Source organism: Notolepis coatsorum (assembly GCF_963971535.1).
Source record: "Notolepis coatsorum genome assembly, chromosome: 1".
Classification (NCBI taxonomy): domain Eukaryota; kingdom Metazoa; phylum Chordata; class Actinopteri; order Aulopiformes; family Paralepididae; genus Notolepis; species Notolepis coatsorum.
This window is the reverse complement of record NC_140165.1, coordinates 160,442,507-160,514,595: the sequence shown is the minus strand read 5'-3', so window position 1 is coordinate 160,514,595 and position 72,089 is coordinate 160,442,507. Positions and strand designations below refer to the sequence as shown.

Sequence of the window (72,089 nt, the reverse complement as noted above, 5' to 3'; positions counted from 1 at the left end):
GACAATAGGTGTGACATACAAATGTAATTCGACACACACTGCCCAGCAAAAACTGTACATTTTTTTTTTGCAGCAAGGAAGAGATTGTTTAATTTGCATGATGAAGAGGTCACAGTTAAGTACCCTTTGACTGACATCAACTCCCACCGTAGAGAGGAATTTTACCTCACACTATTGCAAATAACAGTACTGCTTCTAGTAGGTATATGTGTAGCAAACAGTACAGTTCTGGCATGGCAGCAGTGAGATGGTGTCTTTCAACTAGCAATCTCTGATCTTTTGGGCTTACCGTTGGTTGTGAACACTCTTGCCAGATATAAAGCTGCCCCTTCCAGTGCCACGGACTGTAAACATGAGACGTGGAACGTCCACATTTTCCACCCCCTGATCAGCTCGTACCCTAAAATATACCAACAATTACAACAAAGACCACATTAAGTGTTGGTTTCAACGGCCCCCCACTGCCTCAGGAAATATTTACCTAAGAGGGAAACCAAACTTCTTGACAGATTCTTGGAAGAAGGCCAGATAAATAAATTATATTTTCATCAGTCTACAGCATTGGTATTGTGTAGTGTTTGGTGAATTTATTGTATTATTGTATATATTATATTGTATATAAGCTAGTTGAAAGACACCATCTCACTGCTGCCATGCCAGAACTGTACTGTTTGCTACACATATACCTACTAGAAGCAGTACTGTTATTTGCAATAGTGTGAGGTAAAATTCCTCTCTACGGTGGGAGTTGATGTCAGTCAAAGGGTACTTAACTGTGACCTCTTCATCATGCAAATTAAACAATCTCTTCCTTGCTGCAAAAAAAAAAATGTACAGTTTTTGCTGGGCAGTGTGTGTCGAATTACATTTGTATGTCACACCTATTGTCTTAGTATGTAAATAACACGAGATAATGTTTTAGAAACATGTTACAAAAACATAATCTCTTGTTTTGGACTGACAATAATGACTCATGAAAGGGTAGATAAAGAAATACACACAATGAACATCAGATCATTGGATTGCATTTAAAATAAAATCCATCTGTGCATTTGTTGTTGCTGGAAACCTTTTCTCAACAAAAGAAACTGCTGAGATCTTACATGATCAGTTGTTTATTATACATACATAATAATTCCATGTCAAATCTGCCACAAATGCAAATATTGCCATTCCCTGTCCTTTAACTTTAAAATGTTCTGGTAAACTCGCAATTTTCCAGGATAGAGAGGCTATGGCGAGACATGTGGACAGTCATCTACTATGATGCTCTACACTACCTTGAAGAAGAGGGGTTCCTCAACATTGGCAATGCTACACACCTCTTCTGTTGCCATTATGTGTTCCTGCCACGGCTTCACGATGACCTGGACACATTGCGCAGTGGCTGGGCAAATCATCCTATAAGAACAGAAGGCCATATGACCCTAAATCAGCTGTGGGAGCTGGGACGAATCCATCACCCAATTCCAGTTTCTGATAACATGGAGGTAACTTTGTCCAATTTTTACAACTTCAATGCTTTCAATAGTATTGATCCCTCAGCCACTCAAAAACTGAAACCGCTATCCATGCTCTTGCAAACACCTACCAGACTCCATTGAACTTCCCCTGTATTTTCATCCCAGAGCACCCTTTTAAGAGAGCATACTGTAGGTGGCTATAAAGCCTGTTCCCCACCAGAAAGGGCTATCTGACAGCAAGGTAAATAGGTGAAAATATTTGAACTATAGCATAGTTATACTGTATGGCAAAAGTTGGGATGTGTCAAATGCATAAGAAAGGTTTCCTGATGAGAAAATTTAATTTCTCTTACATGTGGGAACAATTCATATGCTGAGTGAATTACAAAAGTGTAGGTCAGAATAAGAGCCATGAACATTTGCTAAACAACATGGGCAGTGGTTTAGGGCTTATAGTCCTAGAAAATGAGTTACAGTATGTGAAAACAGAAAGATAAATGAGTAGGAGCATACAGATTTCAAAAGCCATAAGTGCCCACCTTACTGCTGCTGTCTATCAAGATAATTAATACCACAAATAAGGCTTTCTATTTCTGTTGTTTTTAGGGTGTGGATATTCCTCAGATTGAGTGGGAGAACAGTGGATTTGCTCCTGATGGCCACTCTAGTGTCATTGTCCCAAACACAGAGAGCCCACTGACTGATGGACTAATGGCTGCTTTAAGAGAAGCTGTTGACCTACGAGCTGCATCCCAGTCTGTGACATCTACATTGCTGCTGTTCAATGTTGTGAGCATGTTCTATCTGATGACTGAGAAAGAGAGGTTAGGTCTTTTTCTGTAACCAAATTTTTTCATTTCAACCTTTATTTAAAATCGTACGCCTCTGAGGTTTCCCTCATTTACAGAAACGACGATTGTACAAAATGTAAACAGTACATAATACAAACTATATTCACAGAAATTTAAACACCAGAGTAAACGTAAAACACGTTTAAAATAAATGTGGCACAATTCACCTTTGTTCCCTTGTTATTTTACAGATGTATTATGTTTTTATGGCAGACAAGTTCTCTGATTGGTTGTTGTCCTTTAGATCTGTAGACCCTCAGTTGTGTATAAACTACAGGTTATGAAGTTATCAGTATTCGCCATGAGCAGCAGGTAGTGATCCGTTATCGGCTGAAAAAACGTCCATACTGTGCATCCCTAATACATATACTGGGCTGTTCAATATACAACAGGCTGGCTGATTCTGAACGGAAGAAAGGAATAACTTGAGTGTTTTTCTGCTGTGAAAATACATAATAAACACTGGAGTCAATGAACACCTCTGCTGGAACGCACCCTTGGAACGCCCCCGAGTCACGTCTTGAAATCAACTTTAGTAATAGCTGGGAGTTACCATGGATAGGAGTCTGAGGCAGGGTGTTGAAAGACGACGATAAACATTTATTAAACATCAACAGTAACAAACAATTTATTAAACAGTAACAAACAATATGGTTGAAAGACAACGATAAACATCAAGGTCAACACTCTTTCCATGTTCCACTCAGGGGATGTTGGGGTGAAGTCATGCCTGCAAAAAGAAAATAAATTGTAAACTGTGATATGAAGAAACAAACAAATAGATTTCTGTCTACTACAAGGTCATTGGATCAAAGAGATGTCTAACTTCTAGAAAAACTTCTATGAAGCACAATCTCAGGAGGCTCATACAGAACCAAGTGTTTCACTGTAATGTACATGTACCTTATGTGACAAATAAAACAAAACCTTAATTCATTATATTGTTTAAAATATATAAATCAGTACTACTGAGTAATAATGCTAATCAGATCATATATATGTACAGAGTTGTAGTATTATTATGTACATTGATGCAGCAGGTATAAAGACACTATGGTAGTCATACTGGCCAGCAGCGTAACTAGTAAGAGTAGGTAAGGGATATGTACAGATATAGATATAGTAGTATCTACAGATATGTAAAAGGTTTATATGCAGTTATATGTACAAACACATGTGGATATATACAGTACATTAAGAATAAATATAATTAGGGTATACACAGCATTATTGTACATGCATGCCATCATACACTTGCCATCCTTCTTATTACTGTGTTGTGTCATCCAAAAATACTTTAATTTAGAGCCAGGTAATTCACACCACGACCATGTTACTATCACAAGATAGCGACTTAACAATAACAACAGGTAATGTTTTGTATTCTGGTTGTCACGAGACCGCCGGCCATCTTCGTATAACAGTTAGGGGACAACAAACGGGGTTCTAGATCAAATGTATGCGTTGAGCTGCGTTTTTATTACATATTACATACATATTCATTTCATAACCTACATAACATACATGTTCATCTCATAACCTTATATAAGACTTTTGATTTGGATTCTTGATTTTCGATTTGGATTCTAGCTAACGTTACCTAACTAGTAGTAGTACCTAATGTTAGCCTAGCCTGAATGAATGATTGAAAACTTTATTTAACAGATTGCAGAATGGGTACAATACAGTACGGCTCAATACACACAATTGTTAAGGGGATGCAGACCAGAGAAAGACTTTCGTCTTGTTTACATCAGGGTCCCCCATTTTCAATTCGTAGTGGTGCCTGCCGTTAGCCTACCTGTTAATTATTGTTTATCATTGAGATCAAACTTACTGTATCAACTTCAGGCTTCAGCCACCTTCTCTTCTCTTTGTCGTCGGGAGGAAAGGCTTCCTGGGTTGTTGTGATCACATGACTGACAAAGCCGTGCAGTGATAGGCCAGAAGTCAGTTCGATCACATCCAGCTCGATTGCTTTATCCTGTCTGGGTAACCCGGATGTTGGGTTTTTTACGTCGAAATCCACACCCCGCAATTTTTTACATCGAATTATATACACCGCAATTATGCATCGAATTTTTTAATGAACACTGCATTTTTACATTGAATTTTATTATGCATTCGAATTTTTTAATGAACACTGCATTTTTACATTGAATTTTATTATGCATTCGACTTTTTTTTATTAACACTGCATTTTTGGTAAACTCTGAGCAAAAAAATTCAGATACATGATTTTCATAGTATTTATTTGCAATGCTATAAATTCGGTGTCTGAAACTATAAATGCGGTGTCTGGAACTATAAATGCGGTGTCTGAAAAAATTCAGATACATGTTTTCAAAGTTATTATACATGTTTTCAAAGTAATTATTTTCAATGCTATAAATGCGGTGTCTGATTAAATTCAAATACTTATGGCACTCATTTGCTTCCATACATGTTGCTCTCCTGTGCCATTATTACGTTACCATTGACTGAAAGAAGGCTCTATGCCTGGTCAATGTAACATAATAAGGAGACGGTAGCCAAAGTAACCAACAAAGAATATTTAATTAATAACTACCATGGTTTGAACAAAAGGGAAATAAACTAATGACAGACAAGAACACATAACTGCACAGACAGGATCAGCACCAGTCAAAGGGGGAGACAGGATACTTATACATGAGGGAATGACGAGACGAGACACACCTGGGTTGATTACAAATGGGTACACCTGGAAGGGAAAACTACAAAGGACTACAAAACCAGGACAGGGAACTACAGCTAGACATAACACATCACACTAGGAACACTTGATCAGGGCACAAACACATAACAGCCATGTTGCTCTCCTGTGCCATGTTGCTCTCCTGTGCCATGTTGCTCTCCTGTACCATGTTGCCCTCCTGTACCATGTTGCTCTCCTGTACCATGTTGCTCTCCTGTGCCATGTTGCTCTCCTGTGCCATGTTGCTTTCCTGTGCCATGTTGCCCTCCTGTGCCATGTTGCTCTCCTGTGCCATGTTGCTTTCCTGTGCCATGTTGCTCTCCTGTGCCATGTTGCTCTCCTGTGCCATGTTGCTCTCCTGTGCCATGTTGCCCTCCTGTGCCATGTTGCTCTCCTGTGCCATGTTGCCCTCCTGTGCCATGTTGCTCTCCTGTGCCATGTTGCCCTCCTGTGCCATGTTGCCCTCCTGTGCCATGTTGCTCTCCTGTGCCATGTTGCCCTCCTGTGCCATGTTGCTCTCCTGTGCCATGTTGCCCTCCTGTGCCATGTTGCCCTCCTGTGCCATGTTGCTCTCCTGTGCCATGTTGCCCTCCTGTGCCATGTTGCTCTCCTGTACCATGTTGCCCTCCTGTGCCATGTTGCTTTCCTGTGCCATGTTGCCCTCCTGTGCCATGTTGCTCTCCTGTGCCATGTTGCTTTCCTGTGCCATGTTGCTCTCCTGTACCATGTTGCTCTCCTGTGCCATGTTGCTCTCCTGTGCCATGTTGCTCTCCTGTGCCATGTTGCCCTCCTGTGCCATGTTGCTCTCCTGTGCCATGTTGCTCTCCTGTGCCATGTTGCTCTCCTGTACCATGTTGCCCTCCTGTACCATGTTGCTCTCCTGTGCCATGTTGCTCTCCTGTGCCATGTTGCTTTCCTGTGCCATGTTGCCCTCCTGTGCCATGTTGCTCTCCTGTGCCATGTTGCTTTCCTGTGCCATGTTGCCCTCCTGTGCCATGTTGCTCTCCTGTGCCATGTTGCCCTCCTGTGCCATGTTGCTCTCCTGTGCCATGTTGCACTCCTGTGCCATGTTGCTCTCCTGTGCCATGTTGCTCTCCTGTGCCATGTTGCTCTCCTGTGCCATGTTGCTCTCCTGTGCCATGTTGCTCTCCTGTGCCATGTTGCTCTCCTGTGCCATGTTGCTCTCCTGTGCCATGTTGCTCTCCTGTGCCATGTTGCTCTCCTGTGCCATGTTGCACTCCTGTGCCATGTTGCACTCCTGTGCTTGCAGCTCTAAACCTTGAGATGCCCTTTACAGTTGAAGTGGATGGCAGTGGAGTTGGTGGAGCTGTCCTGCTGCCAGAAGGGAAGGGGGTATTGAACACAGAAGTGAAGGGCATTGAACACAGAAGTGAAGGGGGCATTGAACACAGAAGTGAAGGGGGTATTGAACACAGAAGTGAAGGGGGTATTGAACACAGAAGGGAAGGGGGTATTGAACACAGAAGTGAAGGGCATTGAACACAGAAGTGAAGGGGGTATTGAACACAGAAGTGAAGGGCATTGAACACAGAAGTGAAGGGGGCATTGAACACAGAAGTGAAGGGGGTATTGAACACAGAAGTGAAGGGGGTATTGAACACAGAAGGGAAGGGGGTATTGAACACAGAAGTGAAGGGGGTATTGAACACAGAAGTGAAGGGCATTGAACACAGAAGTGAAGGGGGCATTGAACACAGAAGTGAAGGGGGTATTGAACACAGAAGTGAAGGGGGTATTGAACACAGAAGGGAAGGGGGTATTGAACACAGAAGTGAAGGGGGTATTGAACACAGAAGTGAAGGGGGTATTGAACACAGAAGTGAAGGGCATTGAACACAGAAGTGAAGGGGGCATTGAACACAGAAGTGAAGGGGGTATTGAACACAGAAGTGAAGGGGGTATTGAACACAGAAGGGAAGGGGGTATTGAACACAGAAGTGAAGGGGGTATTGAACACAGAAGTGAAGGGCATTGAACACAGAAGTGAAGGGGGCATTGAACACAGAAGTGAAGGGGGTATTAAACACAGAAGTGAAGGGGGTATTGAACACAGAAGTGAAGGGGGTATTGAACACAGAAGGGAAGGGGGTATTGAACACAGAAGGGAAGGGGGTATTGAACACAGAAGGGAAGGGGGTATTGAACACAGAAGGGAAGGGGGTATTGAACACAGTTTGCTTCTTTTTGTGAAAGTTCAACCGCCACCAATTTAATTCTTCAGTGATGGAAAAGGAAGCATTGGTGTTGATCTGGTCCTTACAGTTCTTTGAGGTACAGTATGTGGGTTCAGGGTCAATGTCAGTCACAGTCTTCACTGACCATAACCCCTGACTTTCCTGGCCAGCATGCAGAACAGCAACCAACGGCTGTTGTTCCTGCAATTCAAGATTTCAAGAAGTTTATTGTTGTGTCTTTGAGTACTTCCATACATAGAAAAAGCTGAGGAACAGGCAAAAAAGCCCTGCTTGTTACTGTACTTCGTTTACATTTTACATAATTTCGATTAATTAACTACAGAAATAAGTAAAAAAAAATCTTTATTGTGTAAGAATGTTACCTTTCAAAGGAGACCAGACTCATGCATGTGCTATAAGTATAAAGTATAATACATCGCAAATAACTTTTTTTCTTAGTCTGGTTTGTTCATAATTTTTTTTTAAAGGGGAACTATTTTACTATTTCTTTCACTATTTGGGCACTTTTACACAATTCCTGTGAGTCTATGGAACACCTCTGTAATATATATATTTTTTTTATTCATTGTTTTGTATTTCTAATCAAGTCCTCAAAAACAGCATTTTTCTACCTCAAGATTTCGAGCTGTTTTGCAGCCGCAGCTGCAGGTGCCACCTGTGTGGCCTGCGCCGTCTGCTGAACATTAACATGCAGCAGCGACTATGTGACATCACATATAGGCACATTTTCAAACGACTCAGTTCAGTGAGGGTGAATATTGTGAGAGGAGAATTGGAAGAATGCGCCAATATGAGAATTTTGAGACATAGATCATATTAATATAAGTTCACATAGCTAGGAAACAATGCTAAACGCTCAAAAAGGCCATTTATAAGATAGTTCCCCTTTAAATAAGAGAAATTGAGATCAATCAAGAGTTTATTTTTTTCAATGGTCAACTGTTCTGGAATGTACTTGAAAGTACTGCGTTTTACTTTTACCTCAAAAGTGCTTGAATTTACAAAAGGTCCTTTGCGCTATATATATATATATTATTCTTAAAATTGCTGCACTTTGTTAAAAATTGCATTGATCTGTTGGTCTGTGTAGTAGCTAATACAGGATTTTGCTGCTTAAACTTATGTATAATGTATATTCATTGATTCACTCGTATACCAAAATTCATTTGAATTGAAAAATGTTGCTTTTCGCATGAAATATTGATATGCGATTAAAATGTGATTAATTTTGATTAATTAACTATAAAGTCTCGAATTAATTCGATAACAATTTTTTATCGAGTCCCACAACTACAATGTAAATTCTTTCCCAGACAAACTGGTTCTTAGAATAAAGTGGAAGGTGGAGACAATATTTGTAGTTCCTTTATAAGCAGCCTCTCTCGGTTGGTGTTTCAGTAAGTTGTGTAACATTCTGCCCCTCCTACCTGGCCATCTCCTGCTCTCTCTGTCCCTCTTCTCTCTCCTCGTCCCTGTCTGTCTCTCTGTCTCTCTCTCTATCTCTCTATCTATCTATCTATCTATCTATCTATCTATCTATCTATCTATCTATCTATCTATCTATCTATCTATCTATCTATCTATCTATCTATCTATCTATCTATCTATCTATCTATCTATCTATCTATCTATCTATCTATCTATCTATCTATCTATCTATCTATCTATCTATCTATCTATCTATCTATCTATCTATCTATCTATCTATCTATCTATCTATCTATCTATCTATCTATCTATCTATCTATCTATCTATCTATCTATCTGTCTATCTGTCTATCTGTCTGTCTGTCTGTCTGTCTGTCTGTCTGTCTGTCTGTCTGTCTGTCTGTCTGTCTGTCTGTCTGTCTGTCTGTCTGTCTGTCTGTCTGTCTGTCTGTCTGTCTGTCTGTCTGTCTGTCTGTCTGTCTGTCTGTCTGTCTGTCTGTCTGTCTCTCAGTCTCTGGCTCTGCTCTCTCTCTCTCTTGCTGGTCTCTCTCTCATCCTAGTCTATCTATTTAGTCTTGATATTTTCTTGTTGATTAATGTTTAAACACAGTTTCCCTCCCATATGTCTCCATTTGTAATCATCCCAGGTGTTTCTCATGTTCCCAGAGTTTCTCATGTTCCCAGAGTTTCTCGTGTTCCCAGAGTTTCTCATGTTCCCAGAGTTTCTCATGTTCCCAGAGTTTCTCATGTGTATTTGAGTTCCCTCTCCTCTCATGTTTATTGCTTTTCAGTTTGTTCCTCTAGTTCTTATTGTTGGTTAGTCAGCCAGGCTTGTCAAGTTGAAGTTACTGTGGTTTTGTATTCTGTGCCTTATTTTCTTGGGAAGTCTTGGGACCAGCCTTGGGACCAGCCTTACCTCCATTCGTCCTGCATTTGGGTTCTACCTGCACACATCACATCGTAACATGCTGGAGCCGTGCTGAGAGCTTAGACTCTGGGTAGCCTGAGGCTTTACATTTACATTTACATTTAGTCATTTAGCTGACGCTTTTATCCAAAGCGACTTGGATAAACTACTCTGAAGCCATCTTCTTGGCCTACTGTTCAAGCAACATGGTCAATTCTAGGGCCTTTACTATTTATTCTCTATATAAATGACTTTGTCAACTCATCTGAACTTCTGCACAAAGTAATATTCGCTGATGACACTAATTTGTTTCTGTCACATAAAAATCCACTCGAGCTACAAGATCTACTCAACACAGAACTACAAAAAGTGGACACCTGGTTTAAATGCAACAAATTATCACTTAATCTCAGCAAAACAAACTTTATTGTCTTCCACTCAAATTGGATGCGCACACATCACATGTGCATAAAAATAAATGGAAAGGAGCTGTCAAGAGTGGTGTCCACAAAATTCCTGGGGGTCGTCATCGATGAGTCACTCAACTTCAAATGCCACATAAAATATCTACAAACTAAACTGTCCAAATATGTTGGCTTATTCTGCAAAATACGTCATTTTCTTCCCTTGCCTGCCCTTCTCACTTTATACAAAACCTTGTATGAACCCCTCATAAATTACTGTAATGTCATATGGTGCAAGTGTGCAACACATACCCCAGCCATCTCAAGAAACTAGAAAGCTTACAAAAGAGGGTACTACGAGTGCTGTCATGTTCCGGGTATAGAGCGCCCTCAAAGCCTCTGTTCCATCGCTTTGGTCTCCTGAGGCTCGCTGAATTTAACATTCATCAAAACGCATCAATTATGTATCAAGTTGTCAACAACATGAATCACAGACTGTCTGAGCTTGTCCCAGTCTGCCAACCACTGCACATCCACAACACAAGAAATAAGCATCTTATATTTGGCAAGAGGAGAAGGCTCAATTGTGCTAGCCTAAGCATAGCATGCAGGGGTCCACAGATCTGGAACAAGCTTGACGAAAATCTGAAAATGACTAAAACCTTTAAAACATTTAAAAAATCACTGAAAGAGGAACTGCTTAAATCATATCTCTAATTAAAATTATAACTTAGGAATACAATTGTCTGTATTATGTATCTCTGTTATATGTCAGTTAGTAGGTAGGTGTGTAAACCTACCCACGTTGTATTGATTTTGTTTTGTTTTGTTTTTTGTTTATTGTTTTGTTGTTTATATTCTGTTTATATCTGTGTTCAGGCTCCCTCCAAACACTTTAAATAGCTTCTTGGGAGACCTGGCACATGCACACAATTTGCAACATTGTTATATCACATGAGGATACTCACATGTAATGTATCGTGTGTGTGTGTGAATAAATTCATTCATTCATTCATTCATTCATTCATTCATTGGTCTCATCAGAAAGCGTAAATAAAGTAAAAAAAGGTACATAATGTTATTTACTTATTGTATAAGTAATATATTTACATTTCGTATCTGCGATAGTCCAAAACAAACAGCACAACTCAAACCAACAATAATTGTGGTCACAGCCAAGTGTTCTCACCACTAGACTAAAGACCCACCTACAAACACAGCAATACTATGATGATGGTTTGTTTTAACGTGACGGTTATGGTTAAGATAGAAAGTTATGGTTATGGTTATGGTTAAGGTTAGGGTTTGGGTGACTTTGGTAGTCTTGAGGTAAAGGCACTCGCCTTCCATGCAAGTGTTCCCCAGCATTTCTGAAAATGTTAAAAACTAAAATTGGAATATGTAATATATGTACTTATTTGTAAATATATTACTTTGTAATACGTACATATTGTACCTTTTCGTAAATACGTCAATATAGGGAGGTGTAGTCTGACATCCCGTTGGACTGCCCGCGAGGTCCACCCGTTTAGGGATTTATCAGTGGGAAAATGGATTATCGGCTATTGTAACAATTCGGCCTCATGAACATTGGAAAGCTTTCCATTTTTGCACAAAATGAGTTCCCTTCTATCACTAACATTATTGTTTAAGCATTTTTGGTTGAAATTAAATTCGATGTAATTATTTTATGATTAATTGTGAATATTTTCATGTTGAGCTATAGATTGTGGATGAATACGCACAGAAAGGTACACCATGCAAATGTTCATGCTTTATTTGTTTTAAACTAGACGATTTAGAAATGGGCAATGGGGAAATACATTGCAATTTTGCAAGGTGGACCGGCCGGAAACAGCAATGACATAACCACTACACCTCCCTATATTACTTATGGCTATAACATAACATAACATAACATAACATAACATAACATAACATAACATAACATAACATAACATAACATAACAATGAATATGTATCTTTTTCCTGTGGTCAATAAGTACTTTATTTACATATTTTATGCGAGATTGGGCTGGTTAGAGTAGACGACAGAGTACAGCAACTTGCAATGGGCCTGGTCTACAAGATACACTACACCACTAAGATACCCATGTACATGTCGAAATACTTCCCAAAGGTCAGTGAATACCACAACCACAACAACAGAGGGAGTTCCACAAATCATGTCCAACCCAGCTTCGGCTCAAACAAGGGACTAAACACGTTTCGCAATTATGCCACAACAATGTAACGCCCTACCCACAGCCGTAAAGGAATGTGAATCCCTACCCTCCTTCAAAACCACTCTCAAAGAGCACCTACGGGAGGTAAATGTCCAAACCCAACCCCACAACCCACGAACCCCCTCCAATGTACAGTTTCTTCCCCCTCGAATGTATATATTTTCTTTTATGATCTCTGTCTCTTAAACAGTACTGTATTATTTGTATATCTTGTATGTCATAAATGTCTGGATGTAACAGTACTGTATATCTATGTCGTGTATGTCATAAATGTCATGATTAATTGAAAATGGGGGACCCTGATGTAAACAAGACGAAAGTCTTTCTCTGGTCTGCATCCCCTTAACAATTGTGTGTATTGAGCCGTACTGTAATTGTACCCATTCTGCCATCTGTTAATAAAGTTTTCAACCAATCAATCAACCAATCAATCAATCAATCATCAGGCTGCTTAACGAACAATGAACACTACACAACAACAACCATCAAACGCACATAGCACACACATCCACACGCACACACTCACTTTAAACAAACACACTGTAGCACCCACTCCCCACACTTTATAGCACACACTCACTTTAAACAAACACACTGTAGCACCCACTCCCCACACTTTATATTTATTGATGAAGGATTGCACTACAACTCGTACACCTTACTGTAAATTGTACCTAAATTGTACCTCATCCCATTTCTGCATTCTGCTTTGCACTATATAATATTGTACATTAGTACACTGCATAGTATTGTATATTATATGGTAACTCAGTTACGTCTATTCTGCATCGAACATTGTACATATGTCTATACTGAACACTGTGACCTCATTTTCTACTTCTAATTTACATGCTATACTATGTTATTTGATACTATCTTGTCTAGCACAGTCTCTGGAGCGTAACAGTAAGAAGCATTTTGTATGAAAGTATTCTGTACTTCTGTATGACAACTATTAAAGAAACTTGAAACTTGAAACTTGAAATCAATCAATCAATCAATCAATCAATCAATCAATAAATCAATCAATCAAACCATCAACATCAAACCATTCGTTTACCTATGCAACGTTTATCCCAAATCCAACAGGTTTATGCTTTGGCTTCATGCAATGCAGGGATGTAGTTGTACTAAACAAGTGTGCAATTATTATCATTGGAAAGTTAACACTTGCGATATTGCACTTAAGTTCATTAATTGTATGAAGCCGAAACTTGGGCCAGGGAACTATAAACATGTTCCACGGTGCTGCGTTTGTGATATGGACTGCTTGTGAACATTCCATGTCCGTGGTTTTGCTGTGATTGGTTGAAATTAAGGTAAATAAGGTAACAGTGAAAATGATTGGTGCACCCGATGGTGCGACTAGTGCATGTAAAAAAGGCCACTCCTCCCCCTATTGCTCCATGTAGCGCCCTATTAAACAAACCCATGCAGGTGAAGGGAGGAGAGGGAGGTAACCGAGGTCGGGGGTATGAAAAGAGGTATAAAAACAGGCTAAGTCACAAATAGCAGATTGGAAAGCACCGTCTCCAGCCACTACTACAAAGCACCACGCTTCAACCGAGCTGTCATCTGTCTCACCAGAGCAGCAGCCCAGCCGTACCAGCCGGGCCAGGAATTACTACACACACACCTCACCTTCCCAGACAGACTAACCACTGAGGATTCCATGGCTGCCTATCTCCAGCAACTGCCTGTTCTGGGTAACTACTCTAAAATAATGACTTGACTTATCTATAGGCTGAGGTACCTATATTGTTGCAACTAGTCAACATGTGTCATAATTTAGAGTAGACAAAACTACATATTATGCATAATAATAGTAATAATAATAATAAATATTGTGATTTTATAGTATTCCTGTGGATTTTTCATACACAGAATTACTGTAGTAATCCATCACAGTATTTCTGCAATCGAATATTGTACACATTTGTGGTGAATCATAGTATTCCTGTGGTTTTTCCATAGAAATGCTATGTGTTTCTATAGTGATTTACTGTAGTATTTCTATGGTAATTGGTCCCTGTGAAATACCACAGGAATATTATTGTTTTATTAAATGGCTGCACTTATTATCATTCATTTACCTATGGGATTACTTGTTGTGATCGTGAGTACAAAAGAATAAAATATATAGAATAAAATAATACATAATATATAAGCTGTTTATACTCATCCTCTCTTTTGTGTTTCTTTTACTCCTTTCCTAGTATTATACCCGTGGCTCTTGTCGGGGATGGCGCGGTACACTCTGATTCAGAAGGCTCTGTCGTGGGACAAGGCCCGTGGGTTCTGTCAGAAGCATTACGTGGACCTGGCCGTCCTGAGCAGCGAGCTGCAGTACCACCGTTTCTGGCAGGCCACCACGGCGGAGAAAGCCAGCTTTTGGCTCGGCCTGCAGCGCGAAAGAGCCCTCGGGAGCTGGAGGTGGGTGGATGGAGAAGACCTGAGCTATGAAAAGTGGTTGACGAAGAATAATGAAGGCCGCTGTGCAAGTCTGGAGACCGTCTTGAAAAAAGAAGAAAAGCTGCTGGCTCGCTACTGTGAGGAAAGCCATTATTTTATTTGTCAAGGTGAGTACTGATGTACAGATTGATTCCAGTAGTATAATGGCATGGCTCTTTACTTCCCTTCAAATCTTCAAACACACTGTACACCATACTGTTAAAGAAGAAAAAAACAATGCTGATTTATTTTGCACATAATCTTACACACGTCCCAAAAACTAGAGTACACAAGGACCCACAACACAGTGTTGTGTTAATCACAGCTCCATGAAATGATGTAGATGAAACAATTGCAATACATTGTATTATAGGGACTGCTACCTTATCATTTAATTGAGCTGTAACACAGCACATGGATTCAATGTCCCTGATGACATCATTGGTAGTCATATTCAAACTCATTTACTCTCAATAACTGTAACTGTCAAACTAAAGTAATATGTGCAAACATTTTGGATGTGTGTGAAATTATGTGCAAAATATATCAGCATTGTTTTTTGATGAAGTGCCCCTTTAAGAAATGCATGTATACACCTGGGTAGTGAATTAACAAGGGCTTTGGGCAAAAAGGTCCCCCATAGTATATTTCCTTGGTGAATATTGTAGTGTTGTATTGAATGTTTATATGTAGAGCACTGCTGTGTGCAGTCTCTTGTCTACTTCATGTCTTGTATACTGTGCTGAGACATCTTGCTGTCCTTTCTGTATGTTCTGCACACTGTCCTGAGGCACCATGCGTGTCTGTATGTTCTGCACACTGTCCTGAGGCACCATGCGTGTCTGTATGTTCTGCTCACTGTTCTGAGGCACCATGCGTGTCTGTATGTTCTGCACACTGTCCTGAGGCACCATGCATGTCTGTATGTTCTGCTCACTGTCCTGAGGCACCATGCGTGTCTGTATGTTCTGCTCACTGTCCTGAGGCACCATGCGTGTCTGTATGTTCTGCTCACTGTCCTGAGGCACCATGCGTGTCTGTATGTTCTCAAGTCAAGTCAAGTCAAGAGTTTTAATTGTCACGGCATACAGGTATACAATGAAATGCGGGTGGTCTTGCCCGCAACGATGTGCAATACAGTGGTACATATAATAGAATCAAAAGAAGAAAACAACATTGTGCAGTAACAGGTAGCAGGTAACATGGAGTGACATCTCGGTATCTGTACATAGTTATTTACAGAGCATATGGGACATGCTAGTTAGCTTTGGTAGTGCAATACACTGTTCCTGTTATTCTAAATTAAAGTGTCCTTTCCTTTGGCCATAAGTGTGCGTGTGTGCGACATGAGTGTGTGCCCGCTCATGTTAAAGTGTTAAGTGGCTGCTCGTGTGTGAGCGTGCACAGTGTGCGTGTCGTGTGTGTGTTCATGTGTGCTTGTGTGTGGACAGTTCAATGTTCTGAGCACTCAATGTTCATTGTTCATGGCTCTGATGGCCTGGGGGAAGAAGCTGAGCCTAAGCCGCTCTGTCCTAGTAGCTGGGGTTCGCAGGCGTCTGCCTGACCTCAGCAGCTGAAACAGGCTGTTATTGGGGTGGTGAGGGTCTTTCATTATCCTGCAGGCTCTGGATTTGCACCTCTTGTTGTATAGAACCTGCAGGGGGGGTAGTGCAATACCCGTGGTACGCTCGGCTGAGCGCACCACTCTCTGTAGGGCCTTCTTGTCCTGTGCCGTGCTGTTTCCATACCAGGCAGTGATGTTTCCGGTCAAGATGCTCTCTACAGCTCCTGAGTAGAAGGACTGGAGTATCTTTCCCGATACCCTGAACTTCCTTAACTGTCTCAGGTGGTAGAGACGCTGTTTCGCCTTCTTTACTACTGTGTCTATGTGTGTTGACCATGTCAGGTCCTCTGAGATGTGGACCCCCAGGTACTTGAAGCTGCTCACCCTGTCCACGGTAGCCCCGTTAATCATCAGTGGTGTGTGCGTCTCCTGCTGTCCTCTCCTATAATCCACGATCAGCTCCTTGGTTTTACCAATGTTCAGGAGCAGGCTGTTGTCCTGGCACCAGCGTTCCAGTACCTCAACCTCCTCCCGGTAGGCCTTCTCGTCGTTGTCCGAGATCAGCCCCACCACCACCGTGTCATCTGCGAACTTCACTATGGAGTTGGAGCTGAACTTGGCCACACAGTCGTGTGTGTATAGTGAGTACAGCAGGGGGCTCAGAACACAGCCCTGGGGGGACCCGATGCTCAGGGTGATGGTGTTGGAGGTCTGACCCACCACCCTGACCGCCTGGGGTCTTTCACTCAGAAAGTCCAGTACCCAGGCGCTCAGGGCGGAGCTCAGACCTAGCTCGATCAGCTTGTCCACCAGTCTGGTGGGGACTATGGTGTTGAACGCTCACTGCTCACTGTCCTGAGGCACCATGCATGTCTGTATGTTCTGCTCACTGTCCTGAGGCACCATGCGTGTCTGTATGTTCTGCTCACTGTTCTGAGGCACCATGCATGTCTGTATGTTCTGCTCACTGTCCTGAGGCACCATGCGTGTCTGTATGTTCTGCTCACTGTTCTGAGGCACCATGCATGTCTGTATGTTCTGCTCACTGTCCTGAGGCACCATGCGTGTCTGTATGTTCTGCTCACTGTTCTGAGGCACCATGCATGTCTGTATGTTCTGCTCACTGTTCTGAAGCACCATGCGTGTCTGTATGTTCTGCTCACTGTCCTGAGGCACCATGCGTGTCTGTATGTTCTGCTCACTGTTCTGAAGCACCATGCATGTCTGTATGTTCTGCTCACTGTTCTGAGGCACCATGCGTGTCTGTATGTTCTGCTCACTGTTCTGAGGCACCATGCGTGTCTGTATGTTCTGCTCACTGTTCTGAAGCACCATGCGTGTCTGTATGTTCTGCACACTGTCCTGAGGCACCATGCGTGCAAGTTGTGTCTCTGTCTGCTGCAATGTCACCAAGACAAATTCTTGTACATTTGTTGCGTTTGGCGAAGCGTTTTTGATGCTGATCATATTCTCTTCCTAAACAGTGAATTTGCATTCTAGGCTTCATAATTACAGCACATCTGCTATTCCACCTTCCACTTTGCTACAAGTATTGCATTATATTGTATTGAAGTATTGTATGTTATTTTCTTTGTCTCTCACAGCCTGCTCTGTGTCTGGTAGTGAAATGTTTAGTATTCTGCACACAGAAAAGTGTGGCTTTCTGCTTGTGTGACTTTTGGAGTGAGATTTTGTTATTCATAGTATTCTCGTGTCATGCATTCCATACCAACATGGTGCATGCCATCAACACAGCTCGTTGGCCACAGAACAACACCTGTCATTTGATGATGATGATGATGATGATGATGATGATGATGATGATGATGATGTAATAGAATACTATTGAAGCAGTGTTTTTCTAATACCTCAATTGGCCACTGGAGATGTAGAATATTAGCTGCATTGTGTTTCAGAATCCACTTTATTCACCAAATACAATTAATTTGTAATCCATAATCAGTGACAACTGGTGCAGAGACATAAACAACTTGCAAAGTTCCACAGTACAACATACGCGTACAGTAAAATTAGAAGAGGAAGTCTCATACAGTATACATACAAAGACAACACCACAAACAATTGACTGTAGACTATACATATCACTTTTCATACATTTAGCTAGTAGCCTACAATTGACATAAAACACTATGCATGCTGCTTACCTGTGCACTTCAGTGTTAGCAGTGTGCTAGCTTGGATTTCTCTGGATTTCTTAGACAGTACAAAGTTCAAATATATATTCTCTTCTCTTCACTGACTTTTCATTTGATTGACAGGTCCCGTTCCCCCACAGTCGGTGAAGGTGGAGTCATTCAGGGCTGATCATGTGACTCTGAGCTGGAAGGTGTCTGCCTTTATGCAGATGATACCGCATGCTTACAACGTGACGACATGTGCTGCCACCACATGTAACACGCTCCTCTACCCCTACACCAACGGCTCTGCTCGGAACACCGTCACCATCTACAACCTAACTTATGGTGTCAAGTACTTCATCAACGTTGCTGCCTTTGTTGTGCGCCCCAACAGTGACACTAGTGAATATATCACTCTTCAAAGTGATCATACAACTTTATCAATTAAGACAGGTATGTAAGGGCTTCTGTCTTAATTCTAAACGCTGAATTCATAACCTTTATTTTATACTCTGGAATACAATTGAGAGACTAGTGTTAATTTTCAATGCAGCCGAGACAAGTAACAAGTAATAAGACAAGACAAAGTAAACAAATAAATAGAATCCAGCATATAAATATTAATTGTTGATGTCATCAGAGGACAGCGGGTCCTTGTGTACAATCTTCCATAGTGCACCTTTAAGGCTACAAAATATAATTCAGTATTAATTCATAATTCATGTATTATTGGAGCAATGCCCATACATTTAGCCAACACTATAGCACAGTGTACATCACTGTCTCACTTCAATCCTGTATCCTGTATAGTCATCTGACAATCTGTGTGTATGATAGACCTCTCTTCACTTTCCCTATAACAGACCATGGCAAGCTGCAGCAAGTGGCCGACATGATCGATTGATTGATTGAACATTTTATTAACAGATTGCAGAATGGGTACAATACTGTACAGCTCAATACACACAATTGTTAAAGGAAAACTCAATTTTTTTTGGAAATTAGCTTATTTGCCATCTACCCTGGAGTTAGACAAGAAGATGCATACCTTTTTTCTTCTCTGTGCATGCAGTAGGAGTAGGAAGACGTGCACCGTTAGCCTAGCTTAGCGTCAGTCACTGGAAGTAGGTTCCGCCATTAGCCTAGTTCCCAACGTCTTCCTACTCCTACTGCATGCACAGAGAAGAAAAGGGTATGTATCTTCTTGTCTAACTCCAGGGTAGATGGCAAATACCGGTAAGCTAATTTCCCAAAATGTTGGCGTTTTCCTTTAACACATTAACTGCCACGGAGTTTGCCCGTCTCATACCACTCTCTGCCACCACTCTAAGCCTATGGAGATGTTTACCTTCTTTGCAGGGCTATAACTTTTTAAATTGTATTGCTAAATTGACATTACTATGGCCCATTCAACATCGATTATCTATCGTTCAGGATGTAGGAACGTTATACTTTTTCATTCATAGATTCATACGAAAATACCGTCTAGAATATAAATATGTTTTTATCGTTTTCTGCAGTAATTCCTAGAACGTGAGTTATAGGCATAAACGCATATATAGATTATCAACTGGCGTTTGTTGCCGATACACGCTATATTAAACATTTCAACTGTACATGATCCTAAACGTTATGACTGATCATGCGCGGATGAACGGGGGGGGGGGGTCGTTTGTAATTCCGTGATCGTCAGTAAATGCTTTATGTAGTATGGGTGATATATTGATCAGAGCAGTTTGCATTAATAATAATAAACAAACACGCTGAAAGTATCGTTACTGTCCTCTTACTGTTCGCCGATGAGACTGGAGGAAAAAGATCCCACTTATTTGACGGCGATCTACTAGATCCATTTCCGGTTTGTATAATAATAATAAACGCCCAAATCATATCGATTATTGAGTTATGGCAGCGATCAATACACACGGATGTGTGTCTAGAGTCCCGCAACAATATCTGAGTGCCGGACGCATTTTCCAGATGCACGGAGATCACCAGAGATCCATTTCCAGTTGTAACTCGCCGATCATCCACCAGGCGGCAGTATTGAAGCGTTGCAGAGTTGTGCAGGCTCCCACTGTATCAGCCGAGGCTGGGTGAGGGAATTATGAATACCATGGCGAAAAAATGAAATATGATATCAATAACGTTGTACGCCGTGGTTTGGCAGAATTAGCATGACCTTGAAACACGTTGTACGACATTATTGGCGCCAGATGTGTTAAGGGGATGCAGACCAGAGAAAAACTTTCATCTTGTTTACATCAGGGTCCCCCATGATCATGAAGATGGGGCTGCTGTTACTGGTTGCTGTGCTGGGAGTTGTGTATCTCCTCCTAAAGAGAGGTAAGTCCTTCATTCTGTGTGAAAAAGTACACGTTTAAAGCGATGATGTGTAATTGTGGTGCCTGCTGGCTGCAAGCGGTACTGTCTCTGTGTTTTTTTTATATGCAGACTTTCTGCAGAGCTAACTCTTGGTTTTCTGGTGGTCGAAGCGGCTGCATAGTCATTTTCCATTGTTACAGAAAATACCCTGCGTTCTGTTCGTGAAGAAACTTTGTTTGAGGTAGTCTTAGTACATGCATGTATATATGTGTGTGAGTGAATGAGGTAGTCTTAGTGCATGCATGTATATATGTGTGTGAGTGAATGAGGTAGTCTTAGTGCATGCATGTATGTGTGTGTGAGTGAATGAGGTAGTCTTAGTGCATGCATGTATATGTGTGTGAGTGAATGAGGTAGTCTTAGTGCATGCATGTACAGTATGTGTGTGTGTGTGTGTGTGTGTGTGTGTGTGTGTGAGTGAATGAGGTAGTCTTAGTGCATGCATGTATATGTGTGAGTGAATGAGGTAGTCTTAGTGCATGCATGTATATGTGTGTGAGTGAATGAGGTAGTCTTAGTACATGCATGTATATGTGTGAGTGAGTGAATGAGGTAGCCTCAGTGTACAGTATGCATGCTCATCATACTGCAGGTGCGTGGATTTGTGTGAGGATGCAATGCAGCAGCAGAAATGCTTCGACTAAACAGGACAGGCTTCGGCTAGGGATCTATGCCACAACCAGCAAGAGATGGTTAAATTATTAATTTAGTTTCTTCACCTTTCAAAGACTTTCAACTTGTTCCATCTTGTACGAGTCTTATGTTTATGAAATAAACATAACCATCAAGGAAAGAGATCACGTTTCCAGTGTTGATTCTTCTGATTACGGATGTACCAAAGGGGTGGTACAGGGTGTGACAGCCAGTAAGGTAACCATCGACAGATAACAAACACAACGCAGATTTCACGGAAGGCCAGATTGAAGAGTTTATTAGAGGCTGAAGACCACCTAACCTAACACATGGTACACATTTTTTACTTAAATGATACCATGGCATCAAATCATGATACTGATGGTAATGTACTTTTTTGGAAATACTGTTACTTTTTCACAAGGGACATTCTGCTGTTTTGTGTTGTAGATGATGCTGACGTGGTGTATCCTGACCCCTCGCCAGAAGAGCTCTCCACTAAAGAAGAGGCCACCGTTTAGAGCTGAACAGTATCCCAAGCCCTTGTCAGAAGAGCTCTCCACTAAAGAGGACCGTTTAGAGCTGATCCCTGACCTGAGAGGAGGAAGGCCAACCGTATACTGACCTCCTGACCCCTCGCCAGAAGAGCTCTCCACTAAAGAGGAGAAAGGCCAACAGTATCCTGACCTCCTGAGCCCTCATCAGAAGAGCTCTCCACTAAAGAGGAGAAAGGCCAACAGTATCCTGACCTCCTGACCCCTCGTCAGAAGAGCTCTCCACTAAAGAGGAGAAAGGCCAACAGTATCCTGACCTCCTGAGCCCTCGTCAGAAGAGCTCTCCACTAAAGAGGAGAAAGGCCAACAGTATCCTGACCTCCTGACCCCTCGTCAGAAGAGCTCTCCACTAAAGAGGAGAAAGGCCAACAGTATCCTGACCTCCGGAGCCCTCGCCAGAAGAGCTCTCCACTAAAGAGGAGAAAGGTCAACAGCATCCTGACCTCCTGAGCCCTCATCAGAAGAGCTCTCCACTAAAGAGGAGAAAGGTCAACAGTATCCTGACCTCCGGAGCCCTCGTCAGAAGAGCTCTCCACTAAAGAGGAGAAAGGCCAACAGTATCCTGACCTCCGGAGCCCTCGTCAGAAGAGCTCTCCACTAAAGAGGAGGCCACTGAGAGGAGAAAGGCCAACAGTATCCTGAGCCCTCGTCAGAAGAGCTCTCTGATCCCTGACCAGAGAGGAGAAAGGCCAACACAATTTCCAATTGCTCTTCCATAGAAAAGGCGCCCTGGGACTTTGCCTGTTCTAAAAAGAATAAGGTCCCAACAAAAGGACCATAGGATCCTCTAATGTGACTTCGCTGAGTGTGTTTATATGCATATTAATTCATATTTCATACATCATACTTAATCTAAAGATCTGTTAATAAAATGTTCATTCAATCAATCACCGCGCAGATTGATTGATTGAATGACATTTTTATTAACAGATTGCAGAATGGGTACAATACAGTACGGCTCAATACACACAATTGTTAAGGGGATGCAGACCAGAGAAAGACTTTCATTTTGTTTTACGTCAGGGACCCCCATTTTCAATTCATAATGAATTGTAAGTAAGGGTGCAACTTGCACCGTGCAATCCATTCTTTGTGGATCTAGCCCTAGGAGTCCACAAATGCAACAGACTGGAGTGCTCCGCTAGAAAGAGGTCCAGAGAACTTTCTTTCTTTTGATCAAATCAAAATCATCAAATCTAATTTATTTGTAAAGCCCAAAATCACAAGGTAATGTCCCCATGGGCACCACAGGCGACGTGGAGGAGAGAGACCTTAGAAGGGCCGTTCATGGGGGGATCCCCCTACTCGGTGATAATAGTGTTGCTATGGATGATCGATGGGTGGAGAATAAAACAGGCAAATAGTTGGTATGTATGTACATATACGTGTAATAAAATACATGTACATGCAATAGCAACTGGGGTACATAAGAACCTTTTTGAAAGATTTAAATTAGGGCTGGGACTTTACCGCATTCGTTTTGATTAATACATTTTTTGTTTTGGTGTGATGTGTGGGTTGGAGTGTGATTTTAGTGTGAAATTCTCCAGACCTCTCTTGGCAGAGCCTGTATCTGTAATATGTACACATGTTACATTTTAAATACAATATGTAAATATATTACTATGGCTGCCTATAGGCTGGGACTTTATCACATTCATTTTGATTAATTAACTACAGAAAGAATTAAAAGTTAAAAAACATGTATGCATTTAATCGCATGATGCTTTTTCTTTATTGTGTAAGAATTAGTGCTGTCAGGCGATACATTTTTTTAATCTAATTAATTACAGGATTTGTAATTAATTAATCTAATTAATCACATTTTAATTGCATAACCATTTTAGGCCTGATATTCTATATTCTATAATCATATTTCAAATTGCATGTGTCCGGATGGCAGAATTCAGTACTGTATCTACAAAACCTTCTGTTAAATTTTATCACAGTGTTATTCACAGTCACATGTTTTATTGATATTCTCATTTGGTTCATTACAATTTACTCAAGCCTAGTAACAGACACAGTATTTCTGACACTGGGAATACATTTCCTGAGATCCATAGATGTCCCTAGAATACCAAGAACATATAAATGGATCATATTAAAAAAAAAATCTGTAAATGTGTATTCTACGTCCTTACGGAATCAATGAGATTAAAAAATATTTAAATTTCTTTCTTTTTTTTGTATTCATTTTGAGTTAATTTTCATAACGCAATAATTTGCTGTGTAATTAATTAATCTAATTAACGCGATAAACTGACAGCCCTAGTAAGAATGCTACCTTTCAAAGGAGACCAGCAGGAAAGCCATTACTAGAAAGTGGTTAAGAACATAAATTCCGACAGTGGATGATTGGATTGATATTATTTATGATATTTGTAATGCAGAAGGCAGAGATAAATGAAGGAGAAGTCAAGATATTGTTTGTATGGACCATGGAGAAAATCAATAATGTACTTGAAAATACTGGGTTACTTTTACCTCGAAAGTGCTTGAGTTTACAAAAGGTAAATATATATATATATATTATTCCTAAAATTGCTGCACTTTGTTAAAAATTGCATTGATCTGTTGGTCTGTGTAGTAGCTAATACAGGATTTTGCTGCTTAAACGTATGTATAATGTATATTCATTGATTCACTCGTATACCAAAATGTATTTGAATAGAAAAATGTTGCTTTTCGCATCAAATATTAATATGCGATTAAAATGTGATTCATTTCGATTAATTAACTATAAAGTCTTGAATTAATTCGATTAATCAAGTTCCACCACTACAACAACAATAAAATAAAAAGCATAGGGAAACGAGCGCTAGTATGAAAATAGGACAAAGGCTAAATGACAAGGCTCGGAGCTCAAAATATCAGTCATATTCCGATGTGTTGATGGGAACCCGGTGGCAGCAGTTTCATTGGCTCTGAATAAAAATGTTGATGATGCTATTCAGTACATGCTCCCTTGGCGAGGCACATGGGTTTGTTTTCCCGCTCTGTTTCGCACCAATCTGCTTCTGAATGGCTGGATGTATGACGACGCCCCGCTGCCACCAGCCCTCTCTAAACAACCACCTGACAGGAAGTCCTCCACCTCTTGCTCTTGGAGAGAGCGTCTTTGATACCCGCTGCCACCAGCCCTCTCTAAACAACCACCTGACAGGAAGTCCTCCACCTTGAAGACCGCAACGGAACACCATACACCATACACATGGGGACATTAACGTGTGTTGTCGGGCCTTACAAATACATTTTATTTGATTTGATTTAGAACATACGGTTATCTATATAACCATAGTTATATGAGTAATAGCGAGCGCTCTGTGCTCTACTGGAACATATTCCATATCCAGTCTATATACTGAATACATTTCTCCACATGCACCTATACACACCCATCCGTCTGGCCACACCCCCATCCGCTCCTCTACATAAGCAGGGGTGTGGCCATACTAACAGCTCCTTCCCAAGTCTTTCACCACCAAGGCGAAGACCACGGGGTCCTCAATGAGTCCAGCACAGAGCGCTCGCTATTACTTATATAACTATATGGTTATATAGATAACCGTATGTTATATTACGTCATAGCTTACGCTCTGTGATCTACTGGAACACAGGAGCTGAGCAGAGCGGAAGCTCGACAAATGTACCCGCTGAGGCACCCCACAACCATCAGAACCGGGGAGGACCCGAGTCCCCGGACCCCCCTAGTGGAGAACGGGAGGGAATCGGATCCGACTGTGCGAAGAGGGGTCTAGCAACTCAAACGCACAGGGTGAGCAGACCGTGGGACTTACCTTCCCACAGAAGAACCCACGACTACACAAACGCGCAACCCACATGCCACTAGGGAATGAACAGGAAGAAACAAAAACCCCTGTTACAACCCCTAATATCACGGGGTCAAGGGCAAAAACCCAACCCCGTGGCAAGGCCGTAGCAGTGGAGCGCGAAGGAGGACCCAGCCCCAGGAAGGGACTGGACCCCCCGGAAAAGGGGGCCTGTTGAGGCCAACGACGCCGCAGCATCGAGACCCCACCAGGCGGTCACTAGTGACACCACCCCCCACATCGCCAGCGTATTCGGACAGGGCCCATCCAAGAGCAGGCCCTTCCCCCCTACAGCACGCCGCCCTGAAGCACTCAAGAGGCTACACCCACAGTGGGACCAGGCAGCACACCGGGGAGACAACCCCCAAAAGAGGTCGATCCCTCAATCCAGGCTAACAGGTCACTCGACCTGAGCCTGGAGCACTGCGGACTAGACAGGCGCCAAAGGGGTCTGCTGAAAACAGCACCCCGGCGGAAGGGGCGTACATCAAACATCGTTATTAACAAAACATTCGGGAGGGGAAGGAAGGAAGAGTGGGGTAATGTCCAATGAACCCTTACCTGCACCAACGGACGCAGGATGAGAAAGCCGCAACACAGGCTGGTCTCCACGTTGACGAAAAGGCCTCTCGCTGGCGGGGCAAAAGAAGCTATGGCCAGAGCGAGGCTCCGGCGAGACGCCCCCCTCCAGCAGCCGGTCATGGTGCAGGCCCGACTACATCTTCTGTCAAAGATGACGTCGTAGTCAGAGTGCTAGGGCCTGCTATTCTCATGGCTAATGTTCAACCCTTGCGAGCACGGGGAGAACATGCAAACTCCACACAAACGCCCAGGAGATACCCCACCTGGGTACCTGGCAACGCGGAAACCTGGGTCCTCATTTATCAATAATGCATAGAAAGTGTTCTATTTCTGTTCCTAAGCACGGAATTTAGAATGTATACGCACAGAAAAATCTGGATTTATCAACCGTGCGTGCACAGGTCGTACGCACACTCCGTGTTGATAAATACCAATTGTTCTACCGTATATGCTTGTGCATGATTGTAAGCATTTGCATGCAGAACCGCCCCTAATTAACAAAAAATAGTGAATGAAACACCCCCATGGAATGTGGAATAATGGACTAAGCGAACTAGAAATAAGAAACTTCACTGAGAGCGAGATTGATCACGGAGGTCTAACCAACAAATTTAACGTATACAGCATTTTCCGTTGTGAACAATCTTATTTGGAAACATGACACACAGAATAATAGTATTTAGCTTTTTATTTGAAACAATAATTAATCACGTTTGGAAATGGGTGTTCTGCGTTTGCCCCCCCCCCCCCCCGAACACTCTAAATGGCTCTTGTGCTGCGCGTGAGCCCGTTATAATTGTGCTCCTGTTGGGTCATTCAGAGTCATTAACTATGGCTTCATTAAATAACCCTGATCACCTGCATTTAAGTGATATTTTAATTACAGATACCCCAGTAATAACATTACAATTTTATTAAATAAAATTAGGCCTGAATGGGTAAAGCTCACCAATAAGCCACCTGTCTTCAACAGCGTCTCCATGGACACAAGGCCCACAGAACTGTTCTGCACTATCAGCAGATTATCTGTACATTGACCGAGTAGAATCTCTTTCTATTCACATAACTGAATTTGTTGATTGAGCTTTGACAGCTACATGGGTACACATTATATTGCTCCGATGGGAAATGCCCGAGCGATCTCCAATCTCGAAGAATCCCAGGGTGGAGAGGACTTGAATGTGCACGGGATGGCATTTGTGCGCGTTGTTTCATGCTCCAATTTGTGTCGAAACTTTTTGATTCTTAAAAAAAAAAATCATTATGTGGTCCTAAATGAGATCAGATTTTCTGCAATACAACCTCAGTCTGAACAGTAATGCGACTTTCACGTCACACTAGATTGACATTTGTCACAATTATTTATGTCCACCTTCTTTATTGTTAATTTGTGTATGGGGCAGCCCGGTCTTAAGCAAAGTATTCTGAGAGTTAGAGCACATTAAGATATATTGAGGGGACTTGGTCTCAGCTTTGTTGGCAAAGAAAAACAGAATAAAATAAAATTTTAAAAGAACCCCTAAATATAATCTACAGATGATGTCTTGAGTGACAATGTGGAACACTGTCATTCAGTTATTTGTCCCAATACCTACGCAGACTTGAAATTAGGAGATGTGACACATTGAATGAAATTATTTAAGCTCAACATACTGTAGAAAATCATAATAAATAAATCAAATTAAATAAAAAGCCACATGAAATGGAACAGACATAGTTATTATTTGTTTTACATTTACATTTACATTTACATTTAGTCATTTAGCTGACGCTTTTATCCAAAGCGACTTACAAGTTCTGTACGACAGGTCATGAGGAAGCGTACAACTCTATCAGCTGAGTAACAATGTTCATCCAAGTGTTGTGTGTTACAGTGTAGGTTAGTTTTTTTTTAATAATTTTATTTTTTAATATTATTATTTCAGATAATGGTTGAAGAAGTGCGTCTTAAGTCGACGGCGGAAGATTGGACGGGTTTCGGCTGTCCTAACTGGGGTGGGTAGTTCATTCCACCATTGTGGGGCAAGGACTGAGAATAGGCGGCATCTCTTTGATGACCCTCCCGGAGCTCGGATAGGAGTAGGTCTGAGGCGGCCAGAAGATGCAGAGCGTAGGGGTCTTGAGGGTGTGTAGTTAGAGACCATTGACCAGAGGTAGTCTTTTGGATCAGCACAGAGGAAAAACTGTCACCGTCACAATACTTTTGCATTGATCTGTACGGACAAAACGCTTTAGCATCGAGAACAAGCACTCAAACCAAAGGCCACCTAATACTCCTATCTTCTCACCAAGATAAGTAGTTTATGTCGTGTCCATACATGTGTGTGTGTGTGTGTGTGTGTGTGTGTGTGTGTGTGTGTGTGTGTGTGTGTGTGTGTGTGTGTGTGTGTGTGTGTGTGTGTGTGTGTGTGTGTGTGTGTGTGTGTGTGTGTGTGTGTGTGTGTGTTTATGTTTATGTTTATGTTTATGTTTATGTTTAAAGGATCCCCATTAGAGACACTCATGAAAGAGCCTCTAGTCTTCTTGGGGTCCTAGACAAAACAAATACAATACAAATGTACAACAAAAAATACGAATAAAAAATGTAAACAAAACACAAATGAAAAATTAATACAAATATACAAATTCACATTATAAAAATCTTACATTCCAGTCAAACAAAAAAAAGATAAAATACACAGATAACAGTTACATACTTGACAAAACACAAATTAAAAATTAATACAAATATACAAATTCACATTATAAAATCTAACATTCCAGTCAAACAAAAAAAAAATATATATAATACACAGATAACACTTACATACTTGACATGTTTGCAAGATATCTCTTAATATTTGTTTTGAAAGTAATTTTATTATGTATTGTGGATGAGATGTTTTTCGGCAGAGCATTCCAGAGTGCTATTGACCTATATATGCCAGTGAGTTTGACACACACACACACACACACACACACACACACACACACACACACACACACACACACACACACACGTGTGTGTGTGTGTGTGTGTGTGTGTGTGTGTGTGTGTGTGTGTGTGTGTCGAGCGAGCGCATGTTGCTTGCTTTGAGTCAGTTGTTTCTTGTGGTCAGACCACATCCTTTTGAGCTAACATAAAGACAAGTAAGCACATCAAAGCAGCCCTCATTTCAACTGATCCGTCCATCACAGTGTTTCAAACCATAGACTGAGAGCCATGATGTGTCCCTGGACGGCAGCTGTTAGCATCTCTTGTATGGTATCTCTGTTGTTCCAATGCGGTGAGTGTATTTTCTATTTTATATACTGTATCTCTTGTATGGTATCTCTGTTTTTCCAATGCGGTGAATGTATTTTCTATTTTATATACTGTATCTCTTGTATGGTATCTCTGTTTTTCCAATGCGGTGAGTGTATTTTATATTTTATATACTGTATCTCTTGTATGGTATCTCTGTTTTTCCATTGCGGTAAATGTATTTTCTATTTTCTATATCTCTTGTATGATCCTTCTCTTTTTCCTACATGGTGAATCTATTTTCTATTTTATATAGCAGTCATTTGTTGTATAACCTGCGATAATCTACTCACACGTGCATTTGGAAGCATTTACAGGATTTCCGTCTTACAAATAATACACTTTATTAAAAGCAACATGTTTTTGAGCTGCTGTTACTACTGGAGCTAATGGTGATCCTATTAAATAATACAGCTGCTGTTACTACTGGAGCTAATGATGATCCTATTAGATAATACAGCTGCTGATGGCGCCGCTATGTCCGGCCGCCTGCCTGTGCGCTCCGTCGAGACTGTGCTTACTTTTGCTAATATTTATAGTTTTAAGAGTTTTGTCTGTACCAACAGTAGGTGCATTTAATGTGTATGACCGTCAGTCACTTATAGACATCGGATTACGGGAAATTTACCGACTAGATTACTCCCTGGATCAGCTTTCTGAACCGCAGCAATGGCCTGTTGAGATCTTGAGGACACCAGGACCAGGTCTTGACCCCAGGGACAAAGGAACCATCAGACGGCGTGGGAAGAGAGCTGGGATCCGTAACAGACTGAGAACCAGACGACACCGAACGCCACTACCCAGTATATTGCTAGCCAATGTACAATCGATTGACAATAAATTAGACGACATCCGAGCAAGGATTACATTCCAGAGAGACGTTAGAGATTGTAATGTTCTCTGCTTCACTGAAACGTGGCTGTCGCCAGAAACCCCGGACCACGCCATCCAACCGGCCGATCACTTCTTCATCCACCGCAAGGATAGAACAGCTGAATCAGGCAAACAGCGCGGAGGTGGGATCGCCTTCATGGTGAACAACAATTGGAGCGATCCAGCCAACGTGAAGGAATTATCGAACCACTGCTGCACCAACCTGGAATATATAACAATCAAGTGTCGTCCTTTCTTCCTTCCGAGAGAGTTAACGGCGATCATCCTTGTAGGAGTGTACATTCCACCGCAAGCCAGCGATAGTGTCGCGCTCTCCAGACTTCACGATGAGGTAAACAAACTCCAAGCCGCGAACGTTAACGCCGCCATTGTGGTAGTGGGTGATTTCAATAGCGCCAATCTGAGAAAGGTTTTGCCTGACTTCTATCAGCATGTGACTTGTAACACCAGAGGCGGTAACATTTTAGATCACTGTTACTCGCAATTCAAGGGTGGATACAAGGCTCATTCTGCTAGTGGCTTTGGGAAGTCTGATCATGCAGCCATTTTTCTTTCTCCAAAGTACAAACAAAGAATCAAGAGCACACCTGTAGTCTCGCGAGAGGTGCAGAAATGGGATGTGGAGTCCAGGGGCGTTTTTAGGGTTAGAAAACATTGGGGGCTTCAGCCCAGGGGGGTGGAGGGGGGTTCCCCCCCCCCCTTTTTTTTTTTTTTTTTTTTTAAACACAGTAATACGCAATTTTAGAGTAATTAGAGATGAATACTGAAGAACTAGAATCATTAGAGGTTCTCAAAGTGAGGTCCATGTCCATGAGAGGGATCTGGGCAGTCCCCATAGAAAATTCAAAGTTAACAGGACCAAATCATCAGTTTCTTATTTATTTATTTAACCTTTATTTAGCCAGATAAAACATTGATCTGGTCCAAGAGGCCCCAACAGGAGTACAAATATACATATATACACATATATATATATATATACATATACTGTACATACATACACACATATACACCAATAACAAAATAAAAACAGTTAAGAATCATACACATAAGCAAATAAACAAACAAACAAACATATGCACAGCCTATGTACAAAAGAAATAAACAGTTAATCTCTAGTCTTTACAGTTTTCTTCAATTGCATAAACACTCAAATCAAAAGTATTACACAATTATCAAAACATTACACTCAAGGAGCAAAACATAGGCCCAGATTTGCACCTCTATAAGCACAATGTCAGCCTCACACTTTTTGCAAAACAATACACAGAGCAAAAAAGTATCTTGCCAGATCCAGCTAGGCAAAGAGATAATGTCTAGTATTTTCTGTACTCTATTTAAATTTTTTCAAAATTGTTTTTGTTTTACTGTAATTTTAACCTGTAGGCCTACTGGATACAGTATTTTATGTTTGTCTGATATTTGCTGAGCTTACAGTGTTATGCACATAGTAGCATGAAAACTGGGACATGTTTTGTTGTGATTCTCCATGTTGAAATGTTGACTGATTTGGTTATATGGCGAGAAAATTTATATTTTCATCAGTCTGCATCATTGATTTGGGTATATGGAGAGAAAATGTTTTTTTTCCAGCAGTCTGCATCATTGATTTGGGTATATGTAGATAAATAAATAATATTTTCATCAGTCTACAGCATTGGTCTTGTGTAGTGTTTGGTGAATTTATTGTATATTTGCACATTCTCTGCGTACTTCACTTACAGTTCTCTAATCACTGAGAAGTAGAATAGCTAAATGTGTTTTAGGTTAAGCACAGCAGTGTGAGTAACTGGTTCAAACAGAATTAAGTCATATAAAACGTGTGTTTCATATAGTAACAAAATGTAGTTTTTTTTAAATTAGTGTATGGTTTTGACAAGTGTTTAATTTAGCAAAGGATCTGAGGTGTTCTGATAATTGTGTGTGTGGTTGTGCTAATTGTGTGTTTTGAAACACCGGGCCCCGTTTTAAAAATCATGCTTAAGCAATCGAAAAAAAAAGTCTCATAAAAAAGATATTAGATTTTTGGGTATTTTCCTGAATTTGGTCCGCTTTGCATTCACATCTCAAATGCAGGGTTCACTTGCAAGAGTGAATGAGCTTTCACACCACCCCAAACCAACCGGACTATCCGAGGAAATGAACCAGGGTTCGATTAAAGCTTATTATAGTTTATCACAGTATCATGAGCATGTCTTTGTCAGTGGACACTGGACATGGGTATGGAGGCTCCAGGTGCTGCTGCGTTAAAGTGCACATCTTCAATACCTATCTGTACTATTTAAAAGCACAGTGCAGGACACACTCAAAGGTTATCGCACCTCAGAGATGGCAGTGGACATGTATGACAGGACAAAGGCCATATGTAATGGCATCTTGTGGCACAAGCTCAGACCTCAGCTCAGGAGATCAGCTGAGACAGAGACTGTTCTATCCAGAGCTTGAGAGCAGGTTCTCATGAGTTGGATAACAACTTATGAGAGGCATACAGGCATGTTATCCAGCCTCAGACCAGTTTCTCTCAGTGGAATTGCTGCAACCCCTCGCCACACATTACAATATCCAACTATTGCCAGAGGAGATCACAGTTGCAAAGTGTTTCCTGGTCAGGACAGGCAGAGATGCAGTCCCTACTATCCAAAGTGTCTTTTCCCTCCTGGATGATGATGATAATAATAATAATAATAATAATAATAATAATAATAATAATAATAATAATAATAATAATAATAATAATAATAATAATAATAATAATAATAATAATAATAATAATGCATTTGATTTATAAGGCGCCTTTCAGGACACTAAAAAAAAAGTCCACAAATCGGTGAATGAAAAATTATAGGATCAAATGAAAACTACTTACTAAAAATGTTTAAAAGTACTAAAAACCAACAAAAAATACCAAACACTAACAAACATTCAGCAAAGACAAAAAAAATAAAAAGGAAAAAAAAAAGGAAAAAAAAATGTAAACAATTTTTTTTTTTTTTTTTTTTTTAGATCCGGGGCTAGGAGAAAAACATCCGGGGCTAAACCCCCGGAAGCCCAGGGCTAACGACGCCACTGGTGGAGTCGGGGGGGACGCTCCAGGCTGCGTTTGAGTGCACAGACTGGAGCGTGTTCCGCGACACAGATAACATTAATGTCTACACGGAGACAGTGCTGGACTATGTTCGTACTTTGGTGGAAGAAACAATCCCCACTACCACAATTAGAGTTTACCCAAATCAAAAACCCTGGGTAGACAAATCCGTCCGTGAAGCTCTGAAAGCGCGCACCAAAGCATACAACGACGGCCTGGTGGCAGGCAACATGAATGACCACAAGGTGGCGCGATACAACGTAAGGAGGACAGTGACAGAGGCCAAACGGCGCTACAGAGATAAAATTGAACTCCAGTTTGAACAGGCTGACTCCAGAGCTATGTGGCAGGGGCTCAAAACGATGACAGACTACAAAGGCACCTCCCTCAAACTGAACAGTGACATCTCCTTAGCAAATGACCTCAATACCTTCTATGCGAGGTTTGATGCTGGTAATAACAACACCAGCCCACAAGCCACGGCAATGGGGGGGGTCTGCTGCTGATGGAGACTGAGTGTTCAGGGTAACAGAGCATGAGGTGAGGCGGACCTTTAAAAAAGTGAATATCAGGAAGGCAGCAGGACCGGACGGCATCCCCGGCCGTGTCCTAAAAGTCTGTGCCGACCAACTGGCCCCGGTATTCACTGACATATTTAACCTGTCCTTAGAACAGGCTGTCATCCCCACCTGCCTGAAGAAGTCCACTATTATCCCTGTACCCAAAAAATCCAAACCTGCTTGCCTCAACGACTACCGCCCTGTAGCTCTCACCTCCATAGCCATGAAGTGCTTTGAGAAGCTAGTAAAGGGCTACATCTGCTCCTCCCTCCCCATCAACATGGACCCCCTGCAATTTGCATACCGCCCCAACAGGTCCACGGAGGACGCCATAGCCCATGTGCTGCACACAGCAGCATCACACCTGGACAAGAGGAAGGGGAACTATGTGAGAATGCTATTCATCGACTACAGCTCGGCATTCAATACCATAGTCCCCTCCAAACTCATAGCCAAGCTCAGGGACCTGGGCTTGAACTATGACCTCTGCCAGTGGGTCTTGGACTTCCTGACGGGCAGACCCCAGGTGGTGAGAGCAGGCAACTGCACCTCCTCATCCATCACCCTCAACATAGGGGCCCCCCAGGGCTGTGTTCTGAGTCCCCTCCTCTACTCCCTGTACACACACGACTGTGTGGCTCAGCGGAGTAGCAACACAATCATCAAATTTGCTGACGACACAGTGGTGGTGGGCCTGATCTCTGCCAACGACAAGAGGGCCTACCTGGAAGAGGTCAAGGTCCTGGCGGGATGGTGCCAGGAAAACAGCCTCTCCCTGAACGTCAGCAAAACAAAGGAGATGATTGTGGACTTCAGGAGGTCGGGGGTCAAGGACTACAGCCCCCTCAGCATCGACGGGGCACCGGTTGAGAGAGTCAACCGCTTTAAGTACCTCGGAGCCTACATATCCGAGGACTTGACATGGACCACACACATTGACAGTGTTGTGAAGAAGGCACGACAACGCCTCTACTTCCTCAGGCGCCTAAGGAAGTTCCAAGTCAGTCAGAAGATCCTTAAGAACTTCTACTCATGTACAATAGAGAGCATCCTGACTGGCAACATCACCTCCTGGTTTGGAAATAGCACTGCACAAGACCGAAGCAGACTACAAAGAGTGACACGTTCAGCCGAACGCACAATCGGAGGGGGGCTCCCCACCCTCCAGAACATTTACAACAAGCGGTGCAGGGGCAAGGCTAAGAGAATCATTAAAGACTCCAGTCACCCGAACAACTGCCTCTTTGAACTGCTGCGGTCAGGCAAGCAATACCGGAGTCTCAAGGCGAGCACAGAAAGACTCAGAAGAAGCTTCTATCCCCAGGCCATCAGGCTGCTTAACGAACAATGAACACTACACAACAACAACCATCAAACGCACATAGCACACACATCCACACGCACACACTCACTGTAAACAAGCACACTGTAGCACCCACTCCCCACACTTTATAGCACACACTCACTTTAAACAAACACACTGTAGCACCCACTCCCCACACTTTATATTTATTGATGAAGGATTGCACTACAACTCGTACACCTTACTGTAAATTGTACCTAAATTGTACCTCATCCCATTTCTGCTTTGCACTATATAATATTGTACATTAGTACACTGCATAGTATTGTATATTATATGGTAACTCAGTTACGTCTATTCTGCATCGAACATTGTACATATGTCTATACTGAACACTGTGACCTCATTTTCTACTTCTAATTTACATGCTATACTATGTTATTTGATACTATCTTGTCTAGCACAGTCTCTGGAGCGTAACAGTAAGAAGCATTTTGTATGAAAGTATTCTGTACTTCTGTATGACAACTATTAAAGAAACTTGAAACTTGAAAAACTGCTGTTACTACTGGAGCTAATGGTGATCTTATTAGATAATACAGCTGCTGTTACTACTGGAGCTAATGATGATCTTATTAGATAATACAGCTGCTGTTACTACTGGAGCTAATGGTGATCTTATTAGATAATACAGCTGCTGTTACTACTGGAGCTAATGATGATCCTATTAAATAATACAGCTGCTGTTACTACTGGAGCTAATGGTGATCCTATTAAATAATACAGCTGCTGTTACTACTGGAGCTAATGGTGATCTTATTAGATAATACAGCTGCTGTTACTACTGGAGCTAATGGTGATCCTATTAAATAATACAGCTGCTGTTACTACTGGAGCTAATGGTGATCTTATTAGATAATACAGCTGCTGTTACTACTGGAGCTAATGGTGATCCTATTAAATAATACAGCTGCTGTTACTACTGGAGCTAATGATGATCCTATTAGATAATACAGCTGCTGTTACTACTGGAGCTAATGGCGATCCTATTAAATAATACAGCTGCGGTTACCAGATGCATGGTGATCCTATTAGATAATACAGCTGCTGTTACCAAATGGTGATCCTATTAGATAATACAGCTGCTGTTATCAGATGGTGATCCTATAATACAGCTGCGGTTACCAGATGGTGATCCTATTAGATAATACAGCTGCTGTTACCAAATGGTGATCCTATTAGATAATACAGCTGCTGTTATCAGATGGTGATCCTATTATACTGTACAGCTACTGTTACCAGATGGTGATTGTGACGGGGTCCTCTCTCGCTCCCTTTAAAACTCCCACAAATGATGGCATAGTCGAGAATTCAACTGTGGCCGCGTCCCCGACTGCCAAGAACCTTGGTGTTGTCCTTGACGACCAGTTGAACTTCTCTGCTCACATCTCAGCGACAACCAGAACCTGCAGATTCCTCCTGAGCAACGTCAGAAGGATCCGCCCCTTCCTGACAAAAGAAGCCACCCAACTCCTCGTCCAATCAAGTCATCTCCCGCCTCGACTACTGCAACGCACTGCTTGCTAGCCTTCCGACCACTGCCACCAAGCCTCTTCAACTCATTCAGAAGGGGTTTTGGCTGCCAACTCTAGATCGTCAGAGAAAGTTTGGAGGAAAGAGCAGGGGATGGGGAAGAAGGGAAAGAGGAGGCTGGGAATGCCGAAATACAGGATGTGTTGTGGTGATCTTGTCTTGTTGATGAGTGGCGTTTGGGCGGGGATGGTTGTAGGATTTGCGGCTTGTGTGCACATGTTGACGACTTGATGGTGTGGGATAAGCCGTATCCGAGCCCTGTTTCCCCCCGGGGTTCGAGGTCAGGAGCCGGAAGTATGCGTAGGAGTGAACGAAGCCTGTCACCGTTTTCGGGCCCTAGTCCCCCCCAGGGTTCGACGTCGGGAGCCAGGGCGGGCAGTGCAAGCAAGGGCGACTCCGGCAGGGATGGGAATGGCCGTGACGAAGGAGAGGGGATGGATAGTGACATGGAGTGTAGAGTAGGAGAGGAAAACGAGGGAGAAGGGTGGGAAAAGGTGGAGAAAAAGAGCAGGGAAAGTGGGGGGAAGGGGCATAAGAGGAAGAAGGAGAGGGAAGGTAGCACAAGTGGGTCAGATGGTGAGGGTAGAGAAAAGGATTTTACAGAAGGGTTGAATAGTGGTGCGAGTTGAGGGAGAAGAGGGGGTTAGGAAAATAGAGCCGAGTCAGCTGATAAACTTCATAAGAGTGCAGTTAGGTAAGGTACGCAAAAGTGTTAGGGGATGGGAACTTGTTTATAGGGTGTGTAAGGTTAGAGCAGGTAGAGAAGGTAAGGGAAATGAGGAGCATTTGCAAAGTTAGTATCTATAAAGTAGTGAGAGTATAGGGAGAAAAGGGATGGTGGTTGCAAGGGGGTAATTACTGGAATTCCAATCAAAGTTAGTATAGAGCAGCTGGTAGGAGATTTGAGGAGTGACGAACGTAATGGGAAAGTTAAGAGTGCGGAAAGGATGAAGAGAGGAGCAGAGAAGGAGGAGACAGAGACGATAGTAATTCAGTTTGAAGATGAGGTTAGTCCGAAAGAGATATTTATAGGGTATATGGCATATAGGGTTAGGGAGTTTGTGCCGAAACCGTTGAGGTGCCAGGAGTTTGGGCATATAGCCAAGTCATGTAGGAAGGAGCAGATATGTGCAAGATGTAGTGTGTAACTGCAGCCAATAAGGTATTGATTGATGGAGATAATAATTGTGGTGTATGTATAGTGACTTTCCAACCATTGTTAATGGACTTGATAGTAATGGTATCTTTTGTATGCATTTGTACTCATACAGATTTTACGGTTTGGATGAAGTTTTGGATGCTTCTTCATTAAAATCAGTTCAAGAAATCAACTTGTGTTTTGCGTCGTGCCCGAGGATGTCACATAGTGGGAAGCATGAATATGGGAAATGTGACCAGGGAGTGAGGCCGAGGTGTTGTAATTGTGGTAAGGAGCATAGTGTAGCGTATTGGGGTTGTGAGGCGATGAAACGAGAGGTAGTGGTCCAGCAGGTGAGAAGGGAAGATAGGATATCATATGCAGAGGCAGCTAGGAAGGTAGGACAGGGAAAGCAAGATAAGGGACAGGGGTTTAGAGGAGGGCATTTGGCAGTAAGGGTAGTACAGGAGGATCAGGGAAAGCAAGATAGGGAACAGGGTTTTAGAAAAGGGCATTTGTCAGTAGAGGAAATACAGGAGGAGAAAGAGAGGGTGTGGGGGGAGAAGTTGAATGTAGTGGCCTTTGTGGCAGGAGTTATAATAAACGCAACAGCGATGGTTAGCAGTAAAACAGAAAGGATAAAGTTAATAGTTAAAGTAGCAGTACAACACATGGGTATGAAGGGGTTGACATAGGGGGAAGTAGTAAGAGAGTTAGAGAAGGGGGTTGTGAGTGATCGAGTAAGAGAGTTAGGGAAGGGGGTTGTGAGTGATCAAGAAGGCCAGAGTCAGCCCACAGGAGGCAATGAGTGACTCATAGATTAGGTTTGGATAGGGTGGTGATGTTAGGGATGGGTTTTTTGTTTTGTGTGTTATGGGGTTTATTGGTTTTTCTTTATTGTTTTCTTTTATTTGCCGGGTCTTGCTTATCTGCCCAGTTGCTAGGATGTACAGTAGGTGGCGGTATCCGCTTTTTGTGGTCGCGACCCGCCATTAAACCCATTGAAGAAGAAGAAGAAGAACTCATTCAGAACGCAGCGGCCCGCCTGATCTCAAACCTACCGAAGTCAGCCCATGTCACCCCACTTCTCAGGGACCTGCACTGGCTCCCCATGGCCGCTCGAATCCGCTTCAAGGCCCTCGACCTGGCATATCGTGCGGCGAAGGGAACGGCTCCCGCCTACCTCCGGTCAATGGTCTCTAACTACACACCCTCAAGACCCTTACGCTCTGCATCTTCTGGCCGCCTCAGACCTACTCCTATCCGAGCTCCGGGAGGGTCATCAAAGAGAAGTCGCCTATTCGGGGGTCAAGGACTACAGCCCCCTCAGCATCGACGGGGCACCGGTTGAGAGAGTCAACAGCTTTAAGTACCTCGGAGCCCACATATCCGAGGACTTGACATAGACCACACACATTGACAGTGTTGTGAAGAAGGCACGACAACGCCTCTACTTCCTCAGGCGCCTAAGGAAGTTCCAAGTCAGAAGTTCCAAGTCAGTCAGAAGATCCTTAAGAACTTCTACTCATGTACAATAGAGAGCATCCTGACTGGCAACATCACCTCCTGGTTTGGGAATAGCACTGCACAAGACCGAAGCAGACTACAAAGAGTGACACGTTCAGCCGAACGCACAATTGGAGGGGGGCTCCCCACCCTCCAGAACATTTACAACAAGCGGTGCAGGGGCAAGGCTAAGAGAATCATTAAAGACTCCAGTCACCCGAACAACTGCCTCTTTGAACTGCTGCGGTCAGGCAAGAGATACCGGAGTCTCAAGGCGAGCACAGAAAGACTCAGAAGAAGCTTCTATCCCCAGGCCATCAGGCTGCTAAACGAACAATGAACACTACACAACAACAACAACCATCAAACGCACATAGCACACACATCCACACGCACACACTCACTTTAAACAAACACACTGTAGCACCCACTCCACACACTTTATAGCACACACTCACTTTAAACAAACACACTGTAGCACCCACTCCCCACACTTTATATTTATTGATGAAGGACTGCACTACAACTCGTACACCTTACTGTAAATTGTACCTAAATTGTACCTCATCCCATTTCTGCTTGCACTATATAGTATTGTACATTAGTACACTGCATAGTATTGTATATTATATGTTAACTCAGTTACGTCTATTCTGCATCGAACATTGTACATATGTCTATACTGAACACTGTGACCTCATTTTCTACTTCTAAATTACATGCTATACTATGTTATTTGATACTATCTTGTCTAGCACAGTCTCTGGAGCGTAACAGTAAGAAGCATTTTGTATGAAAGTATTCTGTACTTCTGTATGACAACTATTAAAGAAACTTGAAACTTGAACTTGAAACTATTCTCGGTCCTTGCCCCACAATGGTGGAACGAACTTCCCACCACAGTTAGGACAGCCGAAACCCGTCCAATCATTCGCCGTCGACTAAAGACGCACTTCTTCAATCATTATCTGAAAAAAAATAATAAAAAGAGAAAAAATAATAAATCTAACCCTAACTAACCTTACTGTCATGCACTTGTCCTAATATACTAACCAACACTATATCACTCAACACTTTGATGAACATTGTTACTCAGCTGATAGAGTTGTACCCTTCCTGCTGTCTTGTTGTACATAACTTGTAAGTCGCTTTGGATAAAAGCGTCAGCTAAATGACAAAATGTAAATGTATTTAAAAGGTGTTGGTGTTGGTTTATTTCCCAGCCTCCCAAGGTGCAGAGGTGACATTTCAAAACAAGTGACACTCAAAATAACAAAAACACTATACTACTGTACCTCGAATATCAGATGCATTCCACAATAATGTCACAATGACATTCCAACACTTACTGTGAGGCGCTTCCCTCAATTACCTACACTGTAACATTTTATCTGGTGAAGCCCGACAGATTACATTAATTAATTACACAGCAAATTATCGCGTTATGAAAATTAACTAATTAACTTGGTATCTGATTCTAGGGACATCTATGGATCTCAGGGAATGTATTCCCAATGTCAGAAATACTGTGTATGTTACTAGGCTTGAGTAAATTGTAATGAACCAAATGAGAATATCAATTAATTTATTTTTATATTTGACTATTTGACAATATTTGACTGTGAATAACACCAGGCTAAAATTGATCCGTCGTCTCTGCCTCTACTCTCTCTGATCGTGTTCTGCATTTGGGGTCTCCTCACCTACCCTCACACCGAACCCTCACAGAGAGTAGAGGCAGAGATGACGGAATGAAATGGACGGGCTTTTACTTAAGCAGTTGAGTAAGCAACAATGATACAAAACAAAGGCGAACTGCAAAACCCGGAAAAACTAAACTCAGCAGTGCTGGAATAAGGAACGGACTCACTGGGAAATAACAGGAGTGAAGGTGAACAGAGTAAGTAACCGAACACAAAGGTAGACAAAAAAAAACAGTGGCAATGGCGCGACAGGGAAATGAGAAACGGGCAGGAATAAATACTGCCCGTGGTGCCAGCTGGTTTGAGGCCAGGCATGGCCAAGACTGGTGAACACAAAGTATTAGTAAAAAGAAATCTCACACTATAAATAAAAGCATGTGTAAAGGGATTATCTTACTGGAAACACATGTAAAGGGAATATCACCACACTAGAAAAATATATGTAAGGAGATTATCTCCACACTGGAAACATATATGTAAAGGTATCACCACACTAGAAAAATATATGTAAGGAGCTTATCTCCACACTGGAAACATATATGTAAAGGGTGAACCCTTAAAGGAAACATATGTAAAGAATTAACCCTTTAAACACAAGCTAGACCGGGGAAACACAACATGAACAGAGGCAGCATAGCATTAATAATAGTATTCAAACCTAGGACTAAATGCCTGAGAAGGTTCAATATCTGGAGCTGCTGCGTTTTGCCACCAGAGGGCGGCAGAAAACCACTGTTCACATTGTTCAGGAAGGGTCCCCGGCTGGGACCATGACAATTTATTGTTGAGCAGTCCAACAATGACTGGCATATAGAACATTTTACTTGTACTGGCATCTAGAAAATTTAATTGTACTGGCACCTAGAAAATGTACTTGTACAGGCATGTAGAAAACGTACTTGTACTGGCATCTAGAAAATGTACTTGTACTGGCATCTAGAAAATGTACTTGTACTGACATCTAGAAAATTTACTTGTATTGGAATATAGAAAACGTACTTGAACGGGCATCTAAAAAATGCACTTGTACTGGCATCTAGAAAATGTAATCGTCTGAGGTGTCTGAGATTCTGCTTGTATTCTAGGTTATTGTGCAGAGGTTATTGGTGGGAGGGAGGTGGAGCCTCATTCCCTGCCTCACATGGCCCTGCTGGAGGACAGAGAGGGACATCTTGTTTGCGGAGGCACACTGATCCATCCCAAATGGGTCCTGACCGCTGCCCACTGCAACGAGTAAGATCAGAATGAGTACAACACTGTTAAAAACAGCAGCTACACTGTACGTTCAAATGAACGTTTGAACAGACATGATCATTACAAGAATGATGGACAAGGCGCGGCCGGGTAGCACAGCGGACTAAGCGTCTGTCTACCACCGCAGAGACAAATCAAATCAAATCAAATCAAATTTATTTATAGGGCCCGACAACACACGTTAATGTCCCCATGGGCCGTACAGATCTTCTTTAAACAAGTCAAGAAGAAAACATAACAATAAGTCAAGAACAGAACAAGAACACCATAAGGTCCAAACATTTTTAGATGAATACAAATAAATGAAAGAATGCAAGCACTCCCAGACATACCCCACGCGAAGGTAAGGAAAAACTCACTAAAAATAGGGAAAAAAAGCTCCACAGGCAGTGTGGAGGAGAGAAACCTTAGAAGGGCCATTCAAGGGGGGATCTCCCTTCTTAGATGTTGGTGATAGTAGTGTTGCAGACGGACAGTTGGTAAGCATGCACTCATGTGTGTAGTGGAACACAGATGAGTGCATGCAATAGCAACTGTACATTTTGAAAAATTAAAGATAGAGCTAATAGCGATAGCAACTGAACATTTTGAAAGATTAAAGATAGAGCTGATAGCGAATCTATTTGAGGCACAGGGGCGGCGCAAAAAGGGTCACGTCCTTCCCGTCTTAGTCAAGGGACATTTAACACTCCGGTCGTTGCTCAGGGACAGCCGGAGACAGGGAGATAGGGGGCGGCGCAGAGAGGATCGCGAACTCCCCGACGTCATCGCGGGACATCCGGCACTCCGGTCACCACTACGAGACCTCCGGAGACAGGGGGGCACGCAGAGGGGGTCGCAACCTCCCGGCCTTCGTCACGGGACGTCCAACACTCCGGTCAACACTCCAGGACAGCAAGTCATAGGGAGACAGGGAGACGGGACAGGCGTTAGACAGCTCATGAGATTGTAGTAGGCGGACATAGCAATAGATACAAGTGGTAGGCATATATGTGAATGGAGTACACTGGTATCGAATCCGGCTGTCAGCGGTGCCTCCGGCTTGGCCGGTCATCATACTGGCACAATTGGCAGTGTCAGCAGGGGGAAGCCGGTGGGTGGTATCCTGGTCGCGTGAATACTTTCCCCAAGGCAGTTGTCCTTCCGTGTTCGGTTTACGCGGCCTGATTGGCCACTGATGCTTCTCTCAGCGCCCAATCGCGTTGCGCCTAGCTTTCAGTTCCACAGCCCAAGTCCTCGCCCATTTCCTCGTATTGTTTTCATCTCTCTATATTAACGTAACGCGCTATTTATATCAATCGACATCACATCAATATATAAATAACGTATTGTTTTCATCTCTCACATCAATAGTCCTCGCCCATTTCCTCGTATTGTTTTCATCTCTCTATATTAACGTAACGCGCTATTCATATCAATCGACATCACATCAATATATAAATAATGTATTGTTTTCATCTCTCACATCAATAGTCCTCGCCCATTTCCTCATATTATTTTCATCTCTCTATATTAACGTAGCCCATTTCCTCGTATTGTTTTCATCTCTCTATATTAACGTAACGTGCTATTCATATCAATCGACATCACATCAATATATAAATAACGTATTGTTTTCATCTCTCTATATTAACGTTAGGCTGTAACAATCTGTTCTATAGGCTATATTTAGTCTAGTTGAGTGATAGTGAGTTGAGTGATAATTAGTTTTAGTATATTGAGCGAGTGTATTGAGCGAGTAGTTAGGCGATAGTAGGGCTAACGCGATTGGGCGCTGAGAGAAGCGTCAGTGGCCAATCAGGCCGCGTAAACCGAACGCGGAAGGACAACTGCCTTGGGGAAAGTATTCACGCATCCTGGTCGTTGTAAACAGCGACTCCTACAGGTCGGTCAGGGCGCCTGCACAGCGAGGGAGGGAAATGGTGAAGGTAGTGTGACCAGACCACCCACGCGTTACACTTCACCAATGAGAGTCCTCGCTGCCAGGTAAAAAGAGGCTGCTGGCTGTCTCCTATGTATCGGAGGAAGCATGTGATAGACTTCAGGGCTCCCTAGACCAACCAGTCGGGGGCACATGCGCACAACGACCAGGAAGGGGAGGGGGGAATTGGCATAACGACTAAATTGGGTTGGGAGGAAAAATACAGAAAAATAGGAGGAGAAAAAGTAGAAAAAAAGAATGATGGACAAGAACTTGGCACAGTTCTATTAACTTGGCACAGTTCCATAGTACTATTCCAAAGCTATCTTTATTTTACACAGTAGTTGTAAATGGTAAAATAGACAGCATTTATATATGGACTGCATTTATATAGCACTTTTGTCCAAAGCGCTTTACAACTTATACCTTATATACTCACCCATTCATTCACACATTCACTCACCGATGGCGGAGGCAACCATGCAAGGTGCCAACCTGCTCATTGGGAGCAGTTAGGGATTAAGTGTCTTTGCTCAAGGATATCAACATGCTGCCGGGAGGAGGTGGAAAATGTTGTACATTTGTTAAATATTACATTGTACTTGTACTGCTTGCTACACTGCTATTGTAGTTCTCTGTAGTGCTCTGTTGCTCTTTTGTGCTGTTGCTCTGTCCGTCTGTAGTTCTGTTGCTCTTTTGCTCTGTTGTTCTATTGCTCTGTTGTTCTATTGATCTGTTGCTCTATTGCTCTGTTGCTCTATTGATCTATTTCTCTGTTGCTCTATTGCTCTATTGTTCTATTGATCTGTTGTTCTATTGATCTGTTGTTCTATTGCTCTGTTGTTCTATTGATCTGTTGCTCTATTGCTCTGTTGTTCTATTGCTCTGTTGTTCTATTGCTCTGTTGTTCTATTGATCTGTTGTTATATTGCTCTGTTGCTCTATTGTCCTGTTGCTCTGTTGTTCTATTGCTCTGTTGCTCTATTGTCCTGTTGCTCTGTTGTTCTGTTGCTCTGTTGTTCTGTTGCTCTATTGCTCTGTTGCTCTGTTGCTCTGTTGCTCTGTTGCTCTATTGTCCTGTTGCTCTGTTGTTCTGTTGCTCTGTTGTTCTGTTGCTCTATTGCTCTGTTGCTCTGTTGCTCTGTTGCTCTATTGCTCTGTTGTCCTGTTGCTCTGTTGTTCTATTGCTCTGTTTTTCTCTTTCTCTATTGCTCTGTTTTTCTCTTTCTCTATTGCTCTGTTGCTCTGTTGTTCTATTGCTCTATTGTTCGGTTACTCTGTTGCTCTATTGCTCTTGCCTTCCTTCCATGTTTCCACAGTGCCCTATTCCCCTGCTGTGTGACAGTGTGACAGTGTGTGTGTCTGCCTGGTCGATTCCATAATGACATCTTGTCTCTTTCAGCATTAAGAAGGTGCTGCTGGGGGTGCACTCCATCAAACAAGAAGAGAAAGACTCCCGGCAGATCCGAAAGGTCAAAGGTCATGTTCCTCATCCCTGCTTTGATCGCACAGACCAGATCAATGACCTCATGCTGCTGAAGGTAATTTCTTTTTTATTAAATATTTTTTAAAGCTTAACTCATTCGGCGCCAGCTATTAGACGGAGCCCGTCATAGCAAGGCCACGCTTTAAAAGATAGGTGTGCGTCACCTTGTTTGTAGAGCTATAACTATATTCTATATTCTAGCTATAGATACAATACTATGGCCCATTTGACATCACCTATCTATCGTTCAATATGTGAAAAATTATAAATTTTTCCATCCATATGTTCCCGTGTTATACCGTGGTGAATATAAGTATGGTTTTAGAGCGGTCTGGGGTAATTCCCGAAAATGCTGAGTTATAGCCCTATACCACGACGTTGCTGTTTCTTGCCTGTACACGCTATTATTCCGAAATCAAATCTATATCATAGGTATTATGTTCCATCATGAATGCATGAAAGGGGGGGGGGGGGTCGTTTCTGATTTGATTGGCAGTAACGGCATTCGTATTGAACACTAAAAACGCTTATCAGCCCGATCGGTATAAAAGCATTGCAGGATCAAGCAAAAATTTACGTCAGATAGTCCTTACCTGTGATTGGGAGTATTCCAAAAATAATATTCCAATTGTTTGATCGCCATCTGGTACATCCGATGTCCATTTGGTCCACGTCATAACCCACCACAACATATGGATCAGGCTGCAATGGAACCGGGAGAACCGCTCCAATCGCCCGACAAGGTAAAGTGAGACCGGAGACATTTGGCCATTACACAGGCCAAGATACAAGGTTACAAAGGGTGCTCAATACCACTGTCTAGCTGGATGCGGCCGGTATTGCACTTTAGCAACCTCAGACTCATTCCCTATGGTAACACCAAGGTCCCTGGATGAATAATGAATACAAATATCGAATAAAGGAATAAACGACCAAAACCCGAGAAATCACGGGTCTGGCGCCCAACCGCTGGCGAGTTAACCCGACTTATCTCGGGTTTGGCCTCCAGTGAGTTAAGAATGTCTTGCCATTATACTTCAGAGACATAAACTATATGTAGCCATTTCAAGGGTCTGCATCTGTAGCACCATGGACAGGGCCGGATCAACGACCGGGCCGTCCGGGCCGCGGCCTGTGGGCCTCTAGTGATGAGGGGCCTTCCAATTTTTTTTTTTAATTTAAATCTTTTTTAATTTTAATTTTTAATAAAAAAAATGTACTTACATTTTTAATTTTTTTAAGGCCCCTCGTCACTAGAGGCCTTTTGGTCACAAGAGGCCCCAAATTAGTATTATTATTATTTTTTTTACTTTTATTTTTTATTTTTTTGGAGGGCCCTCGTCACTCGAGGCCTTTTGGAGGCCCCTCGTCACTAGAGGCCCCAAATTATTATTATTTTATTTTTTTACTTTTATTTTTCTTTTTTTAGGCCCCTCGTCACTAGAGGCCCCAAATATTTGTTTATTTTTTTTTACTTTTCTTTTTAATTTTTTTGGAGGCCCCTCGTCACTAGAGGCCCCACATTTTATTTTTCTTATTTTTTCTTATTTTGGAGATCGATGTCATACTGTGACACTGAAATGAAAACATATTTCATCAACTAAAATATTTAGTCAACAAAAATATTTCATCAACTAAAATATACAGTACGTCACACCCTGCCGTCTGCAAGTGGCTAATCTTGAGTATTTCTTCTCCTCTTCATAAGAGTTTGAGGTTTTCCGTTTGAGGTAAAAACAGCAATAAAAAGTCAAAACTTACATCCCAGCCCCGACGCCTGAATACTTTTACCAATGGATATCCAGTTCCGCGTTCGCGTTCTGCGCTCTGATTGGCCACTGACGTTTCTGGTAGCGCCAATCGTGTGACGCCTCTTTCTTTCACCGGTTAAGCTTAGGCACTCTTTCGAAGTTGGTTAAGGTTAGAGTTTGTCTTAGAGCAGGGCGATAGAACACCAGCCCTGATTCCATACTCTAACCTTAACCAACTTCGAAAGAGTCGCCTAAGAAACGTCAGTCAATATTTCTATTGTATTTTTTTCCTTTTATACATACATACATACATACATACATACATACATACATACATACATACATACATACATACATACATACATACATACATACATACATACATACATACATACATACATACATACAGCCCCACCCCCACCTAATAGACAGTCCCCTCCCCACTGTATGTAATGTATATATTCTCTCCCCACCGTATGTATATTTCTCTCCCACCCACCCACCCCCTCCTAATGTACAGTCCCCTCCCCATCATATGTATATACTCTCTGTCAGGATCTATGGGTAACAGTACTGTATATTTGCATATCATATATGTCACAAATGTAACAGTACTATATACCTGTATGTCATGTATGTCCCTATGCCATAAATGTCATGATGTCATATATGTTGTGCATGTCATACATGTCACTATGAATTGAAAATGGGGGACCCTGATGTAAACAAGACAAACGTCTTTCTCTGGTCTGCATCCCCTTAACAATTGTGTGTATTGAGCCGTACTGTATTATTTGTACCCATTCTGCCATCTGTTAAATACAAATTTCATTAATTCATTAATTCACAGACAGTAACACAGGACAAAAACACATTTCAACCCCCTCCCTTCCCTAATTATAATTTAAATTGACATTCACGTAAAAGTAAGCTTACTATTCTAATATTATATTCTTGTCTCCAAAGTGTGTGCATGTTTTTTTTCTTCCTGATGATGGCGCCATCCCCCCATCTAAACATGATGTGTTTCTTTTCTCTTCTTGATTGATTGAAAACTTTATTAACAGATTGTAGAATGGGTACAGTACAGTACAGTACAGCTCAATAATTGTTAAGGGGATGCAGACCAGAGAAAGACTTTCGTCTTGTTTACATCAGAGTCCCCCATTTTCAATTGATCATAACATATATGACATACATGACATACAGATAGACAGTACTGCTACATCTATACATTTATGACATACCAGATTTGCAAATACAGTACTGTTTGTGATACGAAAAGAGTCCAGAAAAGAGAGTATATACATTTGACGTAGAAACTGTACATTGGGGGAGGTTGGGTAGGTGGGGTGGGGTTGGGGGGGTGGGGGGGACTGTACATTGGGGGTGGTTCGGTAGGTGGGTGGGTGACACTGTACAACTGTACAAGCAAAACTGTACATTGGAATATTGACAAAACCATACTTGGTCATTTACTGTACATTGGAGAGGGTTGTATTAGGACATTTACAGGGGCCAGTTTCGAATTGCAGTCTACCGTAGGTGTTCTTTGAGAGTGTTTTTGAAAGTGGGTAGTGATTCACATTCCTTTACAGCTTTGGGTAGGGCGTTCCACATTGATGTGGCATAATTGCGAAACGTGTTTAGTCCCTTGTTTGAGCCGAATCTGGGTTTAACATGATTTGTGGAGCTCCCTCTGGTGTTGTGATCGTGGTATTCACTGACCTTTGGGAAGTATTTTGACATGTACATGGGTACCTTGGTCGTGTAGTGTATCTTGTAGACCAGGCCCATTGCAAGTTGCTGTACTCTGTCGTCTACTCTAAGCCATCCTAGGTTGTCAAAGTGGGCAGGGGTGATCAAAGTCCTTTTAGCTTGGCCCTCAGAGCCCACCACTTCTAAATATTCTATATATTTTTTAAAGTGACATATAAAAACGCCACTGTGCGTGCGTGCACGTGTATGTGTGTGTGGGGGGGCCTCCACAAGAATCTGGCCCAGGGGCCTCTGAAGTCTTAATCTGGCCTTGACCATGGATCTAGTAGGGGTTTAGTGCTTTGCTCAAGGACACTTTGATAGGTATAGACCAAAGGGATGGGAACCTACCCTCACAATTCGGCCTAACAGGGTTCACTGAATAAATTTAAACCAGCTTCTGGTTCCTGGAAACAGGCACTTAGATCAGGAACAAATCGCTATCGCTATCAGCCCTATCTTTAATTTTTCAAAATGTTCAGTTGCTATTGCATGCACTCATCTGTGTTTCACTACACACATGAGTGCATGCTTACCAACTGTTAGTCTGCAACACTACTATCACCGACATCTAAGAAGGGAGATCCCCCCTTGAATGGCCCTTCTAAGGTTTCTCTCCTCCACACTGCCTGTGGTGCATTTTTCCCTATTGTTAGGTTTTAGTGGGTTTTTCCTTACCTTCGCATGGGGTATGTCTGGGAGTGCTTGCATTCATTCATTTATTTGCATTTATTTTAAATTTGTTGGACCTTATGGTGTTCTTGTTTTGTTCTTGACTTATTGTTATGTTTCTTCTTGACTTGTTTAAAGAAGACGTGTCCGGCCCATGGGGACATTAACGTGTGTTGTTGGGCCTTACAAATAAATTTGATTTGATTTGAACTCCATGTTATTGTTTTACATTTACATTTAGTCATTTAGCTGACGCTTTTATCCAAAGCGACTTACAAGTTCTGTACGACAGGTCATCAGGAAGGGTACAACTCTATCAGCTGAGTAACAATGTTCATCAAAGTGTTGCGTGTTACAGTGTAGGTTAGTTTATTAGGACAAGTGCATGACAGTAAGGTTAGTTAGGGTTAGAGGTTTTTTTTATAATTTTTTTTTTAATATTATTATTTCAGATAATGGTTGATATTCGAATGTGGTATATTCTTACTCAATATCTAAGGTGATTTTACAGTACAATGAGGTTGCTATCTGGAAGGAGGAAAGAAGGTCATCAATGATTCAAATGGTCTCCTCAACTGACTTAGTCAGATGAGAAATAAGCTTGTGCAGCCAGACAAAAGAGGAACTATGGTTCAAACTCATTTATTTGCCTCGGCGGCTCAGAGTGAATTAGAAGTTTGCTTTCTCATACAAGGATTATTCAGAGCACATTAACATATGTCTGTACAAAGGATCAACAAGGTTTGCATCTCAAACCCCAACATGTACATACAAACAGTCACGTTAACATCAATGAAAATAGAGAATCTACTGTAAGCATTTTACACATGAGTAAGCCTGGTTTCTAAGATAAGCATCTAAATCTATATATCACAACCAGTGACTACTCCATCCAGCTTACTCACATGAAAAATCAGCAGACAGCCTTCTCTGGATGGGTCGGGGAGCGGCAGACCTGGGGTGTCTGGGCTCCTGAATTAACACTATGTTCGCTCTTAAATACTATCATTTTCCACCAATAGTAGCACATTTTAATAATACGTTTGGTCCAATCCAGTTGGTTCTTCTGTGGGGGCTGTCCCCAAATCGATCTCCTGTGTGGGTGTCGTCCTGTTCCTGCATCAGAGGGGGGGCTCATGGCCCCCGTCGGTGTGGCCTTCTTGATGAGCACAGAGGCATGTTCCAATAAACATTTTACAAGATGTATCCCGTGTCTATGAATTTACACACTTCTAATATTATCACAGTTTTACTCTTGGCTTACATTTTGATCCTAAACAGTTGATTAATAGATAACTTGTTTGTGAATTAGTTTCCATGAACTCTTAGCAAAAGCAAGTTTGGTCTGTGTTTCTCTGCCTGTATTCTGTTTGGCGCTGGGTGTGACTTATATTTACATACAGTCTTTGTTCTCCACTGATTACATCTGTTAGAGTGGGGGTTGGTTTGGAATGTCTGTCTCTTGTAACTCCAATAATATCACCTTTGGCTGAGGCCTGCTTTTACATTATGATTCTCTAATTATTCACACATATTAGTTATGAAATACAGTCAATGTTTACCACATGCGTCTTAAGTCGACAGCAGAAGATTGGACAGGTTTCGGCTGTCTTAACTGGGGTGGGTAGTTCATTCCACCATTGTGGGGCAAGGACTGAGAATAGGCGGCATCTCTTTGATGACCCTCCCGGGGCTTGGATAGGAGTAGGTCTGAGGCGGCCAGAAGATGCAGAGCGTAGGGGTCTTGAGGGTGTGTAGTTAGAGAAGCGTTATGGGCACATTAGCCTGGATCAGCGCCATGAGACTGTGGGTATAAACATGGGCCAACTATTTCAGTCGGAATTCTCCTCCCCTTCCGCTATCTGCGACACCATTGTGCAAAGGCATCGTTGCTGCATCCTGGGCTTAGCGCCGCCAGGATGATTGTGATTGGTTTAAAGAAAAGCAAACAAGCCAGAGCGTTTTTCCCCCTATACCAGAAACACGTCATGAGAACAGTATGGACAGCTGTAGTCAAATAAATAAAAGTAGAAGTTCTGACAGTATTAACTCATTGGTGGCCAATAACTAGTAAACTCGTGTTTCGCCGGCCAAACGCTTGAGCGCCAATAACAAGTAAACTAGTTTTTGGATCCTTTGATATTTTCCCTTTGATCCCCGTTCTAAACGATCATCCGGATCACTCTAGCTGTCCCTGGCTCATTTGCCTACGTTGGAATTGCAATGCCGATCGAATCTCACCAGGTGGCAGTATCGCCTACCTTTTGAACTTGATAGTCCAGTTCAGACATTGTCTCTACTTGGAGTACCTTCTGGCTAAGGTAAGGATCCCCTACTGTATGTCTATTTGACCAAATCTGAAACATGTTTCTGTAACGATGTGTCCTATTTTGCCGGACCTAAACCAAGTGTTTTGTGACGATCGCATTTTCGGGGTAAGACTACCCCCCCTCCCCCCTTGATACATGTGTACATGTTATATACCTTTGATTTGGGAGTATTTGGGGTTTCAGGGGATCAACCAGAACGATTTGGGCTTATTGCATATAACGCATTTTATCTGGCGATCTATGGAAAAAGACTGGATTATTTTGGAAATGGGCGATGTTTAGCGTGTAATAAACAACAAACTACAGTGTGTAGAAACAAACTATTTTTTACATGTTGGACTAGAAATAGTGTCTGTCAAATGAGCCATACTATTGTCTCCATAGCTATAATATAGAATTGTGGTGACCTATATTAAGAGACATTCACCAAGGTGGGCTTGTGCCTTTAAGAGTGTGGGTTTTACTGTTTAGGGGACAGGTTAAATACCACTTCCGGTTCCGGGTTAACTTGTTGTACCTCAACTCGAACCACGTCTCTGGCTCGCTACTTTCTTATCGCCACATTGGTGACCCTGTGAAGAACATTTGTAACGTTAACAGCATTTAGCGTTATGTCTCAAGACAACGGCGTCGCGCAACCGCAAGCACCCGCACCGAATGCTAACGACGCTAACATGCTACAAGCGAACATTTACGCTGCGACCGTCAAGTTGCCCGACTTTTGGCAGCATAATCCCCGGCCGTGGTTTCAACACATCGAAGCCCAATTCCAGCTGAGAGGAATAACACAAGATCTAACTAAGTACTTCCATGTTGTGGCGGCGTTGGATGCTTCAACGACGGCACGGGCGATGATGCTGTTGGAGGATCCGCCGGCAGCTGACAAGTACAATGCGCTAAAGACATTCCTTCTGAAGTTGTATGAACTGTCAGAACTGGAGAAAGCGGACCGCCTGCTGTCCCTCAACGGCCTCGGCGATGGCAAACCGTCGGAGTTGATGGAAAAAATGCTGGCTGTACTGGGATCAGCTGATCCCTCTTTTCTATTTACACACATTTTCTTGCGACAGCTTCCAGTGCCTGTGCGCACAGCACTGGCGAGTTCCCTCCTCTCCTCCACCAAGGACTATCGCGGCCTGGCTGCAGAAGCAGACAGGGTTTTCCTGGCCAACAGGCAGCAGCAGTTTGTCCATGCGCTGCTGCCCCACCAGGGCACCTCTGCCCCACCACTGGAGGCCTATACAGACACCGCTGCTGCGGTGACAGCCCGACGCCAACCCGACGATGGGCTCTGCTATTACCATGCCAGGTTTGGGGACAGGGACAAGCAGTGTCGCAAGCCATGCAGTTTCAAGGGGCAGGGAAACGCCAGGGCCGGCGCTCATTAGTGGCTGTGGGTGCCGGCCATGACTGCAAGCTATTGTTTATCACCGACTCCTTGTCTGGCCGGCGGCTGCTGGTGGACTCGGGCGCGCAACGCAGCATCCTGCCGGCACAGGGCGTGGACACCATGGACGGCAGACACGGGCCCCAGATGGACGCAGCGAACGGTACGCCCATACGTACCTACGGCACCAGGTATGTGGAGGTGTGTTTTGGGGGGCGCCGTTTCGGCTGGGGTTTTGTGATGGCTGCGGTGTCCACGCCGCTCCTGGGAGCAGACTTCCTCTGTGCTTTCAGCTTGCTGGTAGATGTTAAAAACTGTCGCTTGATCGATGCCCTCTCTTTTTCCTCTTACCCCTGCACACTTGGGGCGGTTGGGGGGGGCGGAGCTCTCTGCCTGTTAAACACACTTGCCACCGGGGACCCGTATGAACGCCTGCTCGCCGGGTTCCCTGACCTCACCACACCCACGTTCTCATCGGCAGTGGCCAAACACGGTGTGGAACACCATATTACCACAGAGGGCCCCCCAGTCTATGCCCGGGCCCGGCGCCTCGACTCAGCCAAGCTGGCAATCGCCAGGGGGGAGTTTTCCACCATGGAGCGACTTGGCATTGTGCGCCGCTCGAACAGCCCGTGGGCTTCTCCATTACACATGGTTACAAAGGCTGGCGGAGGTTGGCGCCCCTGCGGCGATTTCCGTCGCCTTAATAACGCCACAACCCCCGACCGGTACCCTGTTCCGCACATACAGGACTTCTCTACCCACCTGGCAGGGGCTGTCATCTTCTCCAAGGTGGACCTGGTGCGCGGTTACCACCAGGTGCCGGTCCATCCACGGGATGTGCCAAAGACGGCTGTCATTACACCCTTTGGGCTTTTCGAATTCCTAAGAATGCCTTTCGGGCTCATGGGGGCGGCGCAGACGTTTCAGCGCCTGATGGACTCTGTGCTCCAGAACATGCCGTTTTTGTTTGTATACTTGGATGACATTCTTATAGCCAGTACGTCCATAGAGGAGCACATGACACACCTCCAGCAGCTGTTTGAGCGGCTCAGTAAGCACGGCCTCATCGTAAACCCAACCAAGTGCCAGTTCGGGCAGTCCTCCATCACTTTCCTCGGACACCATGTCGCTCCACAGGGAGCCACCCCACTCCCCGCCAGGGTGGAGGCCGTTGCCAGTTTTCCTCGTCCCCGCACCGTACTGGCTCTACAGGAGTTCCTGGGCATGGTGAACTTTTACAACCGGTTCCTTCCCCATGCTGCCCACCTCATGCGGCCCTTGTATGAGGCCCTGCGGGGCAAAGTGCCCAAGGACGAGTTAGATTGGTCTTCGGGGATGGACAGCGCTTTTGGGGCTGCCAAGACCGCGCTAGCCAACGCTGCTCTGCTGGCGCACCCCTCTCCCACTGCCCCGGTCGCCCTCACGACAGACGCCTCTGACTATGCAGTGGGGGCGGTGTGCGAGCAGTGGGTGGGCGGTGCCTGGCAGCCACTGGCCTTTTTTAGCAAACAGCTCCGCGACAACGAGCGTAAGTACAGTACTTTCGACAGGGAACTGCTGGGTCTGTTCCTCGCCACCAGGCACTTTAGATTCCTGTTGGAAGGCCGCCAGTTCACTGCCTTTGTGGACCACAAGCCGCTAACGTTCTCCATGGCCAAGACCTCGGAGCCGTGGTCGGGACGTCAGCAGCGGCAGCTATCGGCGATCTCTGAGTTAACCACGGACATTCAGCACGTGGCGGGCAAGGACAACTTTGTCGCCGACTGCCTCTCTCGGGCGGTCATCGGGTCCGTCCACTTGGGACTCGATTATGCCGCCATGGCGGCAGACCAAGCCACGGACTCAGACATTCAGGCCTATCGGACGGGTCCTACCGCACTGCAGCTGGAGGATGTGCTGTTCGACACAGCTAACGCCACTCTCCTCTGCGACATCTCCACTGGCCAACCGCGCCCTATGGTGCCTACGGCCTGGCGGCGCCGGGTTTTTAACATGATCCACAGCCTTTCCCACCCAGGTGTGAAGGCCTCGACTAAGCTGGTGGGGGTCAAGTTTGTGTGGCCTGGCCTCCGGAAGGATGTTAGGACCTGGGCTAGCTCATGTGTGGCGTGCCAGCGTGCCAAGGTGCACCGCCATACCAAAGCCCCTTTGGCACCGTTTATAGTGCCGGAGAGGCGGTTCGACCATGTGAATGTGGACCTGGTGGGCCCCCTGCCCCCCTCCCATGGATATACTCACCTCCTCACCATGGTGGACAGGACCACCAGGTGGCCGGAGGCTGTTCCACTGTCCTCCACTACGGCAGCGGAGGTGGCCCGGGCGTTCATCGGCTGCTGGGTGGCCCGTTTTGGCACACCGGGGGACATCACAAGCGACAGGGGCCCCCAGTTCACTTCGGAGCTCTGGACTGCAGTTGCGGAGCACCTGGGGGTGAAGATCCACTGCACTACGGCGTACAACCCGCAGGGCAACAGACTTTGCGAGCGGTTCCATAGGGACATGAAGGCCGCTCTTCGGGCTGCCCTTACGGATGGCGACTGGGTTGACCGCCTCCCGTGGGTCTTGCTTGGTCTTCGTTCTGCCCCCAAGGAGGACCTCCAGGCCTCGTCCGCCGAGCTGGTGTACGGCCAGCCGCTGCGGGTCCCTGGGGAGTTTCTTCCGGAGGCCACAGCGTCCTGGTCCGTCGCCTCCCATCGAACAGTGTCCCGGGGTGTTGCCGATGCCCTTATTCCCATTCCAACATCCCGCCACTGCCTTCCCCAGTCCTACATCCCCAGGGACCTGCCATTGGCCAAATATGTTTTCATCCGGCACGACAGCCATCGGACCCCGCTGCAGCCCCCTTATGACGGGCCTTTCCGTGTCCTGGAGGCAGGCACTAAAAACTTTGTTGTGGACATGGGAGGCAGGCCGGAGCGGGTCACTATAGACCGTCTTAAGCCTGCTCACTTGGACAAGGACGAACCAGTTAAGTTGGCCCTGCCCCCGCGGCGGGGGCGCCCCCCGGTTTCGGCTCAGACCCCTGCCCTATCCTCTGTTCCGGCCTTGGCCCCTTCCGGGGCCCGGCCGCTGGTCCCACTTATCTCCCTTAGTCCCCCTCTGGTTAAGCGCAGTCGGTTCGGCCGCTTGATCCGTCCCCCTCCACGTTGACTATTTCGTGCTGTGATCTGTTCACTGATGGACTGTTCACTGGCTATTAATTAGTTGCAGTTTTTGTTTTGGTGAATTCTGGGGGGGCCTGTGTGGTGACCTATATTAAGAGACATTCACCAAGGTGGGCTTGTGCCTTTAAGAGTGTGGGTTTTACTGTTTAGGGGACAGGTTAAATACCACTTCCGGTTCCGGGTTAACTTTGTTGTTATTTGTAAATGCTATGTGAGTGAGAAGTAAAGTACCTCAACTCGAACCACGTCTCTGGCTCGCTACTTTCTTATCGCCACAGAATATACAATAGCTCCGCAAAGATCGTGAAATATCGTGAAAATGGTCAAGAAAGGCTGGCGCTAGAAAGTGCAGATGGGGAAAGCTTGTGGCCGTGAAACAGTTAAAGGAACATGCCAACATTTGGGGAAGTTAGCTTACCGTCTTCTCCAGAGAGAGACAAGAAGATAGATACCAGTTTCCTCTCTGTGCGTTCAGTAGAAAGCTATCTGGCTGCACGTTAGCCTAGCTTAGCACAATGAATGGAAGCGGATAGTGCCGGTTAGCCTAGGCATTGTCTAACTAACACCTCTCCCTAAGGCTAACCGGCACTGTCCGCTTCCATTCATTGTGCTAAGCTAGGCTAACGTGCAGCCAGATAGCTTTCTACTGAACGCACAGAGAGGAAACTGGTATCTATCTTCTTGTCTCTCTCTGGAGAAGATGATAAGCTAATTTCCCAAAATGTTGGCGTGTTCCTTTAAAGAATTTGACTTTACATTCTTTCTCCAGCTCGACAAAGCGGTGAAGCCGACCAAGGCGGTGAAATCTCTGGCGGTGCCCGGTAACCGTCTGCAGGAGCCTCTGGGAGGCACCCGGTGCCTTGTGGCAGGATGGGGGAAGAAAAACAACTCTGTCAACAAAATGTCTGACGTTCTCATGTCCGCCAACGTGACGGTGGTGGACAGAGTGCTGTGCAACTCTGCCCAATATTACAACTACAGGCCCGTCATCACCCTGAGCATGATCTGTGCCGGTTCAGTGGATGGGAGCCGGTCCGATACCTGCCAGGTACCTGAACAGAACCACCAAACATGCACGGACTATAGTGCCAGTTAGGGTACAGACCCTCAGCTGCACCTTGTGTATACTGTTTATTTTTCTCATATTCTTATATTCAGATAAAATGTTATTGCCTATATTTATGTCTTTCTTCTATTACCCTGCCCGTACCTGTACCTCCCCTTCCCCATGCTGCTATGGCACCCCAACATTTCCCAAAGGGGATCAATACAGGAATCTCTTATCTTAACGACGGCCCAGAGCTGAATGGAGATTAGACACACAAAGTGCCATGCCGGTGTGCCGCCACTAGGGGCAGAGTGGCTAACCATGAGTGAGTTTATGAGGCTCTTGATGGCATCTAAAAAGGAGAGAATGACTCCTCAATTATAATATTGTGTCAACTGAGCAGCGTCACTTCTCACTTCACTGTACGTGGTCCTGTATCGTATAATAATAAAAAAATAATAATAATAAAAAAACGTGTATATCAAAGGAAACAAGTACAAACCAGTTCAAAGCTTTAAAATCTTCTAATGATGAAAGTTATTTCATTCTAACTAATAAAGTGTTCTAACTTCAAGGTTTTCTGCAGCTTATTCCATTTGTACAAGGCACACTATTTGAAAGCAGTGTCGCCGAGCTCAGTTTGTACATGTGGTATCTGAACAGCAGCATGCGTGTTCTAGCAGACTCTGTCTGAACCAAAACCGAATTCATATGAAAGAGCTCACACAGCCCCCCATTCATTGTCTGTGGAACAGCCCCAGATTTGACACCACATACTGTACATCACCGAGTTCTTTCTCTGATTTCCACCTTTAGAAGTGAGTGGTACCTGCTCGCAAAAATACTGTCCTTTAAAAATGTTCTCTTTTGGAGCTACGTACAAGGTTTCAGCGTGACAACAACATTATGTTGAACTCACATGCGTGTTTTTGCTCCTCTCCAGGGCGACTCAGGAGGACCGCTGTTGTGTAACGGCACATTAGTTGGAGTCACTGCCTTTGGTGGCAAACAGTGTGGTGTGAAGACCAAGCCAGGAGTGTACTCGTTCCTTTCTGGAAGACACATCGACTGGATTGATAAGACTATCCGCAAGTCAGACGTCTGAACTACTACAATCGAGTATCTCAGACGAAGAACCATATAAGTCTGTTTTAAGTTTTCAGAGGAACAATGTTTTCAAACTTTATTATTATCTAAAGATGGTAAGTTGGAGTGTTGTGTTCATTCATAGTTAAAGACAGTAGAGGTTGAGTTTATTATCAAAAGATGGTAAGTTAGAGTGTTGTGTTCATTCATAGTTAAAGACAGTAGAGGTTGAGTAGTTTATTATCAAAAGATGGTAAGTTAGAGTGTTGTGTTCATTCATAGTTAAAGACAGTAGAGGTTGAGTAGTTTATTATCAAAAGATGGTAAGTTAGCGTGTTGTGTTTGAAGTAACACATTTGATTCATAGGGCCATTGATTTAAGATTAAATTAAAACTAGCTCGATAAATAATATTAATATGTGGACTTTAGACACATTTGTCTCCAGCCTAAGAAAGACACATGTTGTTAACTTGCCACACCCTCCCCCAGACTGACCTAATCAGTCACACACTAGTTTCATGTGACACACACACACACACACACACACACACACACACACACACACACACACACACACACACACACACACACACACACACACACACACACACACACACACACACACACACACACACACACACACACACACACACACACACACACACACACACACACACACACACACACACACACACACACACACACACACACAGAAACCCAGGGTGGGGCCCTGACCCACCCCTGATTACAAGAATCATTGTTGTTAAAACCTGTTTATCAAAGAAACCTTTGTAATACGTGTGATTTGGAGCAGCTCATTTTTGATGAGAAGAGGGGTCAACAATTTAGATAAGAACCCGGTGTTACCATTGGAAGGGACTCAGTCTAGTCGAGGCTGGGTCAAGGATGGACGTTTTGTTTCTGTGCTGTGGAAACCTATGCTTGTATGCTAAATAAATCACCGTTTCACCAACTGAGCCATTGCCTCTGAAAACCATCTCCAGTCTGAATTCTTCTTGAAACCAGCACTCTCACTCAAAGAATCTACTTCATGTTCATTCATAGTTAAAGACAATAGAGGTTGAGTAGTTTATTATCTAAAGATGGTAAATTGGAGTGTTGAGTTCATTCATAGTTAAAGACAGTAGAGGTCTCCCCCTCCCCTGTGTATGTATATATTTACTGTTAGGATCTGTTTAACAGTACTGTATATTTGCATATCTTGTATGCAGTGTTGGGCAAGTTACTTTAAAAAAGTAACTAGTTACAGTTACTAGTTACTTCTTCCAAAAAGTAACTAAATTACTTACTCAGTTACAAATTATAAAAGTAACTAGTTACTTCAGAAAGTCACTGCATCTATCTACCATATGCCGCCAACTGAAGAAAGCAGTACTACCACTCCACTCGACTTCAACACCACCACTCCACCCGACTTCAACTCTCTGACTATCCTGATAAAAGAACTGATGGTCGCTGATAAAGAACAGATGGTAGCTTTCAAAGCACACGTTGAACACATCGATACTAAATTCGAACAGGTTATGAGAGCGATCGCCGATCAGTCCTTGCGAATCACGACAGTGGAGAACACGGTGAAAGAAATTACACATGCAGTCAAGGCGAACGAAGGTAGCATGACAGAGATGGGAGAAGATATGGAAAAAGTGAAAGTAGAACTCCGGAGAGAAATAAAAGATCTTAAAAAAGAAGCGATGGAGAGGCAACTAGAAACCCAACGTTACCACAGGCGGAATAACATCCGCATTGTGGGGCTTGATGAAGCAGTGAACTGCGAAGATACCAACTTTCCAAAAGTGTTATCAACGATTTTGGATAACACCGATCCAAACAAAGTGCCAGAAGTGGAACAAGTTTACAGAATCGGTTCCCAGGGGCAAAGTATCAACGGGCCGAGAGTCATCATTGTCACTCTGCGGAAAACTACAACAAGGGATGACATCATCAAATATGCTCGCAACCAACGTGGGAAGCTGAAGTATGGTGATAAACCAATATTTATCTACGAAGATTTGAGCAAAGAGGCCATCATCCGACGTCTACCATACAAAGATGTGATGCAAAAGCTGTACAAAGCCGGCTACAAGCCAAGGCTATCATATCCGGCGCTGTTATCATTCTTGGGCAATAACGGCCGCAGGTCAGGTCCATATACACCTTTTGAAGCTGAGGATTTCCTGAATCAAAATGGAGCAAATAACCCAAAGCATGACGAAAATGCCGGAAACAGTTAAGCCTCTCTCTCAATATATACCAGTGTTGGAATGACTTTATTGTGTTCATCAATAAGGTCATTCCACCAGTGTTGGAATGACTTTGTTGTGTTCATCAAAGTAGCAAACGATATGCAAGTCGTCTATAACAAAGTGTACTGTGTATAATACGATTCATAATACATTATAATTTCAGTCTCTGGTCTCTGAGGGGACAAATAAATATCATTGCAAAAAGATCTATCTGGAATATTCTGGGTTTATCGCTCAAATGCCCTGGGTCTCTTAGATCATTCTGGAAAGTAAAAAAGTCTAGGCACTAGTATATTCTACAACCTTCTAGAATATAAGGCACCATGACAACGAAGCATACAACTCTAACAATAACATTCGGTGTGTATACACATAGCAGATAATAAATTAAATGAAGTGCAATCAGTCCTTAATAATACTTTAAAAATTAACCACACATAAACGTATGAGCACAGCAAGGTTATTCTAACAATTTAAGTAATCACTCCATTAAAGGCACATTGAAGCGCTAAAAGGCGCTGCTTTTCTATCTTATCTAATCAGTTAAATCGGTTCTAGTGGCTTCTCCACGTTGATAATTATTTATCTCTTATTCCTTATCTATATCTTTCCATTGATTTTTATTTTATTTAATTTTTTCTTCTCATTACTCTATATTTTTTAAATATATTTTAACTTACATTGTTCTTTTCCAATGTTCTTCACATTAAGGTGTCAATATTACTCTATATTTTTTAAATATATTTTAACTTACATTATTCTTTTCCAATGTTCTTCACATTAAGGTGTCAATATTGCTCTACAATCTTTTCCTTTTTTTCCCCCACACGTTAGAGGAGGGTTCAAAGGAATATGTCGATAAAGGTTTATTCTCTTTTTTTTTTTTTTTTTTTTTTATGTTATTTATCACAATACTTCATTACAGTAAGGGAAGGTGCAAGACCAAAAGCGACATTCTATTGCAATAGAATGGAAATGTTAGATCCTATGGCAATTAGCATAGGAAAATTAGGATTACAATGCTCAGTTTGGGCAATCCGGTGGACCATGGGAGAAAGTCAATCACGGAGGATGTGTTCTTGGAACACAGGCATGTTCGACTTTCTGGGTGAGGGGAAAATAGGGGATTTTTATTTGTATATATATATGTTTTTAAGCTCAGCTCTCAACGGGACCTCATTAATTGGATGTACATCTATTGTAGCTTCATACTCCAGAAACATTACCAAAAACTACACGAAAACATGCATAGACTATGGCTAGTTTGAATATAATGGTATGGAACACCGGTGGGATAAACAAACAACACAAGCGCAAAAGCGTGCTCACACTGATGAAAAAAGAACATGTGGACGTGGCTCTATTAAGCGAAACGCACATTTTAGAGGGAGACATAAATACTAGGGATGCTCGATATTGGCTTTTTTACCGATACCGATATTCCGATATTGTCCAACTCTTAATTTCGATACCGATACCGATACCGATATCAACCGATACCGATATATGCAGGGTTTCCCCCCAAAAAAACGGAATAATTTCAGGTAATTAATAATTTCACTGGATGCATTCAAAAGGCTTTCTAAATGTAAGCATTATCTGTGCAAAATATGATAATTAAAAAAGTAAAAATTAACATTACATATCTCTTGTTGTTGAATTAAACCAACATGCATACTTTTGACAATAAATAAAATAAGAATTGGTTCTTACTTGCTTGCCTGGGTAAATAAAGGTTAAATAAATGTAAAAAAAAAACAAAAAAAAAAACATTTTTTTTTTTTTTTTTTTTTACCGACACCGATATTTTCCGATATCACATTTTACTGCCGATATCGGCCGATAATATCGGTCGGCCGATAATATCGGACATCCCTAATAAATACGTTAGCGGATAACATATACCATAATATTAGTCACTCTTCTTTTGCTACGAGAACTAGAGGGGTAGCCATAGTCGTCAGACGCAAATTAAATATCGAATTGAAAGGGGTATGGTCGGATGCTGAGGGGCGCATAACTATAGCTAGGATTATACACAATAACAGGAAAATTGCATTGGCAGCGGTATATGCCCCGAATTTGTACGAAGTGGGTTTCTTCACTTCACTAACAGGAGAAATGTTAAACCATCCCGAGTACTCATATATAATAGGTGCGGATTTTAATGCCATTTGGAACCCAAGGATGGACAAAACTTACCTTTCCTTCTCCAGCGAACAAAAGAATTCATCTAAAGCATTAAAAGATTGGTCGAAATCAACAGGAGTAACTGATTTATGGCGTTCACTTAACCCCATGACCCGCAAGTACTCCTGTCGTTCGGCGAGACACAACACACTATCCAGAATTGATTACGTCTTTGCATCCCCGAGAATATTTGATAAATATGAAGTGGAAATGACACCCAATGCGCTATCAGATCACTGCTACTTAATCCTGAAAGCAACATTTGGTACACTATCTGCCCGGGCCCCAAGATGGCGTTTTAATTCGATGCTGCTTAACAACAAGGAATTCATTACACAAATTAAAGAAGCTCTCACAGTATTCCTACGGGATAATGCTAACTCGGTGCAAGATCCCAGAATATTATGGATGTCTGTAAAGAATATGATCAAGGATTTCTCGGATAGATTTACCTCCATATTGCGCAAAAATCAAAACACAAAACTGTCTGAAATGGAAACGCTTTACTCAACGCTTTTTAATTCTTTAAAATACAACAACTCTACTAGACTAGATAATCAAGTTAACATTCTAAAGACAGAGATCAAAGCAATGTACAGACAAAAATCGGAATTGCAAATACGCAGCACAAGACAACAGCAGTACTTCCAAGGTTCTAAACCTAGTCACCTATTAGCCATGCGACTAAGAATTAATGCAAAATTTGCAGATATAACTGCCATTAGGAAACAACAAGCTCTAGTAACAGAACCCAAAATAATAAACGATACATTCAAAGAATTCTACTCCGATTTATATAACTCAGAAACGACCTTTGATCAAGACAAATTAGACACATATCTTAATCAAATTACTCTCCCTAAACTTACGGAGGAAGACGCTAAACAGTTAGAAGTACCGATCACATTAGAAGAACTCAAGAAGGCCATATCCGGAATGAAAAACGGCAAAGCTCCGGGAATTGACGGTATCCCATCAGAAATGTACATTTCTTGCTGGGACATATTTGGACCCTTATTACTAAATATGATCTTATACTCAGTCAAAGAGGGAAGCTTCATTGAACACCAAAATACCACACTCATTTCAGTTCTTCACAAAAAAGACAAAGACCCCACTGAGTGCGGTAGTTACCGTCCTTTAAGCCTCCTCGGAACCGATGTCAAACTGTACTCTAAGATATTAGCCATCAGATTGCAAAAGCATATGACGTCTTTAGTTCATCCGGACCAAACAGGCTTCATAAAAGGTCGCCTGATCAATGATAACATAAGGCGAATACTGCACGTACTAGATACAGACAAAGAGGACATCACACCTAAGGCGATACTATCCCTGGATGCTATGAAAGCATTTGACAGGTTGGAATGGTCGTTTCTATGGGCAGTATTGGAAAGGATGGGGTTAGGAAAAGGTTTCATTGATATGATTAAAGTACTATACAAGGACCCATCGGCCAGGATTACAACAGGCACATTCATCTCCGATATCTTTCCGGTATCACGCTCAGCCAGACAAGGTTGCCCTCTTAGTCCCGGACTATTCGATCTATCATTAGAACCTTTAGCACAATTTATAAGACAATCCCAACACATAGAACCAATAGTAATCAAGGGCACACATCATAAAATTAGTTTATATGCGGACGACGTAATATTGTTCATGCAAAACCCCAACAACACATTGCCGCTTATACTCAAGTTGATAGAGAACTTTGGTGATTTATCGGGATTTAAAATAAATTGGCCTAAGTCGGCTTTTCTTCCTCTTAACACCAGTGCAAAAAAAGAGACAACCCTCCCAGGTGCGATACCCATGGTCAAACATTTCAGATGCTTGGGTGTGGAAATATTTCCCACCATAAGACAAACGGTGAAGCACAATTACACAAAAATACAGAACAAAATCAAAGACGACCTGGACAGGTGGGCAAAACTTAAAAACTCAGTACAGGCAAGGGTATCAATAGTTAAGATGGATGTATTACCAAGAATCAATTTCTTCAGCTCAATGCTTCCGTTACCTCCTCCAGAGGGCTACTGGAAAAGATTACAAACCTCCACATACAAATTTATTTGGAATAACAAACCACCTCGCATAAAAAGATCCACCGCACAGAGAAATAAAGCAGACGGTGGCATGGCAGTCCCAGATTTTTTACAATATTTTAATGCCTTCACATTAAGACCATTGAAGAAGATATGGTTTGACCCCGAGGCTTTGGTATCTTGGAGAAAATTAGAAGAAAACATAGTAGCCCCACAGAGATTGAAAGACATAGCATACACTAAACTTTCAATCAAGCATTGTGAGCGAGAATTTGGCCCAATAATTACCCATGCAATCAGGACATGGCGGGAAACACAAAGGAAATTTCCTAACCCTCAAGTATGGCATAATCACACTCCCATATTCAATAACAATGCTCTCTTAATGGGAAAACGACCTATAAGATTCCCTATATGGGAAGAGAGAGGCATACACTCATTAGGGGATATTTTTAATAACAAGGGCCTCTGTAGTTATGTCGAAATATGCATAAAGTTTAACCTCACCGAGTCCACATGGCTTTTTTACATACAGTTACGACTTTGTATGAGATCTCACGGTGTTCCATTACTCATACCAATTGAACACCACAGATACCACACATTTTTCTATGAAAGAGATACATTGGGAGGTTTTGTATCAGGTTTTTATTATCAATTACTAACGTCCTCGTATGAAACCCTTCAACTAGACAATGTCTGGAGGAGGGATATACCAGACCTGGAAAATGACTTTGATTGGCAAGGAGCCTGGGCAAATGTCCGACTTACATCAAGGAACCCGGATCATCAACAAATCAATCTGAACTATATTCACAGGACATACTTGACTCCTATAAGGCTGTGCAAAATGGGGCTTATACAAGACTCCAAATGCTCCCAATGTACAAATGGGGACGAAGGAACATTTATGCACATGTATTGGGACTGCCCACCAGTTAAGGCATTCTGGAAAGATGTGTCCCAACAATTATCAATACTCGTATTTTGGAATATACCTGTACACCCTGCGGTATTGCTATTGAATGATGTTTTTGAGTTTGCAGTGAATCCACAACTAAAAAGATTGGTTTTATCGGGTATCACAGTAGCTAAAAAACTGATCGCATCACGTTGGTTTCAACCGGAAAAAATGTGCCGGAAAGTGTGGTTTCTTACATATCTCGATGTGATATATCAAGAAATATCTACAGCAAGAATTCTGGGGCTCAATGAATCCAAAATGTCAATGTGGTTAGAAGTGGTGGAGAGAATAAAAGCTAGCCTATAATGGTAGTGTCTGGTTAGGAGTGAGGGATAATGGAGGTACTATCCAAGAGGGGGTCCGGGAGGGGGGGGTTTGAGCTGGAGCATATGTGTGTAGGGTTTTAGAAAATAGGTATTAGGGGTATATTATATACTAACATTTATATAATTGTAACTTCGCTGGATATACACTGTATACGGTTAAAAAGTTATTATTGACTATTTTTGTTTTATCCTGTTTCTGTACTTGCATATATTTTAACCACCTTTACTGAAAGTTTCATTATACATTGTGTGTTGAGTACTGACTTTTAATAAGTTTTGTTTTGCAATAATAAAAAAAAAAAAAAAAAAAAAGAAAGTAACTATTGCGTTACTTTCAAGATTTTTTTTTACATAAACAACATACACAAATCTAAACTATTTTAATGTTGCTGTGGGACAAAGTGAGACTAGCCTCCAATCAAATGCCATGTATGTAGATATTATAATTACTATGTTTATATAGTGGATCATACAAATACAAACAGAATAGATGTTTTGGAACTTTTGATATGTATTGCCCCTCAACAGGCCACAACTGGGCAACATTAAATTATGCTTGTTAAGCACTATACCAAAAATAAATAACAAATATATACTGATTGATTGAACATTTTAATTAACAGATTTCAGAATGGGTACAATACAGTACGGCTCAATACACACAATTGTTAAGGGGATGCAGACCAGAGAAAGAGTTTCGTCTTGTTTACATCGGGGTCCCCCATTTTCAATTCATGACATTTATGACGAAAGTCTTTCTCTGGTCTGCATCCCCTTAACAATTGTATGTATTGAGCTGTACTGTACTGTACCCATTCTGCAATCTGTTAATAAACTTTTCAATCAATCAATCAATGACATACACAACATACAGATATAAGAATCTAATCTAATCATCTAAACTAATCTAATCATTACATTTAAGACATGCATGACATACAGATATATTATATCTCTGAGCACCTGAAGCCTATTAAACCAGGAAGTGCAGCACTGTTGATAAGGCTGTCAGCACTGCAGTAGGGCCACTCAGTGCCCTGCGCTGCAAAGAGTGAACACAAAACGTTCATGGACCCGCGGTCTCATGTTGACTGAGTCGCTTGTGTTGTTCGTTGGATTCGTTTTTGAGCTCAAAACGTACACTACACGGACCGCGCTCTCATGCTGACTGATCACTGATCAGTGATCGCTTGTCTTGTCGCGCTGTGTGTCAGACTCTGAATGCTTTAGACACCCGCCCACCTCCACCTCTGATTGGCTTACCATGACATTGTATTCAACCTCAGCCAATCGTCAGCATGTATGCTTGGCTCGCGCACTGTCCACTAAACAAGGAAGAACTATTATTGCCTCTCGGCGCAGAGATATGTCTGATGAAAGAAACAGGTTCATTCATAGTAACGCGCCGCATTTTTTTGTAGTAACGGTAACGACGTTATTAAGATTGGAAGAGTATACTCGTTACTGAAAAAACGAACGCCGTTAGTAACGAAGTTACTTATAGTGCCGTTATTCCCATCACTGCTTGTATGTCACAAATGTAACAGTCAGTGGCGGCCGGCCGATAGTGGGCGCTAGAGCGCCGCCCTCCCTGGTTAAAAGAGCCCTAGAAATGTTAGCCCTAGAAATAAAATAAACATGTTTAAAATGAATAATATTTACTCATTTTAAGTATGTTTGTGTTTCCAATGCACAATATAACGTTAATATATCAAATATAAATAATAGTTTTTCATTCACAGGATTACAGGAAGTCACTAGTAACTACCTCGCTCTCAGGCCGGGGCGAGACATATCGCGCACAGCAGGGCGTGCACTGGTTTCATCGCTGTATCCTCGCAGCCAATCAAATAGGTCAACGCACGTAACGCACTGTGCGTTGAAATATGATGTAATATGATGGAAGCCGGGCGTGTTTTCAAGCGATCTATATCATCTAAGCAAGCAGCGTCTATACTTTCCGTAGCCGCATTTCTCGGAGACCCTCTAGCCGCATTTCTCGGAGACGCTCTCTGATTGGCCGACGCCAGTTTCTACACTGGTTAGTGTTGAAAGAGCCGATGGGATGTCTCTTATCTATCTCAGATCACTTACTTGAGATAAAACCCTTTGGCCGCCCGATATCCCCCAGCGAGGTGCTAAACTCGCCAAGTTCTCGGGTCAATTACTATTTCTATCAAGCTTACTTCATAGTCACTAGTTAGTTATATCCAGTTGATATGAAATGTAAGCATAGAAGAGTTGTTAACCTCTTCTTTGTTTGTAATAAACCGAATGTGTGTCTGGGAGATCTCTTATTGCCTATAATAACAATAATATCATTATTATCATCATTATCATCATTTTACGAAATGCCTGTTATGCTGCTTCTTTGAAAGCTTGATGATATTACGGCACCGTCACCGCCAATATCCTCATTTGTGAGGGAAGGCCTGTAATACTGATCATTTGAAAGCTTGGTTGTATTACTACTCTTTTAATAAGTATTACCACTGTTAATAATGTAACATTAGCGTACTAACAATCATTTGCAAGCCTGGTGATCTTACGTCACCATCACCACCATCACCGTCCTCATTTGTGAGGAATGGTCTGTAATTGCTATAATATTATTATTATCATTACCATCATTATCATCAATTTACGAAATGCCTGTAATGCTACCCATATTAGCGTACTAACACGTAATCATTATTTGCACGCCCCAGTACCCCCTATCAATCCGACAGGCTCGTCCGTCCGTGGCACCGACCCTCAAGTCCTGCAGTGACTAGAGCATCGGTTTCCCACAAACTTGACAGAGTCCGTCGGACACAGAGATACCGGAACCCGCAAACAACAAACATTGCCATATGTATATATATATATCCTATATATAACTTTAGCTGAAAAGCATTAACCAGCAATTGATTCAATCTGTAACATAGTCACCTCAGAGAAATGCAGGGCGCGGCTGGCATTGCTTGCATTGCTGGCAGAAAGCAGTCCACGAACTCAATCCGATATTATAAAAAGTCATTTTTATTTAAGAAAGTTACAAAAGAGACTGTATTGGAAATGTCCAATGCAGTTAAAAGAATTATAAAAACAAAACAACATCTCATCTTTACTATAGCATAGTCTATGCGCCTGGTGTATCAAGTCAACAGTGAAAATCTGCTTCAAAATCTAAAAATCTGTCTGAGATCCAGCGAGTGAGCCTTTATAAAGCACTCAAGATCTCTTTGCTATTGGTTTAAATACAGTGATGTCATTTCACTAGCCAATCAACGTATAACACATAAGGATGAACTCTCCTCCCCTTCTAGTTACCATTGGCTCCCGTCTACTCCACTGGGTTGTAACTTAAAAAGTAATTGTAACAGTAACAGAGTATGATATTGTGGAAACTCCCTCTGTCTCTAGCTGGAGCAGAGGCCCCGTAAGCACATTCCTAAGGGGTCCAGTCAGTATTGAGATGGAAGCAAATGCCCTGTGTAATGTACAATACATGAATACACTTCTTGCATGAATAGTCTATACGCTTATATATATATATTAGAGCTGGGCCGTTAACGGCGTTAACGTGCTGCGTTATCGCGAGACTAGTATCGCGCGATAATATAATTGACGCCGTTAATCTTTTTCTCAACGTTGGGTCTGTATTGTCCTTAAATACTTGCCGTAGTTCCCAGCTGTGGTACCAGGAAGTGATTGCACTACCGGAGCTGTAGTCAGAATAATGTGTTAAACTAAAGTAGTGGTCCGGTAATCATTGTTATACAGGTGAGGTTAAGAAGTCCTCAGGATATAACACAATTCGGCGATGAGGACGTCTGAATCTGCGCAATGCAAGAAAGAAGAAGTCCGTTGAGAGCTTTGTTTCCATTATTAACGTTAGCTTAGCGAGTTAGCATGTTAGCTCACGTTACTCAGGCGGCACTTGAAAACATCTACAAGAGGAGGAAATCCACTTTACACACTAAAGGAAGGATCGACTGGACTATCGTGAGTGTTTACAACAGAAATGGCTTGGGTTATTGGAAATATTGGACCGTTTGATGACAATCTGGAGCAATATGAAATGAAAATGGGAGACCCTGATGTTAGCATGTTAGCTCACGTTACTCAGGCGGCACTTGAAAACATCTACAAGAGGAGGAAATCCACTTTACACACTAAAGGAAGGATCGACTGGACTATCGTGAGTGTTTACAACAGAAATGGTTTGGGTTATTGGAAATATTGGACCGTTTGATGACAATGTAGCCCCTTTCGTGACTGTGATGCACGGAGTGAATCCACAGTCACTTGCTCCTCAATAGGAAACTAACCTAGATTTACCATGAAGGACTGGTTCTGGCTGAACCGTTCGTTATACAAGAATCACAGAGACGTTTCAAAGGTGCTCACAGTTGCACAAGGGTTTCGGACAGAGATACGGGATGGTTTGAAAGCTCTGCGTTGCTAATAAACATTTTAAAGAATTTTTATAAACTGCTCAAAACGGCATTATTTCCGCCGTTGGGTGATCACAGCGCATGCGCACCATCCCTTATCTCTGTCCGAAATCCTCGTGCAACTGTGAGTACCTTTGTAATTTCTCTGTGATTCTTGTATAACGAACGGTTTGGCCAGAACCAGTCCTTCATGGTAAATCTAGGTTGGTTTCCTATTGAGGAGCAAGTGACTGTGGATTCACTCAGTGCATCACAGTCATGAAAGGGGCTAATGACAATGTGGAGCAAATAAATGAAAATGGGGGACCCTGATGTAAACAAGACAAACGTCTTTCTCTGGTCTGCATCCCCTTAACAATTGTATGTCGTGAGCCGTACTGTATTGTACCCATTCTGCAATCTGTTAAATAACGTTTTCATTCATTCATTCATTCATTCATTCATGGAACTGTTACACTGAGCTTGCACTGAATTTGTTGAGAAACCTGCTTCTGCAGCAGTCTGTGTGTGAGCAACCAGTCAGCAGCATTGTGAATTTAGAGATTCACTAAAAGACAC

General features: G+C 42.7%; 1 protein-coding gene across 1 annotated transcript; it reads left to right on the top strand.

Annotated features, from left to right (window-relative positions):
- The first annotated feature begins 13,740 nt into the window (after positions 1-13,740).
- LOC311235856 (granzyme A-like) lies at positions 13,741-60,227 on the top strand. The gene is made up of 6 exons (XM_084323364.1): positions 13,741-13,937; positions 14,448-14,810; positions 42,522-42,669; positions 46,014-46,152; positions 57,932-58,210; positions 59,154-60,227. The coding sequence occupies exons 1-6, from the start codon at positions 13,904-13,906 to the stop codon at positions 59,313-59,315; spliced, it is 1,125 nt and encodes a 374-aa protein (XP_084179490.1). The 5' UTR covers positions 13,741-13,903; the 3' UTR covers positions 59,316-60,227.
- The last annotated feature ends 11,862 nt before the right edge of the window (positions 60,228-72,089 follow it).

What these genes read in the sequence shown, in the direction of transcription:
- LOC311235856 (XM_084323364.1), top strand. Translation starts at nt 13,904, where the DNA reads ATGGCTGCCTATCTCCAGCAACTGCCTGTTCTGG. An exon ending in CCAGCAACTGCCTGTTCTGG is followed by an intron (nt 13,938 to 14,447) that starts GTAACTACTCTA and finishes CTCCTTTCCTAG; the next exon opens with TATTATACCCGTGGCTCTTG. An exon ending in GCCGGTCCGATACCTGCCAG is followed by an intron (nt 58,211 to 59,153) that starts GTACCTGAACAG and finishes GCTCCTCTCCAG; the next exon opens with GGCGACTCAGGAGGACCGCT.